General features: G+C 41.0%; 1 pseudogene; it reads right to left on the bottom strand.

The window, feature by feature from the left end:
• Positions 1 to 31,690: 31,690 nt before the first annotated feature.
• On the bottom strand, positions 31,691 to 61,810 carry LOC131291486 (uncharacterized; annotated as a pseudogene).
• Positions 61,811 to 72,089: the final 10,279 nt, after the last annotated feature.

The following is a 72,089-nucleotide window of genomic DNA, read 5'->3' as shown; positions in this document are numbered from 1 at the left end:
TAGAAAGTTGGTCAGGCCGTGAAAATTTTTCAGAAGGCACTAATGGAAGAGAAAGGTTAGGTTGATACGTGAGACAGATGTTAAACTTTCGGAGCAAATCACGTCCAATAATGATCGGCCACGGCATATCGGTACCGGGAAGAATAATAAACTTATGTAACACGATGTTATTGCGCAATTCTACCTGGCATTCGACCTGTCCGCGGGTCGACAATATAGCATCTCCTAATCCTTTGTATCCCGACGGAACGGGGGCACCGACATGACCAGGGGGTGCCAAGTAGTCGGCAAGAAAACTCACTGGGCTCCCCGTGTCGAGTAGAGATCGGGCCTTTGTTATTCCTGACCAATTATTGTTAATCTTAAATTTGGCACGTACCATCTCGTGCTCGCCATACAGCGCACTGCTTTCCACAGGGTCAGCATCCGAAGAGTGGGCAGCAGCGGTGGTGGCCCGGTTGGGACACTCGCGATGAGTATGCCCCAACTGGCAGCATCTGAAGCACGATCCTCGGGGCCGAAGGGGTTTCGGGCAGGCACTCTGGTAGTGGCCATAACCGGAACAGTTGTAGCACCTGAGGTTGACGTTCGCTTCCTTTGTCCGAGGGGCCGGGATGTTCACTGAAGTTGGCCTAGCAGCGGGGGCCGTCGTCCGGGGTGTAGTAGGCGGGGTTCGGGCGAGAAGCGAGCATCGCTTCGTACTTCTTCAGGTACACCTGGAGGGCACAAAATGTAGTAATAGTGTAGCGCATCGCATCAGTGTGAACAGGATCGTTGAGGCCGTCCAATATGATGTCAACCAATTCCTCCTCACCAATATGTGTTCCGGCGATATTCTGCATCTCGATGACATATTTGATGAGGGATTCGCTGGGTTGCAAACGGCGACTTTTTGTACACTGCTTCAAGCGATGTCACTTTCCGGAAGGTCTCAAGTAGCAGGGACTTCAGGTCAGCGTAGTTAGCCACTTCGGCCGATCGGGCAACCAAGGCGGCGGTTCCCGTCAGCAAACGAATGGCACTGAAACACTTGCCGACTTCTCCTGCCTGGTATAACGTAAAGGCTCTTTCAAGGCGGCCAAACCATTTACAGATGTCGTCGTCGTCGTCGCCACTAAACTTTCCGACGAAACTTTCCAAATTGGCCTGGGCGTTTTCAGGAAGGGACAGCGGGGGCACCGGGTTGTCTTCGTTGGCTTCCAATTTCGCGTTCAACACCACGCGGTTGGCACGTGGTTTTCGCGCCGACATAACCTCACTGTTCAGCACGGCGTCCTCGTATAGTTGCCGGATCTGGCGTAGGGTTGCCGAGGGGGGTACCGGCACTTGGGCTTCCCCCAACACACTGAGCATCTCACTTTTATTTAACATACTTTTTTTCGGGTAATCCCACTTCTGATAGTTGTAAACCACTAAACCGAGACAGGTTTTTAACGACATGAACAATTAGAGGTTAATACAAAGAGTCACGGTTACAAAAGAAGAACACGGACCGAAGCTTAAGTTGTGCGACCGTTCTGGTCGGAGGTCGGTTGCAGAAGACCTATACCTCGTGGCTTTATTTTGACATATGTCATAATCCCAGATGCTTAAGACTAAGGTGTGGTTCACCCAAGGTGTTTACATTAGAGGTATATATAACTTCAAGGTGGTTAAATATAGGAGTTTACACGAGCAAGATATTTTTGGCACTTGTTTACACAACTTTTAGCAATCGGATGACATATCAATCATTTCGATACGTCAACTCAACCCTGAGATATAAACCTAAAGGCCAGGTGTCAAATTTATCTCGAACACCCTGTACTTTCGTACATTCCAACAAGCTCCAGTGTCGTGAACGGGATCCCTGCATTCTGTTCTTTCAGAAGTGCAATCACGTCCTCGTCAGAGTACTTCTCCGTCATTCCCATTATCCTTACTCTGGACAGCGGCAAACGAACGGAATAATCATCCCCGAGTTTGGACTGCACTTCCTTCCTAATCTCATCTAACGCGATTGCAGGACACTGCACAAAAACCTGACCTTTCCTACCATTGCGGAAGTCCGACATCTGCTGCTTCCTAGGATCCAACCGGGCGCGTAGATCGACTCTTGTCTTGTTGCAAGATTGATCCACCTTCGGTACTATTACCAAAGACTTGGAGAGTTTTTGCTCTGCCACTTTAGCCACGTCCTTTTTCCCAATTTTTGGCCCAGAGCCAGCCCCCTTCACAACACTTTTGGTTGCTGTGGGCTTGGTAACAGCTCTTCCCATGTTCAAATTGCTATTAATATTTTGAACGTTATTGTCCAAAATATTAGTCGCCCCACTTTTTTTGGCCACTACTGTAGCAAAGCTCTCACTCCCCTTTTCTCTGACACTCACCGGTGAAGGCTTCTCTACAATAACCTTCGGCACATTGAGGGCTCTCAAAGTGGTGGTATCGGCATCGGGCAAAGTTAACTTAACTTGGCGCTCTACCTCCACACACACTTCTTTTTTTATGTCATCTAGTCCCTTTTTCATCGCTTTCTCAATCAGCGTACACATTTTATTTGCTACTGCCTGTAGTGTAAGGGATAGCCCTCCACTTGACGGTTTGCTCGCTTTCACCACTACATCTTTCATGCCCGGCTTCTCAGTTCTAGCGATACAATTATCGCACATAAACCAAACATTCTTGTTCTTTTTTAGTACCTTGGGAGTAAGGTCAGCGCAGAGGTAATGAAATCGACCGCCGCAATCTCCTTTGCAGACGACCGGGTCATCGCTATCCGAAACGACCACGGAGAATTTCTTGCACTCCATGGCCGTTCAAAACAAATCCGAGCAAAAACGCTCGCAAATAAAAACACTATACCTACCGCGCCACAAGCTGCCGTCGCACCCACACAAAACACAAATTGATCGTTTGGCCTTAGAGCCCCGCTACATGACCCGCAAACTCAAAAACTTTGCGGCGCAAAGAGGGGAACAACCGAAAAGTTTGCGTCAGAAACTTTTCAGCTCCGTGAGCTGAAAACTGCACCCGCGAAGTTTTTGGCAGCTAACCGCAAACTCAAATGCGCCAGAAGAAGAAGATGAAAAAGAAATAAATGTAAACATAACAAATCTCAAAAACAAAATAATCGAACATATGGTGATAAATTTACGTGTTTATTTTGCAGCTACAGTAATATTTTGTCATTTTATAGCTAGAATATCAATTATGAATTCACTATAGATCCGGGGTCGGCAAAGTCTGGCCCACCAACTGATTTTATCCAAAAGTTTCAAAAAGTTCAATGATAAATATTAAAACATTTTATCCTACCACTTTTTATGTAACTTGAGAACATCAAAATCATCCTTCTTCATGCGAAGAAAGTTAATAATAGTTTCATTTGCTTGCTCTGCTACAGTATTGTCCAGCAAACGGTTGCCATCTTCTTGCCTACGCACAATACGCCTGTTGCGTTGTTGCAAGTTTTGGGTACTCAACTCGATGACCCGCGATAGGATAGTTAGCCACACTTCATTCATCAACAGATTATCCATCTTTTACTTTTTGTGTGCATTGAAATAAGATCTTGTTTGCTTTGAAGGATGATTTTTGAGTTAACTGAAAAATCAAAAACAAAAACCTCTTTGCGCCGCAAAGTTTTTGAGTTTGCGGCTCGTGTAGGGTGGCTCACAGAATTGGTACCGCAAAACGCGGCTACACGAACCGCAAAGATTTTGACGTAAACTTATACGGCTTTTGGAGTTTGCGGTTGGAGTTTGCGGCTCGTGTAGCAGGCCGGTTAGACCACTACTAGTACACCGCCGTGACAAGCGATATGGATACCGCTCCCGCCAACGCCACTGATAAGCGACGCCGCCCAATACAAAACCCGGCCGCAATCAACGAACAATGCACCACGAACAAAACAAGCTCTACCAAACACTAAACAGACACTTCGGATACATTTGCTCAGTGAAAACAAACACTGAATCTGTCCCCGACTAAGCAAAACTACCCGAAAAACGTAGAGCTACACAAAACACGCACTGCATCGCCAACAGTCACTCACACACACGAGACCATATAGGAGCTTAAACTTGCTGTCCGAACTGCTTGGCGTTCCTTATCAGTAAATACGTTAGAAAAATTATCGGAGAGCATACCATCAAGCATTTGCCAAGCAATAAATCGTATTGGAGAACCAACTGATAATTAAATCATGACTTTTTAATCCATTTATGCTATTTTTGTTGATAATTCGATCAAAATCCTAAGTGGGGCTATCATTTTGGGACACCACTGATTTTAGTTTTTTGGTACGAAAGGGATTGTTCATTCGTTTTCTTCAACAATATTTATGCAAAGTAGTCAGTGTATACTAACAAATATTTGTATATTTAAAAAAAAATTATATGCTCGGTATTCGCCCTGCACAGACAAAACTAGGTGAGGCTATCATTTTGGGACGCAATGTATACCTAAAACTGTATGGGGAAGGAACAGCAAGAATTTTAGTAACAACCATTAGGGGTGACTTGGGTAATACGCACCGCTGAGGCAATACGCACCCTTTCCCAGTTCCATTGAAAAACGAGTTTTCAACGCGTAAAAAGTAGTCACCCTGAAAGATCAACCTGAAATATGGTCACCCTGTGAGTTTGATAGCTCTACATCAACAGAAACGCGAAATAAACGCAAAACAAAATGATTCTCAGCTCAGACAGTTTTTGTTATAATGTGACTTACCATTCCGCTAAGGAATATTAAGTGCAAAAACCGATATTTACCCACGAGGAATACGAAATTTAGTGAATTGAGAATCAGTGCTTGAGACTATTCATGAAAATTTGGGAAAGTATGCAAATTTACTCATATTTTAGCTGAAAATGTGGGGAACTATGAATGGGGGCAACATGCACCCAGTATGTCGAGGTAAAATGCACCAGTTTGTAAACAAACTATCTTTATTTGACAGTGGATGTTGCCTCTTTGTTGTGGTGCGTATTGCCTCTTTGTTATGGTTTGTATTGCCCCTTTGTTGTGGTGCGTATTGCCCCTTTGTTGTGGTGCGTATTACCCCTAGCAAAGGTGCGTTTTGCCTCAACCAGATACAGATAGATCAAAAATTGAACTTTTTCAAAACTGAAAAAAAAAGTTTTTCTTAGCAAAAAAAGCAAACATTCCTGAATTGGTAACTAGTTTGAACCTTTATGAATCCTATCCAGTGATAAAATCAACAATCAAGAGCCAAGTTGTTAGAAAATTTTATAGTTTTCCTTAAGGGGTGCGTATTACCCCATCCACCCCTACTTTTAGAACACCGTTATGCCCGAGTGCTTGCTGAAGTTGGTTAGAGCAAGCTTCAGTGTTAATTTGTTGGTGTCAAGAAATGCAACTGTCGCCCGTAAGAAATAATACTACATGCAGTTGCGATCAGCGCATCACTGCATTAGAAAATCAAGTGAAGAATTTAATTAAAAAAGTAGCAATAGCAGAGACAAAACTGGAAATAGCCACTTCCTTAATGTATAGACGAGATAATGTTGAACCTTTAGATTTCAATCAAAATCCGATGAATTCTGAGGTAGAGATGGTGGAAATTGAGAAACAACTGCATGATGATGCAACCTTTAAGGAGAACTTGAGCAAGTTTTGAAAAAATCATATTATAACTGACGATATTCCAAATCGGTTGCATGAAACCTTAGATGTATTATTCACAAAACATGGTTTGCTTCATGTAGTTGGACAGAGGTCAGCAGGATTGTACTCAAAATTAAAATGCGCAGCGTTACAAAAATTTGAAGTTTAGCTAGGGATGTTTCGGGTAGTGACGGTCGCGTTTTTAAAAACAAGACATTTAGTAAATTTTTTTAAAAACGGCTGCAAAGAGCTGTCCAACGGTCGAAACAGTGTTCCGGGATGGGAATTACATCCTGTAAAAATAAATTTAGTGAAGAAGATTTTGAAGTAAGCCTGTGATAAAATGACACACTAAGTTTAGACATATATTTGGCAGTGAATAAAAACAAGAACAACAAGTACAATATTACCCATACAAAGGTTTTTATTAGTCTACTAAAGTATGCAACAAAGGAGTGAACAATGCACTATTCTCTTGGTCAAGATTAATAAAAACTTACTTCCATTTTATATGGTCTGGAGTATACAAAGTTGTTTCTACAGTCAAGTCAGTGATGTATCCACAAGAGGCTAACAGAACCGAGGAGAGATGTGGTTTGTCAAAATAAGCATATTTTTTTGTTAATTTTTGTCCAGCTATTTTTATCCCGGCGGGTGTTTTCATGGCAGTGGAATATTTAAATATTTCAAAATTTTTCTTCAAAAACCAGCCGTCTCTATTGTCATTTTTGAGAATAAAATCGTCAAAGTTTACTTCTTTACTATTTCCAGGTTTTGTCAAGTATGCGCTTCTTGGATCATTTGGTTGATTTCCTGTCCTAATATTAAAATTATCTAATTCGGAAAGTCTATCTGCTACTTGCTGCAAGCCTATGTAGCCGTTCCGGAGCATATTTTTAATATGCTGTAACTCGTTTTCGAAAGGGTATGCCGACAAGGTACCTAGTGCACCAAATTTGGCCACTTCGTCATAGACGTGTACCGTAAACTAGACCGTACCGTCATAGACGTGTACGTGTGCTCGTAAACTACGTTACTTACATTATTTTTTAAAACTACAATACTTCCATAGTGTAGCAAGGAACTATGCTCGGACCCTTTCCACTTCTGAACGTCGTTAAGGGTCCGAAATTTCCTATGTATCTCATTGGGAAGCACTATTCTTGTAAGCTTAGCAGATATTTCTTTCGTTTTTTCGCTCGCCACCCCTGCTATAAATTTCGCATCACTCCGAGATCGATTAGATGCAACCAATCGGAGACGATGACATCCTCGAACATGTTAAAATTATGCATATCTAGGAGTGGCGAGCGAGTGCGGTGGTGGTCGAGATAAGTTTCGCTTCTAAAATCTAGGTCCGTTCTCTTTGAAGCAGTAGTGCTTTCAAAAACTACTGCACCTGTTTGTGCATTTTTGGTGCCCAGCGCAGTGCACTTGAGGCATCCTTGTCGCGCATTGTGGCTGGCAGCTCCTGCAGTTAAAAAAAAATGTTACAAAAACTAAAAGAAAAATTCTTACTTTATTTAAACATCATACCTTTGACCATTGCTCTGGCAGGAGCATCGGCGATGACGCACCGAATTGCTACGGTGACCGTTTGCCCTCTTATGGTAATTCCAGTGGCCAAAATAGCATTCATTTCATCTACGAAACAACGAAGGAAGCTTCTTTGCGGTTTTTGTTGGCCGCTATATATGGCCACTATCATTGCAGCTTCTTTCGGCAATTCGTGGATAGAAATTAGAGTCGGTCAGAATGCTTCGTGGCTGCTTCGATGTAAAGGAATGCCATCGATCGAAATATTCAGTGAAATATTGGAAGCCATTATCACGACGCTGTCTGTGAATGGGGTAGGATCCGACGCCTCCTGAAGGCTACATAGGCTCTCCTACCCAACTCCTATTCTGGTATGTCCAAGCCATACAGACCGTGTACATGTAGCCCCGCTTATCCGAGCTTGGGTAAACGGGTCCAATCCCACCCCCTTGGGAGGATGGGGTTGCATGGCTAAGGCAGAAGGGGGGGTGAGCAGTCCGGGTTGCCGGGCTGCTTGAACGCCTGGGGGGCAACCAGGCGCAACCAAAGCTGCCACTGGGTCGCAGGGCCAGTCACCCGGCCCCAGTACTTCCGACTACAGAAAGACGAACGAATATACGGAACGGATTCAACGGTAACGGACATATGCAACGCCCCCGGACAACGATTAAAATGGGCTCATGGAACGTACGCACAATGTATAGAACCGGAGCCGTGAAACAATTGGACGAAGAACTAGCCAAGCTAAACATGGACCTCGTCGCACTACAAGAGATACGCTGGCTATGTAGTGGTGTGCAGAATAGGCGTGGCAGTAGCTACGACATCTACTATAGCTGCCACGACCGCCACCACATGCTCGGCACGGGCTTCGCCGTAGGTCAACGCGCGAAGTCCGCAGTCATTGATTTCAAGGCTATAAACGATAGGCTATGCTACCTGCGCATGCGAGGCAAATTTTATAATATAAGCCTCATTAACGTTCATGCCCCTACCGAAGACAAAGATGAAGAGGAGAAGGACCTGTTTTACGGCCGCCTCGCGAAACTCTATGAAAGTTGCCCCAGGTATGACCTCAAAATCATCCTGGGGGACTTCAATGCAAAAGTCGGTAGGGAGTCGATGTACCGCCAGTACATCGGAACCCACAGTCTACACGAGCACAGTAATGAAAACGGTAGTAGATTGGTCCAGTTCGCAGCAGCGAGCAATCTGGTCATCGGAAGTACCAAGTTTGCGCGACGGGACATCCACAAAATCACGTGGGTATCCCCGGATGGAGCCACTTCCAACCAGATCGACCACGTGTTGATAAATCGCCGCCACCAATCGAGTCTGTTAAACGTCAGAACTTATAGAGGGGCCAACATCGATTCTGATCATTACCTGGTTGGCTTAATGATAAGATGCAGGATCGCCTGCCCACGAGCCAATGTGGGTAGAAACAACACGCAGACACGATACAACACGGACTCTCTTAAGGACAGTCGAGTCCAACTCTCCTACCAGGGAGCCATAAATGAGTCTCTACTACTGCAACAAGGAGAAACAGATACGAGCGGGAGATGGGATGCTCTAAAAACAACGATCACGAACTGTGCCAAAAACATTTTAGGAGAACGTCGTGGCAACACCAGATCTGGCTGGTACGACGAGGAGTGTAGACTTGTGAATGAACGCAAAAACTGCGCATACCGAGCAATGCAGCAGAAACAAAGAACACGGGCATGCGCAGAAGAATATCACCGGTTCAGACGAGAAGAGAAACGAGTTTTCAAGCGAAAGAAGCAATTGTGGGAGGACGCCAAAATGCGAAAACTCGAGGAAACCAGAGTGCGTTACGGACCCACAAGACAGTTTTACCAAGCGATAGCAGGCCACCGAAGCACCTTTACTCCGAAGGTGACCTGCTGTCGCAGCAAGGATGGAGATCTGGTCAGCAACCAGCCAGAGGTCCTCTCGCGGTGGGCTCAGTACTTCGATGAATTACTAAATGATCAGTTTAACGAGCAGCTGGAGGCTCCACCAGCAGATGAAATCATGCTTCAGCCACCTAGCATTGAAGAAACACGAAAGGCTATCCGTCGCCTCAAGAACAACAAGTCGCCTGGCACGGACGGAATAACAGCCGAACTGATCAAAAACGGAGGCGCAAATCTAGAGAACGAAATTCATCGACTGATATCTGAGATATGGGATAGCGAATCGATGCCTTGTGATTGGAATCTTGGTATCATCTACCCCATATACAAAAAGGGAGATAAGTTAGACTGCAGTAACTACAGGGGTATTACGGTGTTGAATACCGCCTACAAAATATTCTCCCTCGTTCTTCAAGAACGACTTGACCCATACGCTGAAGAGATAGTAGGAAACTATCAGAGGGGATTCCGAAGAGGGAGATCAACCACTGATCAGATCTTCACCATGCGGCAAGTCTTGGAGAAGATGGCAGAGTACCAACAAAACACTTTCCATCTCTTCATTGACTTTAAAGCCGCATATGACAGCATAGCCAGGGTAAAACTGTATCAAGCCATGAGCTCATTTGGAATCCCGGCTAAATTAATCAGACTTGTAAGAATGACCATGACCAACGTCACTTGTCAGGTGAAGGTGGATGGAAAACTCTCAAGTTCCTTTGCTACCACCAAGGGACTGCGCCAAGGGGATGGGCTTGCCTGCATACTCTTCAACCTAGCGCTAGAGAGGGCCATCCGAGACTCGGAGGTGGAAACTTCGGGGACCATCTTCTATAAGTCAATCCAGATCCTGGCATACGCTGATGATATTGATATTATTGGTAGAAGACTCTCCTATGTAGCGGAAGCATACCAAAGGATCGAGCAAGCGGCGAATAACCTCGGACTGCAGATAAACGAGGGAAAAACCAAGATGATGGTGGCACCATCAGCGGCCCTGCCAACAATTGCCGAAAGCCTACGCGGGGGTGACGTACAAGTAGGCGAACGCACTTTTGAAGTCGTCCAAAATTTCACCTATCTTGGGTCAAAGGTCAGCACCGACAACAACATTGAAGACGAAATTCGCGCTAGGGTGCTGGCAGCCAACCGGTCATATTACAGTCTGAGAAATCTCTTCCACTCACGATACCTGTCAAGACAGTCGAAGCTGGGACTATACCGAACATACATAGTACCAGTGCTCACATACGCCTCCGAGACATGGACTCTGTCCAAATCTGACGAAACCCTCTTAGCCGTGTTCGAGAGGAAGATGCTCAGGAGGATTTTTGGCCCCGTATGTGAGGAGGGACAATGGAGGAGCCGTTATAACGACGAGCTCTACGAGCTGTACGGCGACCTTACTGTCGTACAGCGAATTAGACTCGCCAGGCTCCGGTGGGCTGGTCATGTCATGAGAATGGCACCGGACGACCCAGCCTGTAAAGTCCTTTTAGGCTGTCCCCAAGGACAGAGGAGGCGTGGTAGGCCTAAATTGAGGTGGAAGGATGGCGTAGACGAAGCCGCCAATAAAGCCGGGATACGGAATTGGACCAGCGTGGCGAGCGACCGTGAGCGGTTTCGGATGGAGCTTCGTCAGGCCAAGACCGCTCAGCGGTTGTAGCGCCACATAAGTAAGTAAGTAAGTATTATCACGACGCTAAAAGAAAAAAAAAAACATTAGAAAACAAAGCTCTTACAAGACCTCTGATTAAATTCTTACCTTGATCGCTTTTCCAGGCATTTGTGTATCCCATTGTACCACATTCGGCCACCTTCAGTAGATGTGATGGTTGCAGGTATTCTGTTGGTGTGCGACAGTGTACGCGCATCCTTGGGCAAAGCTAAATGCGTTTTTTCGTGGATTAACTCCAGCAGGAGGTTCAGCCACACGTGAGGAAGGCTTGATAAATCTATCTAATATCCAATATCTAAGACCTTCCTCGAAAGAAAGGTTTTTAATTATTGATTGTCTCTTCGAAATCAACTCTTCCTCATTCTACAGTTGCTGCTGGGCTCCACATCACTGTCCATTTGCACATTCCGAGCGGCTTCCACTTCCATTGGTTCTTCGTCATGAACCACTAAAACATTTACTTGGGATTAATCTTCACACTTATTCTTTCACTTTCCATTTACTTACTTGTTAATTAATTAATTAATTTATTTATTTATATAATCAAAGTGTATGGCCAAACAACAGGCCTAAACACAGTATTAATTTAATTAGGGTCTAACAGTATTGAACATGAGACGCAGTTTGTTTTTAAATTCAGAAATAGACGAGTTGAAGTCAAAGAGATGGTACACATCATTAAACTTGCGCATGAAGACTAGGATCGGGTCGTTATAACTATATTGTTGCCGACGTAGCTGCGGTGCTAAAAACTCACGTTGGCTAAGGACTCTTGATGGTGTATAAATATTAAGTCTTGCCAGTAAATCTGGGGCGTCGATTTCGCCAACTAGAATCTTAGAAACAAACACACACAGAGCTATTATGCGCCTGTGGTCGAGAGGCTCAAGTCCAAGCATTAAACATCGAGTTCTGTAGTCAAGATTGAACGAAACATTACGTGAAAAAGAGTACAGTGCAAATCGTGTAAATCGCCGTTGTACAGCTTCAAGTTTTTCGATCCACTGGTTCGTATAGCGACACCGTAAGATGCTGTTAGACTCAAGAATAGAGCGGACGTGGCAAACATAGAGAGCCTTCAGGCATGTCGGGTCGTTGAAATTTTTGGACAATTTACAAATAAAACCTAGCATTCTCAAAGCTTGAGCTATAATTTGTTTCAAATGGAGGTTAAAATTAAGTTTGCTATCTAACATAACTCCTAGGTCACGTACATTATTCGATCGTCTTGCGATCTAGCTAGCCTAGCTAGGTCATCCGCGATAACCGTCCACTACCGCGCATACGACGAAAAACAAACCGGCTTCGTTGCATGGTTCTAAAGATTGTTGTAATTAACAAAACACCAAGCAATAGTTTATATGATAATAAATACAACGTTTTTAAAAGCGTAACAGTCTTTATTTAAAAAAGCGATGTTCAAAAGCGAAAGCGTCTGTTGATTGCAAAGATCACAATGCAGAATGGCGGTATGAATACTAGCTTTTAGACTTTTAGATTTATTTCGTCAATCTCACACATATCAATTAAAAAATGCATTGAGAAAGCAAAAAAAAGTTGGTCCACCACTTAATTATTCAGTCTATGTCCATTACACTTGAGTGTATTTTGTAAACTATTCAACACATGTTTAAATGCAGCACATTGACCGACGCATAATTGACATGACACACCATAATTAAACCGAAAGTAATTGATAATAAAGGTAAACAAATCACCACCGGTTCATTTTGAGACTGCTTTGAGATTCGACACGGTATCCTGGTATGTGGAACTGATCAAAAGCCTCAACTTCCGAGATATGTGTTTCGGCAACTAGAACCATCAATGGTTTAACTTTCTCTACTGTCGTACGCAACATTGCATAGTTGGTTGGCAGCCCAGCAATATTAATATACAATATTTCATTTTGTCGAACAATATCCCAATCGTCTTGCTATTGTGTAGACTTATTTTTTTTGTTCAAACTCCTTCTGGAACATTGGACACACACTACTACACTGACCCCAAAGTTAATCCGGACGCTCAAAAAATGAGCATGCATCCGACTTTGTGGTCGATTTTAGAGTACTTAGAACTGATAACAATGATTTTTGTTCATTGCATCCTCCTACGAAGTACGTGCAAAAAAAAACGGTGAAAAAAATCGTACCCAAGCGGCGCAATAAACAATAAACAAATGGAAAAAGTCAGAATTTTGATGGCCAATCGCAAAGTCGGACAGTTATATTTCATCGTATTTTTGTTAGCTAAAGTGGTGTGTAACTTAGTTTCGACACTTGATATTTGTTATTATCGATGCTGACGACTCTGGGGCATCTTTAGTAGCACTCGGGTGATTCGATTTATTATATTATTGAAGTTTTATTGAAATATGCGTCACACTACTTTGTTGGAACGAAACGGCATAGCAGCAGCCAGGCCACGCGAAACGAGACCAGACGTAGATTGTGCAGGAGCGCAATTTTGCGGTCTGGCCTCAGCGAGGAAGAGAAACGGATCTGTTACTCGATGTTTAAGATGCTTTGGGGAGGGATGCACCGGGGGTGCTCCTAGGTGATCGCGGTACCAATCCATCGCTGATCATGATCTTGGACACCGGTCACGTTCAGGGCCTGGCACAAGACCAGCCAGGCCAAGGAATAGCACCAGCGGGTGCAGAACGTGGATACCCGGCACGTAGACTGAGCAGGAGCTTGGTTTTGCGGGCCGTCGATTAAGATCAAGAGGTGTCAGACCCTAATGTGGTACCCGGCACGTAGACTGAGCAGGAGCTTGGTTTTGCGGGTCGACGATCAAGTGTCAGAACCTACCGTAAGTCCACTCACGTGTTTTTAGGTGGTAGTGCTGTCAGATAAGTCAGCTGTCGGATCGATCTCTTGAGCCGCTTAAGTTTGCATTGCACCGAGTCCATTGCATTAGGCTTGGGAAATAGCCCCTGGTAGTCAGGGTAGTACCTGTTAGACCTTTAGCAACATGCGCTTTTATCCTTCAAGAGTTAGTTGCGTGCCACAGCGTCCGTGAACTTTGATTTTAGCCCACGGAGAGGCCTCTTCCATCATTGCTTCTACCGTGTAGGTTCATAGCGTCATGGAAGGTGAAAAGGAAGAGGAGGGAGTAAGGTTGGTCGTGGTCTCAGGGTCGTGGTCTCAGCTACGTCCAATCTGAACCCTCGTCCAAAACAAAAACAAAAATATGATTAAATATAACTGTCCGACTTTGCGTTTGGCCGTCAAAATTTTGACCTTTTCCACTCTAATGCTTATTGCGTCGCTTGGGCTCGATTTTTTTACCGTTCTTTTTGCACGTAATTTGTAGGAAGGTGCACCAAGAAGTTGCAATGCACAAAAATCATTGTTATCAATTCTAAGTACTCTAAAATCGATCATAAAGTCGGAAGCAAGCTCATTTTTTGAGTGTCCGGATTAACTTTGGGCCTAGTGTTTATCTTCCACTCAGGTATCTCATTGAATTTGATCCGTTCTCTCAAGCAATTTCCTTAATATCAAGTCGTTTATTCTGAGAAAATATTAAGTATCGCATCTACTTTACTTGTCTAATACTCAGGACAACCCGATGACTATATTCAAACTCTTTTAATTCTTGCTATCTAAGACACGGTGTAATTATTTTACTTTTATTGCTAAACCTCGCTGATCCAATCTGCAATCTTTCCAAAATTATCTCAATACCACAATATAGAAGGTGTAGAAAAATGACAGGAAGGCAGTTTACGCTCGTGACAGATAATCAGGTAATTACCAAAATACATAGAGCATAAAGGCATACCAGTAATGTCAGCCCTACGAATGCAACACTACGCTACGTACTTACTAGGGGTTGACTACAAAATTCGGTTCAGAAAGGCCGCCGATAATGCCAATGTAGATACTATTTCACGCCTGCCTTTAAACGAGCAAGATACTAGTCAGATATAAACCTTGGTCGCGCCAAGCGTGACAGACGTTACTTATCATATAGTGACAGACGCTACATGTCATAGTGCTAGGAGACAGGAAATAAAAACGGCGTGGTCAGAAGTGACACACTCGCATACAGAAAGCCGGCTGGTCAAGACGTGTTAAACAAGTGGTATCCGAAAGAGTAATAATATGGCAGATAAAGAAAGAGAAGTGCCTTCCGGAAAGGAAAGCACAAGCCTACTTCGGTCAGCTCGCTGGTGCTATCGAGTATTAGCATAAATGCGGTATCGCTCATCGTGATATAAAGCCTGAGAACATCGTGTTGGATGCGAACGATACCGTAAAGTTGATAGATTTTGGATTTACTTGCTGCTTGTCGAAGGTAGATGATGAGGATGAGCTGCGGCTGTCGGAAACCTTCTGTGGGAGTTTCGCATTCACCAGCCCGGAGTTCGTCATTTGTAGACCGTACGCTCCGCAATCGTGCGACTTATGGACATCGGGAGTAGTTCTCTACATGATGTTGTTTGGCAGACATCCTTACGCCACCTGCAAAAAGAGCTACGTAAAAAATATATGTACGAACAGTTGAAGATCATATCGAAGGGCTACAGCTTCTCGCAAAATGTAACGGTAAGCGACGAAGTGAAGAAGCTTTTTAAACAAATCTTCATTCTTGTTGAAAACCGCAGCAACGCTACTAACATGCTACAAAGGAGGAGGAGAACAAATCAGAATCGAAGAAAGAGTCAACTCCGCAACTGGTGTACCTTCTCGAGCTGGAACAGATTGTGCAGGACCTGATGGAGATTTCTAGAAGCGAACCATCACCGAAACGCAACACTGGTGAACCGTTGGTAATGGTGAACGGGAATGAAACTTCGTTGACATTTAATGGGCATTTGTTCCATTGTGGAGATTCAATAACAATCAAGGGACTTCAGATGAATTCGATTTCAGGTACAATTACCCGTTTTTCCCAGGAAAGCCTGTATTTCAAATATGATAACCTGGACAGTGAGCAGTGTACCATTCTCTACCCTCTCAACAACCTGCTTAAGAAGGACGTACCATTCAAATGGAAGAAGGAACAAGATAGAGCGTTCCAAAAAGTAAAAAAAGATATCCAATTCAACGGATGCTTTTTACATTATTCACCAGAACTTCCTCTCTTGTTAGCTGCAGATGCTTCTCCATATGAAGTTGGTTCCGTTTTGAGCCACGAATATCCGGACGGTGCAGAAAGGCCTCTCCAGTTTGCGTCTCAGACGCTGAACAAAGTTCAACAAAAGTACATGCATGTTGACAAGGAGGCATGTGCGATCATCTTCGTGGTAAAGAAATTTTTCCAATACTTATACGGAAGGCAGTTTACGCTCGTGACAGATAATCAGGTAATTACCAAAATACATAGAGCATAAAGGCATACCAGTAATGTCAGGCCTACGAATGCAACACTACGCTACGTACTTACAAGGGTTTGACTACAAAATTCGGTTCAGAAAGGCCGCCGATAATGCCAATGCAGATACTATTTCACGCCTGCCTTTAAACGAGCAAGATACTAGTCAGATATACACCTTGGTCGCGCTAAGCGTGACAGACGTTACTTATCATATAGTGACAGACGCTACCAGTCATAGTGATAGGAGACAGGAAATAAAAACGGCGTGGTCAGAAGTGACACACTCGCATACAGAAAGCCGGCTGGTCAAGACGTGTTAAACAAGTGGTATCCGAAAGAGTAATAATATGACAGATAAAGAAAGAGAAGTGCCTTCCGGAAAGGAAAGCACAAGCCTACTTCGGTCAGCCTGCTGGTGCTATCGAGTATTTGCATTAATGCGGTATTGCTCATCGTGATATAAAGCCTGAGAACATCGTGTTGGATGCGAACGATACCGTAAAGTTGATAGATTTTGGATTTACTTGCTGCTTGTCGAAGGTAGATGATGAGGATGAGCTGCGGCTGTCGGAAACCTTCTGTGGGAGTTTTACATTCACCAGCCCGGAACTCGTCATTTGTAGACCGTACGCTCCGCAATCGTGCGACTTATGGGCATCGGGAGTAGTTCTCTACATGAACAGTTGAAGATCATATTGAAGAGCTAAGTAAAAAATATATGTACGAACAGTTGAAGATCATATCGAAGGGCTACAGCTTCTCGGAAAATGTAACGGTAAGCGACGAAGTGAAGAAGTTTTTTAAACAAATCTTCATTCTTGTTGAAAACCGCATCAACGCTACTAACATGCTATAGCTAGAATATCAATTATAAATTCACTATAGATCAGGGGCAGAAGCGGATCAATCCGTTCGGGGGCCCCAAGCGGTTGGATAAACGGGGCCCTCCATACATTTCCATTGCTCTAAGTGTTTCTATACTTATGGCCAAAATTGGACTTATTTTTTACAACAGTTAGCAATCCTTTATACATATTTTTAGCAATCCTTTATACACGTAAAGGACCCATATTTGCTTATTTTATGAAATCAGATATTAGATCTTCATTATCTGAAAATAATCACTCTGAATTGAATTTTTATTTTTTTAATTTAATGGGTTTTTAAATCGCTCTCAAATTATCAAATCTTTTTATCAATTTTAACAGCGATGACGAAAACATTTTAAATTATTTTTTTGCTGGTGGACCGTAAATTGAGAGCATTTGAAGTCAAACGGACATTATTAGATGGGAAAGAAGATTCATGAAAACATATTCTGGCAAGGTTTTAGGAGAAAATTAACAATGGTTAAGCAATATCAAAATATATCTGTACTAACTTTGATCAAAGTATGTGTACCGCTGCGAGAATAAATAAAATTGGTAGTTACTTTTGCGGTCTGGGGTTTTCATCACGGGGCACTCTTAACACTTTGTTGACGGGCATCTTTTACCCAAAACTAGCTGTTGTCACCGAGTTTAGCCACGGCGTGTACGATATGCTTGTACCCACCTTTTCCGCCAATTGTTTTTGTTTTCTTTATAAATCGGCAACGAACGAACGATCGAAACGGAAACGATGAATCGAACGATTGGACGAAAATGTTCGGCTTTTCGTCGGCAACGTTGAGTCAAAAACAGACGAAGATCTTCGTCTCCCGTCAACAAAGTGTTAAGTTCGGGGCCCCCCGCGGCCGCTCAGTCCGCTCATAGGTAGATCCGCCTCTGACCGCAACACCGCAAAAATCGGGTGATGGCAAGTACTCATGTGTTTGTATAACGCGGCGCGCTTCGACCGCAACACCGCAAAAATCGGGTGATGGCAAGTACTCATGTGTTTGTATAACGCGGCGCGCTTCGACCGAGACACCCAAAAATCTTGAATTTGGCGATTGTTTAGGGGCTCAATTGGATATCCAATTTTTCTATGTGTAATATCCAATTTAGTATCCAAAACCCGAGTGTTCAAGTGATTGGGTTGGTGGTAGCTGTTGAAGAGAAATTTTGATTGTTTTGTTAGTGAGGATTGTACACTTATCGTTATACATACCATACGAGGCGCAGACCGGTTGATCCATCGGCGATGTTGGAAAGTGTCTTGTTGATTGTCTGTTTTATTTTACGTAACGATGGATACATTTTCTCAAAATTATACGCGTGGAATAAAGTAGGCAGTACAAAATCATGAAACCAGAGGCTGGTAGTTGAAAAATTTGACGAAGTTCATGCAGTTTAATAATGTGCTTGATTTTTCAATTGTGCTGTGTTTTAGGTTTTAACACTTCATTGACGGTGACTGCAGCATATTTTAGTCAGAAATCAACCGCCAATAAAGTGTTAAGAGAAGAAGTATTCATGCTACGACATCCACCGAGACAATCCATGGGAAACCCACCGAAACAACTGAAAACGGGCTCAGGACATTTCATCATCACTGTGTACCTTTTCAAATTCCCTCAGCATCGACAAATAACGGTAATTATTGAAATCACATTACAAAGATTAACTTTTTATTTGTGCCATTTATAAGACAAATACTGTGTATCATTTATCTTTCACAACCATAACATATACCAGCATCTCAGCCATCGATTTCTGGCAAGTGAATCAGAGAACAACTTTTCTTGCATTAGTTGCATGAGTTTTGTCGTCTGCAAGGCTTGCTTTACATTAAGTTTGGTCCCATTTTATCTTTCCCAGTGTTTCGTTTCGCCAGCCCACCAGCAGTCGCTTCATGATGCTAAGATCGATAAGATGCAAACGATCCGCTACCACGACATCCTAGACTATGTAAAAAAATAAATATTAAAGAGGTGTAATCGTTCTTTGGTGTCCTGGATAGGCGCCTTGCCTGAATCCTCCATCAGTTCGTTGTGTCCCAGAAAATACAACGCGAGCAACGCTGCCGTATTGACTTACGACGGTACATTTCTGGCAACTGTTATAGCGAGCATGTCCTACTACACCTGTGAAAATTAAATGAAAGAACAATAAAATACATGTGAAATTGTCTGCTGATAAGTTTTGTAGTCAACCTGTTATGAATGCTCTTGCTGGAGTGTCTGCAATAATAGTCCTTAGATTCCCGTTGATGTTTACTCCATATTCCATTAATAAATAGCGTTGAAACCCCATTTCATCCACATAAGCTCCATCTCGATCTTCAACTAGCATTTCTGCTTCCGCAGGTATATTGTCAGCTACAGCTTCAATATCTGCTGTAGACTGCTGCGTTTTGAACATTTTTTTGGACATTTTCGGATCGACGGTAGAAAACAGCACTCTTCCGCAAACGTTTTAATTCGGTTTTCAGACACATTTTCAAGGGATTTATTGTACAAAATCGACACTGTTTGTACTTTGTAAAAATATCGAGTTTAGACCAGTCGGTTGATCCTTGACATAAACTTAAGCACCAATCACTAGGCACACATTTATCCCTAGAAAAGTTTAAATAAGAGCGAAATAAACAAAATCTCTCTCTTGATCCTCGCACTTCGTTGTCACCGTTTGGGTAACTATTTGTCGCGTCCGAAACAACGATCCGAAATTTCGCGCTAGATCAGACACCAAGTTTTTACAATTCCTGACCAAACAATTCCTCAACGGACTGTTGCTCACACACACAAGTCTATGCTGTTGGCAAAATAACGGGAGAGAAAAGGACGGAACGACAGAGCAGACAGCATTTGGATTCTCATCAGGAAGCTCATTTTGCTGCTTCGTGATTTCGTGATGATCCGGTAGCCTCATGTATATTCATTGGTTTTTTATCAATTGCCTTGGGTAAACGAAGATGTTCACTTGCAATATTTGACAACCAACTGCTAAAGTGCTCTAATGTAGGCATCTCTTCCCTTTCTTCTAACTCATCTGCTACTCTGATCCATTTTATCTGTTTATTTTGTGGTAATTTGCTAACCAGCTCGTTTATGAGACGATGGTCGCTCAGGTAAGAAGGTTTGTTTATCGTTATAATGTTGGCCACGAGATTTTCTACAGCGATGCTCAAATCTGGTATACGATTTGGATCCGCTTTTCTTTGAGCTTCTCTTAAAAGCTCATGTTAGATTTGTTCCGACCTACCAAATAGAGTTTTTAAGCGTTCTATTATGAGGTTCACGTTTTCTGGGTTGAAAAATAGGGCCTTAACGTTTCTAAGGGCTTCGCCTTTTAGACATTTCTGCAATCTATTCATATTCTCCAGGTCTGAGAATCTTCCTTCTTCCATTGTATCGGTAAATGTTTTGTTGAAGTCTGGCCAGTCTCTCGGGTTGCCATCAAAGTATGGCAAGCCGTTGAGAGACATTCTCATCAGGTGGTTTGCGTCGACCGTATTCCCAACTCTCATAGCTGCTACTAGATCAGCCATCGTTGTAACCTCTGGTTCGGACTTGATCTTTTTCTCCTTCGACGTTCCTGGCTGATCTTGCGGCAAGGGTACCGATCTGCCAACCAATCTGAACCAACGATCGCACTCGTCGCATTGGACCATATTGGTATCGGCGTTGTCTGGTTTGTCACACAAGCGACAGTGACCGTTTTTGTTGTCCACAAAATACAGGGTCTTTTGTGCCATCTTGGCCGTTATGGACATTTCTTCTGCTTATAATTGAGTAGCGTGTGGTAAGGTAATACCGTAGCCTTGCTACCGGAATTCTTCTTTGACCTTTTACCAAGCTTCACTCTTTTTATTCTCTCTGCGTTGCTTTTGTCAGAGATTTTTTTTCTGATTTTCTATTTCTTGTTGGAACAAGTTACCCAAGCAAGTAACAAAGCAAGCAATTGCGTCGAAACAAAAATGCTTTTCATAGAAAAATTTTCGAGGAAACCTCGGTGAGATTCCTCTCTGGAGCCACCAATGTTAAGCTTGGTTATCGGTGTGTAACGGGAAGTTATGTGTCTGCCGGCTAATTGTCAAAGTCCCTGGACTCTAATACTTTCCAGCTAGTTGCCTCCGCATGTGGTGGAGGCCTATGCTTTGAAAAGGGAGACTGGGTGCTTCGAGCTTTCGGATATGGCAAAGAGTGAGATAAAAACCAACGAGGTTACTCTAGTTGGAGATTGATTTAACCGGCCTGCTACACGAGCCGGAAACTCCAACCGCAAACTCAAAAACCGTATAAGTTTACGTCAAAATCTTTGCGGTTCGTGTAGCCGCGTTTTGCGGTACCAATTCTGTCGCCAGTCAATGCAAGCGCAAAGTTCCTGACAGTCTATGCACGCGTCATTCTCTGCTGTTTTTGTTTTTGATATTTCAGTTAACTCAAAAAGCTTCCATCAAAGCAAACAAGATCTTATTTCAATTCACACAAAAACTATAAGTAAAGAGAGTGAAGTGTGGCTAACTACCCTATCGCGGGTTATCGAGTTGAGTACCCAAAACTTGCAACAATGCAACAGACATCGCAACAGACGTATTGTGCGTAGGTAGTGGATGCGTCCATTTTTTGCCGGCGGCAAGAAGATGGCAACCGTTTGCTGGACAATATTGTAGCAGAGCACGCAAATGAAACTATAATTAACTTTCTTCCCATGAAGAAATTAATTAATCACAATGTTCTCAATTTACATAAAAAGTGGTAGGATAAAATATTTTAATCTTTATCATTAAACTTTTTGCAACTTTTGGATAAAATCAGTTGGTAGGCCGGACTTTGACGACCCCTGATCAGAGGCGGATCTACCTATGAGCGGACTGAGCGGCCGCGGGGGGCCCCGAACTTAACACTTTGTTGACGGGAGACGAAGATCTTCGTCTGTTTTTGACTCAACGTTGCCGACGAAAAGCCGAACATTTTCGTCCAATCGTTCGATTCATCGTTTCCGTTTCGATCGTTCGTTCGTTGCCGATTTATAAAGAAAACAAAAACAATTGGCGGAAAAGGTGGGTACAAGCATACCCCCGAAACACAGCACGAAGTAAAGCCAGCCAAATTGTGCCCAAATCGGGACACGAATATTCAGAAAGATTTGGTTGGAAATTTCCGAAGCAAAACCGAAGTTGCCGCGGCAAAAACGAAAAATGGTGGCCCCTTTCGGGGCCCTCGCTCTTTTTCTCTTCTCTTCCTTCTACACATTCTCATGTCTCGAGCTGTTACGCGGAATTGAACCGCGTTGTTTCCACTCCGGCCTCTGCGCACCTACCGCAAGACCGTCGCTCTTTGTTGAGAACGATGTGCTAAAGGCCCAATATATATCTACTGCGTAGTCGTTTGTATGGACTGTATGGGAATGCATCGTTCGCGCTCAACCCGCTCTAGCCATTTAAACCTCTCGCGGAGCGAATTCATATGGCCACCGCGTTTCGGTTTTTGCTCTTCATTTAGCGATCGCTTGCGCTGCGTACGTAAGAATGAATGACCGCTCGCGCTGGATATACTCGTACGGGTACCCGTACGTACGTCCCAAGGGGATTTTTGAAATATTTCCGGCGCCTGATCCGACCCGTTTTCGCGTCGAAAACGGGTCGGTCCAGGGCACGATGCGCAGTAAATTTCGACCCGATTTGACAGCGATGTTGACGGGCTGTCAGATTCAAATTTGATGGTGGGTTCAAATTCAAAATAGTGGGTTCGAAAAAAATTATCAATCTAGGTTCAAATATAATATCCTCTCTAGGTCTGTTTTCCCTCCTCATTCCGCTATCTTTCCTCTTCCCTCTCCTAGCCTCTACCTGTAATGCACACTTGATTCGATATTCTTTCGTTTTTTTACTGTCACGGTCGTGGTTAACACAGTGGTAGTGATTACATTGGTGGTAGCTGTTGAAGAGAAATTTTTATTGTTTGGTTAGTGAGGATTGAACACTTATCGTTATACATACCATACGATGCGCAGACCGGTTGATCTATCGGCGATGTTGGAAAGTGTCTTGTTGATTGTCTGTTTTATTTTACGTAACGATGGATACATTTTCTCAAAATTGCACTCGCGCGAAATAAGGTGCGTAGTATAAAATCATGAAACTAGAGGTTGGAGTTGAAAAATTCGACGAAGTTTGTGCAGTTTAATAATGTGTTTGATTTTTCTATTGTGCAGTTTTTTTTTAGATTTTAACACTCAATTGACGGTGACTGCAGCATGTTTTGGTCAGAAAGCACACGCCAATAAAGTGTTAAGTGTGGAAGTATTCATGCTACGACATCCACTGGGACAATCAATGTGAAACCCACCGAAACAACAGAAAACCGGCTCAGGACATTCCATCGTCACTGTGTACCTTTTCAAATTCCACCAGCATTGATAAATCACGGTAATTATTGAAATCAAGTTACAAAGATATAACTTTATATTTGTGCCATTTATAAGACAAATACTGTGTTCATTTATTTTTAGAAGGAGCTTTCAAACACAACCTTCACAACCATTAATATCATACCAGCATCTAAGCCATCGATTTCTGGCAAGTGAATCAGAGAACAACTCTTCTTTCATTAGTTGCATGAGTTTTGCCGTCTGCAAGGCTTGCGGTATTACTTTACAGTGACTTTGGTCCCATTTTCTCTTAAAAAAAAAATCTTAAAGAGGTGTAATCGTTCTTTGGTGTCCTGGATAGGCGCCTTGCCTGAATCCTCCATCAGTTCGTTGTGTCCCAGAAAATACAATGGTGCGAGCAACGCTGCCGTAGTGACCTACGACAGTACATTTCTGGCAACTGCTATAACCAACATGTCCTACTACACCTGTGAAAATTAAATGAAAGAACAATTAAATACATGTGAAATTGTCTGCTGATAAGTTTTGTAGTCAACCTGTTATGAATACTCTTGCTGGAGCGTCTGCAATAATAGCCCTTAGATTCCCGTTGATGTTTACTCCACATTCCATTAATAAATAGCGTTGAAACCCCATTTCATCCACATAAGCTCCATCTCGATCTTCAACTAGAATTTCTGCTTCCACGGGTATATTGTCAGCTACAGCTTCAATATTTGCTGTAGATTGCTGCGTTTTGAACATTTTTTGGACATTGTCGGATCGACGATAGAAAACAGCATTCTTTCGCAAATGTTTTAATTCGGTTTTAAGCACATTTTCAAGGGATTTCTTGTACAAAATAGACACCAAGTTCTTACAACATACTGGACGAGCGGTTATTTTAAAATGTAAACAATTCCTCAACGGGCTGTTGCTCACACACACACAAGTCTATGCTGTTGGCAAAATAACGCGAGAGAAAAGGACGGAACGATAGAGCAGACAGCATTTGGATTGTCATTAGGAAGTGAGGGGTATGTCAAATGGTGGCGGAGTGGTTGCGGGGTAGCTCTCCCGTCGTGGAGGGGTTTTTTTGTATGGAACTTTCATGGGTTCGGGTCGAAACGTCAATTTGGCGCTCCTTGGGGTATTCGACCGCGCTGGGTATACCCGTGCGGGTACCCGTACGTCCGTATTCGACCGCGCTGGGTATTCGACTGGTCTACGATTGCTCGCGCTGGGTTTTCGATCGCTCGCGCTGGGTCTTCGAAGACCCGATCGCGCAGGGCATTTAAACTTCGTACCGTATTGCATTGCGCATGCGCGCTTTGATGCACAAACCTCGATTTTTCAGTTCGGATCAGCTGCCGCGGCAACAGATGGGCGCGGTAAGGAGAGATTTCTGGCAGTGGCGGGACGGGGGAATTTCTGCGTTGGTGTAAAAGAGACAAGAATATCACCATCTCGCTCTGGCCCATTGAATTCCCTATCTCCACTCGAAGCTATGGCTGGTAGGGTATCGTACACGCCGTGGCTAAACTCGGTGACAACAGCTAGTTTTGGGTAAAAGATGCCCGTCAACAAAGTGTTAAGAGGGCCCCGTGATGAAAACCCCAGACCGCAAAAGTAACTACCAATTTTATTTATTCTCGCAGCGGTACACATACTTTGATCAAAGTTAGTACAGATATATTTTGATATTGCTTAACCATTGTTAATTTTCTCCTAAAACCTTGCCAGAATATGTTTTCATGAATCTTCTTTCCCATCTAATAATGTCCGTTTGACTTCAAATGCTCTCAATTTACGGTCCACCAGCAAAAAAATAATTTAAAATGTTTTCGTCATCGCTGTTAAAATTGATAAAAAGATTTGATAATTTGAGAGCGATTTAAAAACCCATTAAATTAAAAAAATAAAAATTCAATTCAGAGTGATTATTTTCAGATAATGAAGATCTAATGTCTGATTTCATAAAATAAGCAAATATGGGTCCTTTACGTGTATAAAGGATTGCTAAAAATATGTATAAAGGATTGCTAACTGTTGTAAAAAATAAGTCCAATTTTGGCCATAAGTATAGAAACACTTAGAGCAATGGAAATGTATGGAGGGCCCCGTTTATCCAACCGCTTGGGGCCCCCGAACGGATTGATCCGCTTCTGCCCCTGATCTATAGTGAATTTATAATTGATATTCTAGCTATAGCATGTTAGTAGCGTTGATGCGGTTTTCAACAAGAATGAAGATTTGTTTAAAAAACTTCTTCACTTCGTCGCTTACCGTTACATTTTCCGAGAAGCTGTAGCCCTTCGATATGATCTTCAACTGTTCGTACATATATTTTTTACTTAGCTCTTCAATATGATCTTCAACTGTTCATGTAGAGAACTACTCCCGATGCCCATAAGTCGCACGATTGCGGAGCGTACGGTCTACAAATGACGAGTTCCGGGCTGGTGAATGTAAAACTCCCACAGAAGGTTTCCGACAGCCGCAGCTCATCCTCATCATCTACCTTCGACAAGCAGCAAGTAAATCCAAAATCTATCAACTTTACGGTATCGTTCGCATCCAACACGATGTTCTCAGGCTTTATATCACGATGAGCAATACCGCATTAATGCAAATACTCGATAGCACCAGCAGGCTGACCGAAGTAGGCTTGTGCTTTCCTTTCCGGAAGGCACTTCTCTTTCTTTATCTGTCATATTATTACTCTTTCGGATACCACTTGTTTAACACGTCTTGACCAGCCGGCTTTCTGTATGCGAGTGTGTCACTTCTGACCACGCCGTTTTTATTTCCTGTCTCCTATCACTATGACTGGTAGCGTCTGTCACTATATGATAAGTAACGTCTGTCACGCTTAGCGCGACCAAGGTGTATATCTGACTAGTATCTTGCTCGTTTAAAGGCAGGCGTGAAATAGTATCTGCATTGGCATTATCGGCGGCCTTTCTGAACCGAATTTTGTAGCCAAACCCTTGTAAGTACGTAGCGTAGTGTTGCATTCGTAGGCCTGACATTACTGGTATGCCTTTATGCTCTATGTATTTTGGTAATTACCTGATTATCTGTCACGAGCGTAAACTGCCTTCCGTATAAGTATTGGAAAAATTTCTTTACCGCGAAGATGATCGCACATGCCTCCTTGTCAACATGCATGTACTTTTGTTGAACTTTGTTCAGCGTCTGAGACGCAAACTGGAGAGGCCTTTCTGCACCGTCCGGATATTCGTGGCTCAAAACGGAACCAACTCCATATGGAGAAGCATCTGCAGCTAACAAGAGAGGAAGTTCTGGTGAATAATGTAAAAAGCATCCGTTGAATTGGATATCTTTTTTTACTTTTTGGAACGCTCTATCTTGTTCCTTCTTCAATTTGAATGGTACGTCCTTCTTAAGCAGGTTGTTGAGAGGGTAGAGAATGGTACACTGCTCACTGTCCAGGTTATCATATTTGAAATACAGGCTTTCCTGGGAAAAACGGGTAATTGTACCTGAAATCGAATTCATCTGAAGTCCCTTGATTGTTATTGAATCTCCACAATGGAACAAATGCCCATTAAATGTCAACGAAGTTTCATTCCCGTTCACCATTACCAACGGTTCACCAGTGTTGCGTTTCGGTGATGGTTCGCTTCTAGAAATCTCCATCAGGTCCTGCACAATCTGTTCCAGCTCGAGAAGGTACACCAGTTGCGGAGTTGACTCTTTCTTCGATTCTGATTTGTTCTCCTCCTCCTTTGTAGCATGTTAGTAGCGTTGCTGCGGTTTTCAACAAGAATGAAGATTTGTTTAAAAAGCTTCTTCACTTCGTCGCTTACCGTTACATTTTGCGAGAAGCTGTAGCCCTTCGATATGATCTTCAACTGTTCGTACATATATTTTTTACGTAGCTCTTTTTGCAGGTGGCGTAAGGATGTCTGCCAAACAATATCATGTAGAGAACTACTCCCGATGTCCATAAGTCGCACGATTGCGGAGCGTACGGTCTACAAATGACGAACTCCGGGCTGGTGAATGCGAAACTCCCACAGAAGGTTTCCGACAGCCGCAGCTCATCCTCATCATCTACCTTCGACAAGCAGCAAGTAAATCCAAAATCTATCAACTTTACGGTATCGTTCGCATCCAACACGATGTTCTCAGGCTTTATATCACGATGAGCGATACCGCATTTATGCTAATACTCGATAGCACCAGCGAGCTGACCGAAGTAGGCTTGTGCTTTCCTTTCCGGAAGGCACTTCTCTTTCTTTATCTGCCATATTATTACTCTTTCGGATACCACTTGTTTAACACGTCTTGACCAGCCGGCTTTCTGTATGCGAGTGTGTCACTTCTGACCACGCCGTTTTTATTTCCTGTCTCCTAGCACTATGATATGTAGCGTCTGTCACTATATGATAAGTAACGTCTGTCACGCTTGGCGCGACCAAGGTGTATATCTGACTAGTATCTTGCTCGTTTAAAGGCAGGCGTGAAATAGTATCTACATTGGCATTATCGGCGGCCTTTCTGAACCGAATTTTGTAGTCAACCCCTTGTAAGTACGTAGCGTAGTGTTGCATTCGTAGGCCTGACATTACTGGTATGCCTTTATGCTCTATGTATTTTGGTAATTACCTGATTATCTGTCACGAGCGTAAACTGCCTCTTGAGCCGCTTAAGTTTGCATTGCACCGAGTCCATTGCATTAGGCTTGGGAAATAGCCCCTGGTAGTCAGGGTAGTACCTGTTAGACCTTTAGCAACATGCGCTTTTATCCTTCAAGAGTTAGTTGCGTGCCACAGCGTCCGTGAACTTTGATTTTAGCCCACGGAGAGGCCTCTTCCATCATTGCTTCTACCGTGTAGGTTCATAGCGTCATGGAAGGTGAAAAGGAAGAGGAGGGAGTAAGGTTGGTCGTGGTCTCAGGGGGCTACGTCCAATCTGAACCCTTGTCCAAAACAAAAACAAAAATATGATTAAATATAACTGTCCGACTTTGCGTTTGGCCGTCAAAATTTTGACCTTTTCCACTCTAATGCTTATTGCGTCGCTTGGGCTCGATTTTTTTACCGTTCTTTTTGCACGTAATTTGTAGGAAGGTGCACCAAGAAGTTGCAATGAACAAAAATCATTGTTATCAATTCTAAGTACTCTAAAATCGATCATAAAGTCGGAAGCAAGCTCATTTTTTGAGTGTCCGGATTAACTTTGGGCCTAGTGTTTATCTTCCACTCAGGTATCTCATTGAATTTGATCCGTTCTCTCAAGCAATTTCCTTAATATCAAGTCGTTTATTCTGAGAAAATATTAAGTATCGCATCTACTTTACTTGTCTAATACTCAGGACAACCCGATGACTATATTCAAACTCTTTTAATTCTTGCTATCTAAGACACGGTGTAATTATTTTACTTTTATTGCTAAACCTCGCTGATCCAATCTGCAATCTTTCCAAAATTATCTCAATACCACAATATAGAACCCACTAGGCAAAAACTTGCATGCAAACTCCTAATTTGGTGTCACCTCGATTTCGCCCATACAAAATTTAGGAGAAGTTAGGAAAAGTTAGGAGTTTGAGCCACGGGCTTATGAGCGTGTGTAAGTGAGAACGTACAGCCCAGATCTATGCATGTGTTGGTGCGAACGATGGAATTTATGTATGTAGTAGTGATAAATTTCTTTCGGTTGGCGCCACAAAACACGAATGTCAAAATTAAAATTCGAAGAAATACTGTTTATTTATTAATAATCGCAATTTGGAAGTGAACATTTTTTGGCTCCCAATACATAAGGTAAGATTTCCTCACTTTTAATTACTTAATTATTTTGAAATAATACAATGTGATACTTACAAAAATACTTACTCAATTTTCAGATGGCTTCACCTAAAAAGGGGGATATTAATAACAATACGTTACCAGACTTTGGAAGAGAGTTCCGCTCAATTCGCTGGGCCATATTACGAGTAAAAATTGATGCGGACATTTCTAATGCGAGGCTTGAGGAGCTCCACGTAAAAGTTGACAACCTTACGGCAATGTTCCAACAATTTATGGCAATCCTCGCCAGCACGCCAGTGTAAAATTCCATATCCAAGTCAGTGGAAAATTCCATATCCCAGCCAGTGGTAAATTCGCCGACAGCTGTAGATTCGTTTTGCACAGCAGAGACCATCGAGGAGATAGATTTCCTGGAGGAGAGATTGGAGGAAAAAGCAATGCAAAGCAATTTTAAAAAGTGGGTAAAGCGGTCCATTCGTGAAGGGTCAGCGAAGCAGCGAGCCTGCGACGCACTTTGTTCAATAATAGGGCCAGAAGTACTCGTAAAATTATCGTGGACAGGCAGAGGGCAGAAGGTTGCCATTACAAAGTATAAACATATATTAAACATAATCCAAGAAATAGCAGGAGATTGTTCGAACGAAGATCTAAAAAAGTGGCTGCAGCTGAAGTTGTTGCACAGCGACAACTTAAAAAAAAAAAAAATATATAAATAAATCTAGTTGCCATAAGCTGTAGGATTAGATAGCTTAATAAATTAGTTTAGTAATTTTTTTTTTCATTTTTAGTAGGACTATTGATATAAATGAATGTGAATTATTGCTGTGATGAATTACAAAGAATTGTTGTTATGTTATGAATTAAATATTTGAATTTTTCTAATAAACTATTTCAACTAATTACCTTCAGTGTTCATGTATTTTTTTGTGATTCGATTTGGTGATAATCAGTGTACCGTCGTCAATAACGTCCACCAAAACAAAGGCAATAATAACGAAAGAAGAGACTTTGATTCCGTTTAAGGCAAAAGTTAATTTTAACAAAACTACATGTCACATGCTAAATAACAATCAGTGATGATGAAATAATGATGATGCCCCACCCCTTTCCCGTGTACAGATTGAGTAGAAAATCGATGAATGTATAACGAGAAGAACGTGAATTTATAACAAGAAACTTAAGCGCGCGAATTTCAATCAAGTACACCGTCTTTATGTTTTTTCAAAGCATAAACAACATCATCATCATTATTTTACCATCACCAACCAAATAAAACAAGTTTATTGAATACAAAATGAGGAAGAATACCACCATATTCATTATGTACCCGCCACCAACAGAATATTGAAAATAATAAACCGTATAATGCAAAATATAACATTTCCACTATAACATGCAAACTATAAGGACATGCAAACTATAAGGGCATGCTAACTATAAGGGCATGCAAACTATAAGGGCATGCAAACTATAAGGACATGCAAACTATAAGGGCATGCTAACTATAAGGACATGCTAACTATAAGGGCATGCTAACTATAAGGACATGCAAGCTATAAGGACATGCAAACTATAAGGACATGCAAACTATAAGGGCATGCTAACTATAAGGGCATGCAAACTATAAGGGCATGCTAACTATAAGGACATGCAAACTATAAGGGCATGCTAACTATAAGGACATGCTAACTATAAGGGCATGCTAACTATAAGGACATGCAAGCTATAAGGACATGCAAACTATAAGGACATGCAAACTATGAGTAAATAAAATTTTTAATGTTTAATTAGTAAGGAAAGTGTGTAACAAAGGAGTAAAAAGCATAGATTGGTTAGTGTCTTCTGAAAATTCATCAACATCAAAATAAGCAAGAGGACAGGGAGGTAGGTTAACGGCAACTAATTTACATTTAATTGAGTCAATTTTAAGTTTCACTCTGTTAGAAGGTATACAAGAGTTAAGTTGGTAAATATACAGATCGGTAGACTTTAAGCGTATAGTAGAAACCCCCTCTTTCATGTTAACTTTGAAATAATCTTGCTTATTTTCATATTTCATTCCAATGATCTGTAACACATTTAATTCAGCACAAGTTTCTACTCTCAAAAATTTTACAATATCATTAGATTTAGTTAAAAACCATTGGTTTCTAAAATTAGGAAGCAAAACAAAACTGGATGTAACATGCACTCCAACACCATTTACTGTTAAACAAGGATATTTCTTTCTATTTGAATATAAAGATGCATGAATAGATTCTAATGCTTTTGACCTGCCTGCTACTTGCTCTAAACATTTTGAACCTTTCTTAACACACCGTTTGAAAAACTGCATAAAACTTTCAAAATCATAAGCTGAAAAATTCTCTAACTGTCCATGTACTTCTACGTCTTCGTGAACGTGCAAAAGATTGTGGACGTTACTGCTCATGTGCGTACGACCATAGTGGCTTGAAAAATCTGTTACAAATCTGGAAAGCATTCTATTTGCAAGGGGGATCAACTCTCGGTATGCCGACGAAGAAAAAATGGTAATACTACAAAAGTAAAGCAGGTAATGATTATAACCTTCAGTATGCAAAAAATCTTTGTAAATTACGGGGCTAATGTAGTGAAGGAAAGACCTAAACTCGGTTGCTTTCCAATACTGTATAGAACCAAGAGATCTAAACGGTCTATGTATTTCAGAAGGAAGTTTGGTTTTATCCATGAAGTGCGAAATATTGTCCTTTTGGTCACTGGACCACCGATCAAAGCTTTGCATTTTGTTGTTCAAAAAGCCTAAAAGAATTTTACGACTGACACCCAAATCAATAAGGTGCAATCGGTCAGCTACAGGAAAATTACTGATCATATTCAAATTAATAATATCCTCTAAAGGAGACCGTTTTGTTTTGTGATGCTCCTTGTCATCCCTTGAACGGAAGCTGACATCTGTACGTGGTGGTGCAGGTGGAGAGTCGAAAATTACCTTACCCTCCGGCCGTACATGCACTCCAACGATAGTGCACTTCGTGCATCCATGTTTCGCCGAAAATCCCATAACCGACTTAATAAAAGCCCGGGCTGGTGAATCAGCGATAAAAGCACCCACACGTACCTGCACTATTTCCTCGCCAAAGTTAATACCAGTCGATTGAAGCATGTTTAACTCCTGCACGAGTGGGCGCAAAAATGGTTCCAAGTTATCTGGTTTTTTTTGGCCGCAAAATATGCTGGCAACCATCACCGGACATTCGGGCAATTCTTTAATTTTAAACAGAATTGGCCAAAACTGCGTTGCACTACTTTTAAAAAGAGGAAGACCATCAATGAAAAATTGAAGGCTAAAACTCGTCACTCCTGGATTGCTTTCTTTAAAAAAAATTCTTCAGAGCGTTTTCAATCCCTGAGTACCAAAAATCTCCACCAGGTAGTTTTTGGATTTCATGTGAAACTTTGGGAATTTCCAAAAGAGTACGAGAATCCTTAGGAAGATCGTCGTGACCGAACTTCCTCAAAATTGCCAGCATCAAATCTAAATAATTACGTGAAAAAAGACCTACATTCCCCAAATATTTTAAAGCCTCTTGCAATGTTTTAAAAGAATCTAAGAGACTATACGCTTCTGTCCAAAACTTTTCAGTTGGCCCTTCACCACCAGCTTCATTTCTGTGTCCAGCATTTTCTTCGGCATCATCAAAACCATCAGTGTTAGTATTACTATTTATACCTTCTACCCCTCCACCAGTATTCTTAAAAACGATTTCAGGACATACGGTGTTAGTATTATTAATATTTACATCTACACACCTACTACCGCCACCAGTACCTTGAGAATCATCATCATCGTGCAAGTTATCTGAAAAGATAAAAACAAAAAGGTAGAATTAGTAGAGTGGCAAACAAAAGTTCTTTAACACATTTATTTGCGTATCTTGGAGCCTTAGGTAGTGCTGCAGAGTGTTATTCAACAAGTTTTATGCTTATAGTCAAAAACGTTAAATGGTTTATAATATTTGGTACAATGCACTGAGATATGGTAATCCATATGACTTCGAGCAGAAAAAAGAAAACACGACAGGATGCACAACTGTAATTCTATCTTCCGGACGGTTCTAGTAAGGGATTTGTTAAACTCCGTGTTTGCTACCCGTTACCGTAAGCTCTTTAAATAACACAGATAAACCACAATGGTACCAAGTTTCGCACATGACGCAAATTTTATAAACTTAATATGAACTAAATTATAACCCAAATCATCGGATATCACCGGAGAGGACCCGGGCATGAACATGGAAACATTACATTCCGTTAGACCACAAAACACAAAAACAAATCTTCCGAATGATGCGCACTCCCCGGATGGTGTTGAAAATCCACTTTCAATGTATGAAACAGGTACAAAATAAGTGAAACTAGTTAGCATCCTATGTAATTTTTTCCCAAAAGGAAAATAAACAAGATCTTTCACATAGTTTGCACCCCCGACAAGCTTAGCATTTTAACGCACAACAACGCCAAATATAAATTCTTCGCGGGTAAACGATTTGCGATCGAAATGATAATATTTAATGTTTTAAAACTACACAAAAAACGCACATTCACGGTAGCCTTTTTACAATATAATTCTAAAACAAAAACACATAACACTTACCTAAGACTGAGCCAGCAGGTGCCGGAGCTGAACCGGAGCCCGACGCCTGCATTTCAAGATATTCTGCATCGCAAGCTCGTTCTTCTTCCTCTAGAAATCGACGACGCTTCCGATAGATGGATGATTTAGAAGTCATGTTGAAATCTTGGTTCAGGATTGCTCTTTTTCTAAAAAGATTCAAAACATAGGTTAGTTCTATTCGCTTGTTGTTTTGTTTCTGAGCCGGCTTCTCGAACTTGTCATTTTTTCACTGACTTTCTTCCACGCACGATTCCACTAACACAAACACACAGATTTTTGAATCGCTGTGTCCAGACACGGGAAGTTATGTTTATACCACCCGGGTTGGATCCGACAGAACGTTGATTTATACAGATGAGCGGGACAGATTATGACGACCTACGTGTTAAAAAGAGATGGCATACTCGACAACTTGGGTGCAAAGACCGAAATATGGGCCAAGAGGGATCGGGGGTGGGAAAACTTGTATGGTAACGGCTAAATTGACTAGTGGGAAGGTGTAGCAAAATGACAGGAAGGCAGTTTACGCTCGTGACAGATAATCAGGTAATTACCAAAATACATAGAGCATAAAGGCATACCAGTAATGTCAGCCCTACGAATGCAACACTACGCTACGTACTTACAAGGGGTTGACTACAAAATTCGGTTCAGAAAGGCCGCCGATAATGCCAATGTAGATACTATTTCACGCCTGCCTTTAAACGAGCAAGATACTAGTCAGATATAAACCTTGGTCGCGCCAAGCGTGACAGACGTTACTTATCATATAGTGACATACGCTACATGTCATAGTGCTAGGAGACAGGAAATAAAAACGGCGTGGTCAGAAGTGACACACTCGCATACAGAAAGCCGGCTGGTCAAGACGTGTTAAACAAGTGGTATCCGAAAGAGTAATAATATGGCAGATAAAGAAAGAGAAGTGCCTTCCGGAAAGGAAAGCACAAGCCTACTTCGGTCAGCTCGCTGGTGCTATCGAGTATTAGCATAAATGCGGTATCGCTCATCGTGATATAAAGCCTGAGAACATCGTGTTGGATGCGAACGATACCGTAAAGTTGATAGATTTTGGATTTACTTGCTGCTTGTCGAAGGTAGATGATGAGGATGAGCTGCGGCTGTCGGAAACCTTCTGTGGGAGTTTCGCATTCACCAGCCCGGAGTTCGTCATTTGTAGACCGTACGCTCCGCAATCGTGCGACTTATGGACATCGGGAGTAGTTCTCTACATGATGTTGTTTGGCAGACATCCTTACGCCACCTGCAAAAAGAGCTACGTAAAAAATATATGTACGAACAGTTGAAGATCATATCGAAGGGCTACAGCTTCTCGCAAAATGTAACGGTAAGCGACGAAGTGAAGAAGCTTTTTAAACAAATCTTCATTCTTGTTGAAAACCGCAGCAACGCTACTAACATGCTACAAAGGAGGAGGAGAACAAATCAGAATCGAAGAAAGAGTCAACTCCGCAACTGGTGTACCTTCTCGAGCTGGAACAGATTGTGCAGGACCTGATGGAGATTTCTAGAAGCGAACCATCACCGAAACGCAACAATGGTGAACCGTTGGTAATGGTGAACGGGAATGAAACTTCGTTGACATTTAATGGGCATTTGTTCCATTGTGGAGATTCAATAACAATCAAGGGACTTCAGATGAATTCGATTTCAGGTACAATTACCCGTTTTTCCCAGGAAAGCCTGTATTTCAAATATGATAACCTGGACAGTGAGCAGTGTACCATTCTCTACCCTCTCAACAACCTGCTTAAGAAGGACGTACCATTCAAATGGAAGAAGGAACAAGATAGAGCGTTCCAAAAAGTAAAAAAAGATATCCAATTCAACGGATGCTTTTTACATTATTCACCAGAACTTCCTCTCTTGTTAGCTGCAGATGCTTCTCCATATGGAGTTGGTTCCGTTTTGAGCCACGAATATCCGGACGGTGCAGAAAGGCCTCTCCAGTTTGCGTCTCAGACGCTGAACAAAGTTCAACAAAAGTACATGCATGTTGACAAGGAGGCATGTGCGATCATCTTCGCGGTAAAGAAATTTTTCCAATACTTATACGGAAGGCAGTTTACGCTCGTGACAGATAATCAGGTAATTACCAAAATACATAGAGCATAAAGGCATACCAGTAATGTCAGGCCTACGAATGCAACACTACGCTACGTACTTACAAGGGTTTGACTACAAAATTCGGTTCAGAAAGGCCGCCGATAATGCCAATGCAGATACTATTTCACGCCTGCCTTTAAACGAGCAAGATACTAGTCAGATATACACCTTGGTCGCGCTAAGCGTGACATACGTTACTTATCATATAGTGACAGACGCTACCAGTCATAGTGATAGGAGACAGGAAATAAAAACGGCGTGGTCAGAAGTGACACACTCGCATACAGAAAGCCGGCTGGTCAAGACGTGTTAAACAAGTGGTATCCGAAAGAGTAATAATATGACAGATAAAGAAAGAGAAGTGCCTTCCGGAAAGGAAAGCACAAGCCTACTTCGGTCAGCCTGCTGGTGCTATCGAGTATTTGCATTAATGCGGTATTGCTCATCGTGATATAAAGCCTGAGAACATCGTGTTGGATGCGAACGATACCGTAAAGTTGATAGATTTTGGATTTACTTGCTGCTTGTCGAAGGTAGATGATGAGGATGAGCTGCGGCTGTCGGAAACCTTCTATGGGAGTTTTACATTCACCAGCCCGGAACTCGTCATTTGTAGACCGTACGCTCCGCAATCGTGCGACTTATGGGCATCGGGAGTAGTTCTCTACATGAACAGTTGAAGATCATATTGAAGAGCTAAGTAAAAAATATATGTACGAACAGTTGAAGATCATATCGAAGGGCTACAGCTTCTCGGAAAATGTAACGGTAAGCGACGAAGTGAAGAAGTTTTTTAAACAAATCTTCATTCTTGTTGAAAACCGCATCAACGCTACTAACATGGTATAGCTAGAATATCAATTATAAATTCACTATAGATCAGGGGCAGAAGCGGATCAATCCGTTCGGGGGCCCCAAGCGGTTGGATAAACGGGGCCCTCCATACATTTCCATTGCTCTAAGTGTTTCTATACTTATGGCCAAAATTGGACTTATTTTTTACAACAGTTAGCAATCCTTTATACATATTTTTAGCAATCCTTTATACACGTAAAGGACCCATATTTGCTTATTTTATGAAATCAGATATTAGATCTTCATTATCTGAAAATAATCACTCTGAATTGAATTTTTATTTTTTTAATTTAATGGGTTTTTAAATCGCTCTCAAATTATCAAATCTTTTTATCAATTTTAACAGCGATGACGAAAACATTTTAAATTATTTTTTGCTGGTGGACCGTAAATTGAGAGCATTTGAAGTCAAACGGACATTATTAGATGGGAAAGAAGATTCATGAAAACATATTCTGGCAAGGTTTTAGGAGAAAATTAACAATGGTTAAGCAATATCAAAATATATCTGTACTAACTTTGATCAAAGTATGTGTACCGCTGCGAGAATAAATAAAATTGGTAGTTACTTTTGCGGTCTGGGGTTTTCATCACGGGGCCCTCTTAACACTTTGTTGACGGGCATCTTTTACCCAAAACTAGCTGTTGTCACCGAGTTTAGCCACGGCGTGTACGATATGCTTGTACCCACCTTTTCCGCCAATTGTTTTTGTTTTCTTTATAAATCGGCAACGAACGAACGATCGAAACGGAAACGATGAATCGAACGATTGGACGAAAATGTCCGGCTTTTCGTCGGCAACGTTGAGTCAAAAACAGACGAAGATCTTCGTCTCCCGTCAACAAAGTGTTAAGTTCGGGGCCCCCCGCGGCCGCTCAGTCCGCTCATAGGTAGATCCGCCTCTGACCGCAACACCGCAAAAATCGGGTGATGGCAAGTACTCATGTGTTTGTATAACGCGGCGCGCTTCGACCGCAACCCCAATCGCAAAAATCGGATACTGTTCGGACCTCTCACTCTAAATCTGCACTTTCTTTCTTGCTTCCACTCGCACAAGGGTATGCAACCACTTTCTGCCGCGACACCGAGCTGCGAGTGTATGCGTGAGCCATGCATGAATTTACTCCCCGCATCACGCATCCCCCCTTTGGGTCCCACGAACTTGCATCGTTCGTTTCCTCCATTCTTCATGCCCCGCGGTCGTTGTCCTGCGTCTGTCGTTTTAAATCGTTTTCTGTCTTTTTTGCGCTTTTTTTTCTCTTTTGCTCATCTTTGGCTACGCGCCAAAACTATGAAGTGACGTCACATTGCATTTGTTTAATACGATTTTAGTTATCACTTGCGGTAGAATTAAAACCATAGTTGCATTGATTGCAAGTGAACAAAGTTTTCCAATGTTTATAAAATGCAAAATTATACCTTGAATTGTACCAAAATGTCCGATCTTGAGAGAATGAAAAAAACTTGCATTTTCAGTCGTAGGGTCGCAAAGTACCTGAAGATGGATTTTCCAGTCGATGAAGAAGCAGGATCAAGTGGATTGAGTGAGGGAAAATAATAATATATTTTCTATAATATATATGTAATATTGAATTAGTGCTAAAGCTTTATTTTCCAGTGTCACAACAATTACATGCCGTTAATCCTTCGGGTAGCACCGATATGCCATCTGAACCACAAGAGCATCAAGGAGAGAGATCCATTCATTCCGAAGATCCGAACTTAACGGATTATTTAGAATCGAGTTCTATTAGTATGACAGGATGTCCTCTTGTTATCTTTCATATGCACTCTGACTGCAGCATGTTGCAGTTTCTTTATCAAAAAGTTAGCAACAGCTACTATTAAATGCTCGTTACTGTCTATTTCCTTAAAAATACACCTTTCCTTAAAGTACCACCTCTTTAAAATTATTCAAACCTGTCGTTGCGTGCCCAGGTGTCCTACTGACCCCCGACCAATTAATACTGGCGAAACATGGCTTAGCAAAAATAATATCAATAGAATCATGCATACGATTGGAAGGTTCTGCGCGCGTGACTTGACTTTGCAACCAAGCCAACAGTTTTCTTTTGTATCGCTAATTTTTTAACTCATCTTCAAGCTTCAAAAGTTCTTCTGTGCTAGATACAGGAGAAAATTCAAAATCCGTCTCCTTACGGATGAGGCCTTCTCTAGGCCGACTTACTGCCACCAACGTGTCCAAAGTGACATTGGTAGTCACAGTGTTGCGCAGAACTAAATCCAGTTTGGCTTCGAGCCTCTCATTTTGAAGTCGAAGTTCTCTATTCTGATTTTCTAGTTTAGTGAACTTCTCTTCAAATTTTTCAGACATAGATTTGACAAGATTTACTAAAGTTTGCATCGTTGTATTGTTGTCCATTCTAATTGGATTTTGTGAAGAGCACAAGGTGTAGGTAGGTAAAGCAAATGAATTGTAATTCTCCTTAGCAATAACATTCTGCTCATTAATTGCTGTAAAACAAACAAATATTAAAAAGAAACACAAATAACTCCATTGCTTTTGGATCCATTGCTTCAGGATAGTTTGATGATGATGATGATGGAAATGAAGAGCAAGGTTTGAATAAATAAATAATAATGAAAACCTAATAATGTAACTTAATCGATCTTGGATGCTGCTTGATCGATCACGAACGGTTCGATGACAGTTGACCAGTCGAACAAATGTCGAAACTCCTGATAAGGATGAGAGAGTAAGGAGCAGTCGTTCTCACTCTACTATCGGGTACACTGCGTCCCAAAATCTGGTACACTGCGTCGTTTCTCCACTCATTCTTCCATGTCATATGTTCTGTAGCAAACTCCAATCTATCGACTTTTTGGTGAAGTTTGAGGGCAGAAACTTTCTTCATGGACTCTCTTACAATATCAGAACATGAATTCAAAGCTCTATTTCAAAGTGAATCTATTTATTAGCACACCAATCTCATGATTTGACTTGAAGTGAGGCTATCATTATGGGACACTCAATTTTTTTAATTTTTGACCAAAATGTTATAATTAAATTTTTTTTCTGATAAATTAGAAGTGAAACACATTTCTTTTAGATTAATGAATATGTTTCTGTCGTTTTTTTTACCTTGCGATCATTTAAAATAGCATATGAGTGAAAAAAGTGGGTGAGGCTATCATTTTGGGACGCAGTGTATCTAGACAAGTTATTGAGGATGCACCAGGATGCACAGGTATCAGCTGATACAAGTCAACGACCTGTGACAAATCCGAATTGGTTGGTGGATTTGAGAACAATCGTTCTTTCGTTCTGCATAGCGAAAATTTTTAAACTTTGGCTCTAGTAAAATTATTGTCAATTTAAATGCGGAGAACTTTTTACACAAAGCGGAAAAGAAAGCACGAATCGATGTAATAGCACTAGATTCGAAAAATTATTAGATATTAGATTGCGTAGCACTTGAAGGTGTAAACCGAATTATGTTTACATTCAAACATTTCGTTATTTATATTGAATCACCAACTGGTCATGCAGAAGAGCAGCCGATAGCACAACTGGAAAACACTTCGTTCCATGGGTAAATATAAACCATCAAATAACGATAATCAATTCTACTCTTTCAGGAACAATTGCACCGTAAAAAGTTTGTTCATCAATTAGAATAATATGATATGACGTCATATAAAGCGTACGCTTCCTTTCACGCCACCGCCACAGGCCCACAGGCACGATATACCCGCGCGTGTAAGAGCAAACGAGAAGCAGACAGCTGTCTAGAAAGCAGGAGAAATAATCGAAGAGAGAGAGAACACGGGCAAAACAAATACGACATAGATTTTTTTTTATGCAACGCGTTTGTGACGTCATCAATCCGGCATCACCCTAAACACACCGCAACACCGCAAAAATCGGGTGATGGCAAGTGCTCATGTGTGTGTATAACGCGGCGCGCTTCGACCGCGACACCCAAAAATCTTGATTTGAGCGATTGTTTAGGGGCTCAATTGGATATCCAATTTTTCTATGTGTAATATCCAATTTAGTATCCAAAACCCGCGTGTTCAAGTGACTGGGTATGGGCCAAGAGGGATCGGGGGTGGGAAAACTTGTATGGTAACGGCTAAACCCAACTGACGGCGACATCCCAATCACTTGAACACGCGGGTTTTGGATATTAAATTGGATATTACACATAGAAAAATTGGATATCCAATTGAGCCCCTAAACAATCGCCAAATTCAAGATTTTTGGGTGTCGCGGTCGAAACGCGCCGCGTTATACACACACATGAGCACTGGCCATCACCCGATTTTTGCGGTGTTGCGGTGTGTTTAGGGTGATGCCGGATTGATGACGTCACAAACGCGTTGCATAAAAAAAAATCTATGTCGTATTTGTTTTGCCCGTGTTCTCCCTCTCTTGGATTATTTCTCCTGCTTTGTGCTTTAGCTCCGTGCTCCGTGCTGACTCAGAGAGTCTAGACAGCTGTCTGCTTCTCGTTTGCTCTTACACGCGCGGGTATTTCGTGCCTGTGGGCCTGTGGCGGTGGCGTGAAAGGAAGCGTCATATCATATTATTCTAATTGATCAGCAAACTTTTTACGGTGCAATTGTTCCTGAAAGAAGGCAAGTAGAATTGATTATCGTTATTTGATGGTTTATATTTACCCATGGAACGAAGTGTGTTCCAGTTGTGCTATCGGCTGCTCTTCTGCATGACCAGTTGGTGATTCAATATAAATAGCGAAATGTTTGAATGTAAGCATAATTCAGTTTACACCTTAAAGTTCTACGCAATCCAATCTATATCTATAAAATTCTTGTGTCACGGTGTTAGTGTTCAAACTCCTCCTAAACGACTGAACCATTTAAACTCAAACTTTGCACACACGTTCCTTAGGTATGAGAATAGGTTTTTAACTATGTCTCATATCTGTAAATTTTATACTTTTTTAATTAATTACAATTTTCTATCGTCATACATTGGTTTGTTTGTTTTGTTTACATTCAGCAATTACACATAAAGTGAACTACAACAAGTATAAGCGGACACAGCAACATGCCTTTTGACATACTGTGGTGGTGAGTTTAATACAAAAGTGGTGAATTTAATTCAAACAAGTCGTTTCATTTATCGGTTAGAAAACAGTTCTTTTTGAGAATAAAGTCACTATTATTTATTGGTAGTAATAACAAATTTTGTTAATTTGTGGTAAAAGAACATATGTGCAAATTTTTGTAGCTTTGAGTGGTAAGAAAAACTTCTCATTTACCTGTGCTGTGGAAACAAATTTCAGTACAGCTACCACAGCGAGGTTATGAGCTGACCTTCGTACTGATACTAATCTTGGCTTATGTCAAATTATCAAATTGACAGTACCATGGCAATTGGAATTGCATGTCTAACATTTTACCTCAGAAATTTTCTACATGCTGAAGAATATCAAGAAAAGAAAGAATGTAAGGTTCCAGAACATACTCGCGTGACATCATTCGTTTTTCCATCCTACTATCGATTCTGTATTCTATTAAATCAAACGTGAAGGTTGTGGAATATATTGTTGTTATATTGTTGTGATCATTACCGTTATTGATTATTGTTATTGCTGTATTTAATTTTGTTACGGTTATCACTATTTTTTTTGATATTGTTATTCTTAAAATTGTTCAATAATGCCGGCAAGACGTAAAGTGGCTCTCCTAGGCCGACAAACACCTAACGCTAGACGTATGAGGAATAATAGAGCAGGAAGAGCACACGATCAAATCATTCGTGATAATACAAACGTGCGTGTGAGCATGTCTCAAATACGTGCATCTCAAACTCGAACAACTCGAGATGCACGAAATGAACGACGACAGTTACAAAGAAGTCAAACGCGCCGGTTTGCAGTTAACATTCGCAGAGCACATGACCGAGAACGACAACAAGAACACCGAGCATTTACATCTGCTTCGTTCAATCGACTTGCATTTCAGTATGAGCCTGCTGTTGCATACTATGCCCACACTAAAGTAGTGATTGGCGCAATGGACAAGGAATGCCCTTACTGTCATGCGCTTAAATTCAAGCTGGAGTCAAGTGGGATGTGTTGCGCATCAGGGAAGGTACAGTTACCACAAATCGAAACACCACCAGAACCATTGAAAGGCTTGCTCACCGGCACAGATCCTGATTCAAATGTGTTCCTGAAGTCTATTCGGAAATTCAATGCATGTTTCCAAATGACATCTTTTGGAGCAACAGAAATATGTTCCAATACTTCGGGAAATGGTCAAAGGTTTAATTCAACCTTTAAAATTAAGGGACAAGTGTATCACAAGATAGGATCGTTATTACCAATGCCAAATGAGACCCATAAATTCTTACAAATTTATTTCATGGGAGGTGATGACACCGATCGCGTAGATGCACGTTGTGGCTACAATAACCTCAACTCAAGCAGTGCCAGGCGCATCGTCTACGACCTGGACGTTCTATTGAATCAGCACAACGATTTATTAAATTCTTTCAAATCGCATATGAACGAGCTGCACTGTGACAACCATGCAATAATCATCAATCCGGACAAAACACCTCGCGGAGAACACGTGCGAAGATTCAATGCACCTGTTACAAATGACGTTGCTGGTATTATGGTCGGTGAATTTTCAGCTAGGAGAGAAATTATAATACGAAGAAGGGACAACAATCTACAGTTCATTTCGGATACGCACCGTTCGTATGACGCTTTCCAATATCCACTCATGTTCTGGAAAGGACAAGACGGGTATTGCATTGACTTAAAACAACGGGATCCTTCGACAGGTACCTCATGACACATTGTCCAATTTTAGTTTTCTTATTTTATTCTTCTGGATATTTTATCATAGGAAACGAAACGAACAAAAAAGTGAGCTCAATGGACTTTTATGCTTACCGCTTGATGATTCGATGTGGTGAGGATAAAATGATTTTACGGTATCGTGAGCTATTTCAACAATTTATAGTCGACATGTACGCTAAAGTTGAAAACGAAAGACTACGCTTCTTACGTCACAACCAAAAGAAACTGCGAGCAGAAGAATACACTCATCTGAGGGACGCTATTATTAACGATGTCAACACTGCTGATATTGGTAAAACCATTATTCTGCCATCATCTTACGTGGGCAGTCCACGTCATATGCAGGAATATGTACAAGATGCGATGACATTCGTGCGCGAATACGGAAGACCATGTCTATTCGTCACGTTTACATGTAATCCGACGTGGCAAGAGATCACATCTTTACTATTACCCGGACAAAATGCGGCACATCGTCATGATATAACAGCACGTGTTTTCAAACAAAAATTGAAGTCATTGATAAACTTCATTACAAAACTACATGTATTTGGCCCTACACGTTGCTGGATGTATTCGGTAGAATGGCAAAAACGAGGACTACCTCATGCGCACATTTTGATCTGGTTAGTCGACAAAATACGTCCTGAAGAAATTGATATTTGAATTGAATAGCATCATATCAGCGGAGATTCCAGATCCTACAACAGATCAACTGCTCTTTGATATAGTTACAGCCAACATGATACATGGTCCATGCGGCGCTCTTAATCGATTATCGCCATGCATGACTGATGGGTACTGTTCAAAACGGTTTCCTAAAATGTTCACGAATGAAACAATCACGAATGTCGATGGATACCCCATTTATCGCCGAAGAAGCACTGATAATGGTGGAAGTTCGTTCGAACTCAAAATCAATTCAGAGACATACATAGAAGTGGATAATCGTTGGGTAGTACCATATTCACCTTTGTTGACTAAAACATTCAATGCTCACATAAATGTTGAATTTTGTAGTTCGGTTAAGAGCATTAAATACATCTGTAAGTACGTAAACAAAGGGAGTGATATGGCTGTGTTCCAGATTCAAAATACGGATACAACTTCTGCTGGATTGGCGGCTAATGACGAAATAATGCACTACCAAATTGGCCGATACATCAGCTCCAATGAAGCTGCCTGGCGGATCTTTAGTTTCCCAATTCATGAACGGGATCCAGCAGTTATTCATTTAGCCGTCCATCTTGAAAACGGTCAACGAGTATTTTTTTCGGAAGCCAATGCAGTAGAGCGAGCTGAAAACCCACCAAAGACTACTCTAACCGAATTCTTCGAATTGTGTAACCGTACGGATACTTTCGGTGCCTTTGCTCGAACACTGCACTATTCCGAAGTGCCGCGCTATTTTACATGGGATCAAACAAAAAAATGGATCCCTCGCAAACGAGGTACACCAATTGATGCATGTTCCGGGCTATTCAAATCTAACACGTTAGGTCGGGTTTATACAGTCAATCCAAAGCAGATAGAATGCTTCTACTTACGCCTTTTGCTAATTAATAAAGCCGGCCCATTATCATTCCAAGATTTACGTAAAGTAAATGGTCGGCAGTATCCAACATATAAAGATGCTTGCCTTGCACTTGGTTTGCTCGAAGACGAAAATCATTGGAACGATATGCTCACCGAAGCAGCACTAGACTGTACAGCCTCCCAAATTCGATTACTGTTCGCTATAGTCTTGACTACATCTTTTCCGGTACGAGCAAGCACGTTGTGGGAAAAACACAAGGATTCTATGACCGAAGACATATTACATCGAACTCGAACGCGCTGCAACGATCCAACACTACCATTAAGCGATGCTATGTATAACGAAGCAATGATTGCCATCGAGGATCTTTGCGTGGTCATTGGAAATTTGCCACTTAGTCATTATGGTTTAAGTTCGCTGAATCGAAGTATAGCTAATTTGATGGTCACTGAAATCAGTCGCGAGCTGCAGTATAATATTGCAGAAATGTCGGATATTGTCTCTCGCAACGTACCACTGTTGACTGATGAACAAGCATATGTTTACGAACGCATTATAATGGCAGTATCAGCAGAACAAGGTGGTCTCTTTTTTTTGGATGCACCAGGTGGAACTGGCAAGACCTTTCTCATATCGCTCTTGCTTGCCAAAATACAAGCAAACAACGATATCGCATTAGCAGTTGCTTCATCTGGAATTGCAGCTACTTTATTGGATGGAGGAAGAACAGCGCATTCAGCCTTTAAGCTACCACTAAACATTCATAACAACCCAGAAGCCGTGTGTAACATCAAAAAACAATCGTCCATGGCCAAGGTCATGCAGCAGTGCAAAATAATTATCTGGGATGAATGTACTATGGCACATAAGCATTCCCTTGAGGCGCTGAACAGAACACTTAAAGATTTGAAAAGTAATGACGAGCTTTTCGGTGGTACTGTGTTACTCCTGTCAGGTGATTTCAGGCAGACTCTCCCCGTAATTCCACGATCTACCTACGCTGATGAGATCAACGCTTGCCTGAAATCATCAACATTGTGGAACAATTTCGAAAAACTTCAGCTAACTTTGAACATGCGCGTCCAAATTCTACAAGACCCATCAGCGTCTACTTTCTCCAAACAGCTATTGGACATCGGTAATGGAGATGTACCTACCTACGAAGACACTGGTTGTATCAAATTGCCGACTAATTTCTGTACATTCGTTGATTCTCAAAATGCTCTCATAGATTCCATATTTCCCGATATCGAAAATCAATATGTATGTCATACATGGCTAGCAGAAAGAGCTATTCTGGCAGCCAAAAATGTGAATGTTGACGAGTTAAATTATAAAATTCAGGTTTCGATACCAGGTGATTTGATAGCATATAAATCAATCGATACAGTTTGCGATTCTAACGAAGCAGTAAATTACCCAACAGAGTTTTTGAACTCCTTGGATTTACCAGGTATGCCTCCTCATCAACTTCAGTTAAAAGTGGGATCGCTAATTGTTTTGCCAAGAAATTTGAACCCGCCACGTCTGTGCAACGGTACACGCTTAATAATCAAAAAGTTAAAGAAAAATATTATAGAAGCTACCATTCTAAACGGTAAATTTCGGGCCGAAAATGTATTACTTCCTAAAATTCCAATGATTACTTCAGATTCTCCAATTGAATTTAAACGCGTACAATTTCCCATCAAATTAGCATTTGCCATGACAATTAATAAATCCCAAGGCCAAACTTTGTCTGTATGTGGCTTAGACTTAAGTACATGTTGTTTTTCACATGGCCAGTTGTATGTGGCATGTTCTCGCGTGGGCAAACCATCAAACCTCTTTGTGTTAGCTAAAGACAGGCTTACAAAAAATATTGTTCATCCAATTGCTCTGCGTGACTAACCCTTTGACGTCCGGCGCGTTTACGCCAGGTCCTGCGAATCTAACCGCCCTGGTAATGCCCTTTTTCTATATTCGAATATGCGAACGTACAGCAACGCGCCCTGTTAACTTCACAGTTTACGTTCCATTTGATGTCTCTACATTCAGTAGGATGTGGCGGGTGTCAGGTGACAGCGTTGGTCGAACTATAAGCTTATTACGATGTTAAAAAATGCAAATAAAATGTAAATCAAATACATGATCTGTCAAAAATAAAGCTCAGATATCGATTACTAATAACATCGTTAGAGTAATCAATGTTCTTAAGAAACGTAATGTGATCTATAAACCTAAATTTTACAACATCAAGCAATATCAAGTGAAAATGAGTTTACCGGGTCAGCTAGTATCTAATAATTTTTCGAATCTAGTGCCATTACATCGATTCGTGCTTTTTTTTCCGCTTTGTGTAAAAAGTTCTCCGCATTTAAATTGACAATAATTTTACTAGAGGTCGTCCTCAAATCTACCAACCAATTCGGATTTGTCACAGGTCGTTGGCTTGTATCAGCTGATACCAGTGCAACCTGGTGCATCCTCAATAACTTGTCTATATACCAGATAGTAGAGTGAGAACGACTGCTCCTTACTCTCTCATCCTTATCAGGAGTTTCCCTCTAGCGACAATTTGTTCGACTGGTCAACTGTCATCGAACCGTTCGTGATCGATCAAGCAGCATCCAAGATCGGTTAAATTACATTATTTTCATTATTATTTGTTTATTCAAACCTTGCTCTTCATTTCCATCATCATCACCATCAAACTATCCTGAAGCAATGGATCCAAAAGCAATGGAGTTATTGGTGTTTCTTTTTAATATTTGTTTGTTTTACAGCTGTGTAAATTAATTAGCAGAATGTTATTGTTAAGCAGAAATACAATTCATTTGCTTTACCTACCCACACCTTGTGCTCTACACAAAATCCAATTAGAATGGACAACAATACAACAATGCTAACTCTAAGGCCGCGTCCACACGGCATCGTAGCGTAGCGATTTTGACACTCCGTCGTAGTGTCAACTATTTTTTATGGCCGTGGCTAAGGCCTCTCGACCAACATTTACACTACAACGGAGTGTCAAAATCGCTACGCTACTACATTGCGTCCCAAAATGATAGCCTCACCCAGTTTTTTCACTCATATGCTATTTTAAATGATCGCAAGATAAAATAAACGACAGAAACATATTCCTTAACCTAAAAGAAATGTGTTTCACTTCTAATTTATCAGAAAAACAAATTTAATTATAACATTTTGGTCAAAAATTTAAAAAATGGAGTGTCCCATAATGATAGCCTCACTTCAAAAATCATTCAAATTAACAAAGCAACCCAGTTCCTAGCCACGTTATCCGTAGCCAGAAGTAATTTTTAAGTTCTCTTACTTTAATTTGTAATTTAGTTTGAACATTGGAAGCAGAAAACAACTCTAGGAACGAGAAAAAAGTCAAATTGATGCTTATCGCTTTAATGGCAAGTAAAATCATGAGGTTGGTGTGCTAATAAATAGATTCACAAACGTCATTAACGATTATGTAAAAGATTCCAACTGATATGAGCTTCAGAAGTCTCCTGGTCGTCTTCAAAATCTTTCCTCGCGTGATAATCGGAGTATTTTTTAAGTTGCTTTCAGTTCAACCGAAGGTTGCCGTAGGATAAAAAACGATTTCTGGTTGAATGTGCACAAAAATGCTGTGTTGCGAGCTTTGAATTCATGTTCTGATATTGTAAGAGAGTATATGAAGAAAGTTTTTGCCCTCAACCTTCACCAAAAAGTCGATAAATTGGAGTTTGCTACAGCACATATGACATGAAAGAATGAGTGAAGAAACGTAAGTTGTCACTTTGTAGTCTTGTTCAAATTTTAAATTGATAATTCATGTTAGGTGGATTATATTGATGGAAAAAAGTTAAATATTGATGGATCGGATGGTTACATCCATTACTGGCGAGATTTAAGACGATAGCACGATTTTTCTATCGTTGCAATTTTGAAGGTGATTCGGTCATGATTTGGGCTTCGTTCAGCGGTCATAGTAGAAGTGAATTGGATATTGTACCAACACGTATGAACAGTGATATGTTTATCGACATCCTGGCGAATCATTTGAAGCCTTATCTGGAAAATCACAACACTCAACAGCTCATTTTTAAGCAAGAAAATGCTGCCTGGCACGCACGCAATACAGCAAGAACTCACCTTGCACGGTCGGATATTAAAACAATGTCTTAGCCAGCCGTTTCCCCAGACCTTAATCCATTAGAGAATGTTTGTGGAAGGCTAGTTCAAGAGATTTATGAAGATGGGAGACATTACGAGACCCTAAAGGACCTTAAACTTGCTATCCGAAATGCTTGGCGTTCCTTATCAGTAAATACGTTAGAAAAATTATCGGAGAGCATGCCATCACGAATTTTTCCAGCAATAAATCGTAATGGGGGACCTACTGATTATTATATCATGACTTTTGAATCCATTTATGCTATTTTTGTTGATAATTTAATCAAAATCCTAAGTGAGGCTATCATTTTGGGACACCACAGATTTTAGTTTTTTGGACCGAAAGGGATTGTTCATTCGTTTTTTTTCAACAATATTTATGCAAAGTAGTCAGTGTATACTTACAAATATTTGTGTATTTTTTGAAAAAAATTATATGCTCGGTATTCGCCCTGCACAGAAAAAACTAGGTGAGGCTATCATTTTGGGACGCAGTGTATGCCGTGTGGACGCGGGGTAATAAATCTTGTCAAATCTATGTCTGAAAAATTTGAAGAGAAGTTCACTAAACTAGAAAATCAGAATAAAGAACTTCAACTTCAAAATGAGAGGCTCGAAGCCAAACTGGATTTAGTTCTGCGCAACACTGCGACTACGAATGTCACTTTGAACACGATGGTGGCAGTCAGTCGGCCTAGAGAAGGCCTCATCCGTAAGTAGACGGATTTTGAATTTTCTCCTGTATCTAGCACAGAAGAACTTTTGAAGCTTGAAGGTGACCTAAAAAACGTTCAATACAAAAGAAAACTGTTGGCTTGGTTGCAAAGTCAAGTCACGCGCGCAGAACCTTCCAATAGTATGCACGATTCTGTTGATATTATTTTTGCTAAGCCATTTTTTGCCAGTATTAATTGGTCGGGTATCAGTAGGACACCTAGGCAAGCAACGACAGGTTTGATTAATTTTAAAGAGGTGGTGAGTATTTTTGAGGAAATAGGCAGTAACGAGCATTAAAATAGTAGCTGACAAACATGTTGCTAACTTTTTGATGAAGAAACTGCAACATGCTGCAGCCAGAGTGCATATAAAAGATAACAAGAGGACATCCTGTCATACTAATAGAACTCGATTCTAAATAATCCGTTGAGTTCGGATCCCTCTCCTTAATGCTTTTGTGGTTCAGATGGCATATCGGTGCTATCCGAAGGATTAACGGCATGTAATTGTTGTGACACTGGAAAATAAAGCTTTAACACTAATTCAATATTACTAAATCATTGTTTCCACTCACTCAATCCACTTGATCCTGCTTCTTCGACTGGTAAATCCATCTTCAGATACTTTGCGACCCTACGACTGAGTTTGCCAGTTTTTTCATTCAATCAAGATCGGACATGTTGGCACAATTCAACGTATAATTTTGCACTTTATAAACACTGGAAAACTTTGTTCACTTGTAATCAACGCAACTATGGTTTTAATCCTACCGCAAGTGATAACTAAAATCGTATTAAACAAATGCAATGTGACGTCACTTCATAGTTTTGGCGCGAAGCCAAAGATGAGCAAAAGAGAAAAAAGCGCAAAAAAGACAGAAAGTGATTTAAAACGACAGACGCAGGGCAACGGCCGCGGGGCATGAAGAATGGAGGAAACGACCGATGCGGACAAATTTGACGAACAATAAAAATTTGCGCGTCGGCGGCGTAAGCAGAACACAACTCCGTCTGCTCATTTGAAATCCGAAACCCATAATATATGTACATGTGTGCGTACCAATATGGTGAAATAACACGTACACATTCGTAACCCCTGTTTGGCACTAACACCACCACAAAATAACCGATTGAATGTTGCATCCCCACCCCTTTTTTGGTGCAACACTTTGTCTTGTTATCCGCCCCGAAAATTAACTAACAACACGGTAACAATATGATAACAAGACAAAATCTGCCAGTTGTATTCCTGCAGCTTCGGGAAAGTGAATTGCGTTTTGTGTTTTCGCGCTGATTACGCACTGCCCAACTGACGGTGACATGCAACATTGCCCCGTTTCCCCACATTCCAACCCCCTTAAGTCCAGTACTGTCAGCTTTCTCTTGCACACTTTGTCTTCCCACTCGTTCTAATGATGAACCGTTGTGCTAGGGGGGAAGTCACATCTGCCCTTTCACATCTTCCCTTTCAGTCTGACACATTGCAATAGCGGAATCGATCGTGTAGCATTCCCATACTGCACAGTAACCCGTGTGTGTGTTGGCGCACTTCATGTCGGTCAATCATGTACAGAATAAAAAAGGGCGTTTGTATGAATGCCATCACGCACCGACTGTCAATCGCGACGCGGTGAAGTTTTCAGTCTTCAAAACCACTAGCGCCAGAACAGTCGTGTTGAAAAGTGTTAAGTGTTTTTCCAAAGTTTATGGTGCCCAATGGGAAACTTGAAGGAGAAAAAGTGCATCCATCAACAAGTCCGCGACGGCGTCAGCTCATGGACGATCTGGTCCGTAAAACGGATGAGAAGTTTGATCGTTTGGAAGGATCTTGGAATCGGTAAGTAAACAGTGTGATAGAGCAACATCATGACCGTTAAAACAGCGATTCGTTAATTCCTTTTCTTTGTTTGTTTCGTTCAACAGAAATAACACCGGAGGAAGAAGCCGCCCATAATGTTCCGGGAGAGCAGAGTGTAGAAGTAGAGTTCGAATTTAATAAAGAATAGAAATTTCCGCGTCGACGGATTGCGCAGAACACAACACTGTTTTCTCATTTGATATCCGAAACGCATTAAATAAATGTGTGCATGCCAATATGGTGAAATAACACGCACACCTTCATAATCCCCTGTTTGACACTAACACTACCACAAAATAACCGATTGAATGTTGCACCCCACCCCCTTTTTTGGTGCAACACTTTGTCTTGTTATCCATCAAAAAAATTAACTAACAACATGAAAACAATATGTTAACAAGATAAAATCCGCCAGTTGGGAATGGAACTGTTTCAAATTTCGATCGAAATAGTATATCATTGTTTATATGATGTTCTGTTCTTTCAGTATAGCGAATATAAAGTTTTCTTCATCCGAAATTGATTCCGAAATATTGCATTGCTCTGATTGTGTTCTGTATTTACAGTTACACGGCCGGTGAAAAAACCATCTCTAGTGCAAGCGCTGTGGTTACGTTTCCATTGGTGATATCCAGCACTTGCACAAAAGACATCGCAAATAACGAACAGAAAATTTTCCGGAATAGACGTATTGCATCAACTGTTACAAAGGATCATCTGTCAGTTGAGGCTTGTAGTGAAAATTATTGAACCGAAATAGTTCACTTCGAAACTTTTGTTATATTTTTTGTAGATTTCCTACTGCCTCCAGTGTCACAAAACTACGATGAGGTTATATGAACCTGAATAATCGAATAGTTGTAATTTTGAAATGCTTTTTGAATGCTAATTTTTACTTTCAGCTGCATGCGCATCTTAAGCGGTTTGGCTACACAGTATTTAAATGCTGGCGAATGTGTTATTGAATTGAATTATATTGAATACCTTCTTCACTATTAAAATGTGCGAAAGAAAACAGGAGATCACGCATGGCGAATTGATATCGCCAGACTAATCATCGGCAGTAGTCAGGTAATTATACTTCATTAAACTCGTAGATTCGAAAGAGTGCATTGATAGTTGTTGAAATATTATTCTTTACTTTCAGTTGTACGAACATTTGAACACGATGCTTGCTAGGACATGAAGTATGCTAGTGAAGACCAACAATAAGATATTCGAAAAATGATGTGAGGTAGAAAACTTAACGCTTTCTATTGAAATAAGTGTTTTTGCAAGCACATTTTATATATCTACAATTTATTTTGCTTCTGTGTTTGGATTCAGTTTCGATGGTAATCGAATCTTGCGAGACATTCCAGAATGGCATTACATGTTGGTAAGTTTTAATACATTTCGACAATAATATTCATTATGCTACACATGTCCAAATGTTAAATGTTTATGATCTCTGATCTCCTTGATCTCTTATCTAGATCTAAAAAATTGATTCGAGAGGATTTCATTCGCGTAAATCCGAATACTGCCGTGAACCATTCAGGTAAGTTGAATGTTATAAGACAAATTTAATTGTGTAAGATTTTACTTGGTTACTAATATTTTGGAAACATTCTAGATAATTTCTTCTTCGATGCGCGCTTGAAAAATTACGCATGACCTGACGTCTGCAACTTTCAACAGCACCACTGTGTGACCCTCAACATCATCATAGCGGATAGACGGGCAGATCAGATGCTAAGCTATTTATTATATTGACTGTCATAGTAGTAAGGTTCGTACCCGTAAGCTTGGCTTCATAACTTTTAAAGCAAAAATTTGCTAACATTTTGCTTTCATATAATGCCCCAACAATTTTCATCACAAATAATGAAGTCCATGAAATTTATGTTGGAGTATATTAATTATTGTTGAAATCGTATGAAAAGATTAATCAACAAATCGTGAACATCCGATAACATAGGTATCAACTGTGTTCAGTTGATATCGTTAATAATAAATAACAACTCTGCTATCGTTAACCTAGAATATCAACTCAAAGACGATTTTTACAGATAAGTAATTGTTTTTTTTTTTTCATTCCGGCTATTATTTGCCGAAAGCCGGCTAGATCCCGCTCAACTCGAGCTTATAGCATTCAAATGGCGGGTTGGGTATTGTCACAACTAAACGTTGAACGGAGAACCCTCGGTTTTTGAACGAATATCAACTCATCGCGAGGTTAAAGCACGCAAAAGGTTATTTGGGTTGGGACGCAAAAGGTTTTTTGGGTACGTAAAGTGTCGGTGTACTGGGCACGATCCGATCATCGGCACTCTCGTGCTCGAAATTCATCAGCATCAAGTGAGGGGCCTGTTGCTGTTGCCGACTGAGCGGATTCACCACCTGGCGCGTGGCGGCTAGCATAGCGGCGTTGGAGGAACCGGCTGCAGCCGATGCCGTTGCTTCTGCCGTACTGGAAGAGGATGAGGCCGCGGAGGACAGTACAAGAGGAGTTCCACACGATTGACTACCTCCGAAGGAGCCAGTAGTGCTCTGTAGTTGTGGTTGCTGAGGACCGTCGTTAATCGAAGGACTATCAACAGCGTCGCCGGACGATCCCGAGGTAGTGATGGAGGACCCCGAGGTTGTTCCACTGACCGGATTAGTAGTTGTGGTCGTACTGCTTGTTTCAGCATCGGCCGTCTCCATTGGCTGCTGCTGCTGCTGCAGCCGAAGTTTTACCGACTGGGACGAAGAGGACTAAGTGGACGTCGAGGTAGTTGAGGTGGTGCAACGCATTCGGCGCCTCGTTGTCCTCGTCCACGTCCACCTCGTTATTGGCGGATGTTGTTATGCTCGTCGATGTCGGGCCCTTCGCCCTCGTCGTCTTCTTTTCAGTCGGGTGAGGGGCTTTGCTATGGGATACGCACGGGGGCGTTGCTATGGGATACGCACGGGGGCGTTGCTATGGGATGCGCAACTGCCAACAGTGCACGGTGCTCGGTTGAAGAAAAGATGTCTGTAATATTATAATATATCTACGCGTGAACTTCCGGCATCACGGTTGCCCTGATATATTACATATTTTCTTCACACCTATTTCTTATGATAATATATCTACACGTGAACTTTCGGCATCATGGTTGCCATGATATCACTTCGAATTAGCAGCGTCACTGCTGACTGTAGAATGCCCTTTACTCGTGGTGGAATTCACTGATCACTATGCACCTGTAGGAAACCCATCGTTCTTCCTTCTTGAGACTTTGTCGCGAAATAAAACACAAGTGTGGTTTCGTTTCTATAGTTGCCTAAACTGATCGAACTGTGCCTCTTGTCTATTCTTCACTATAACTTCTTTGCTATCTGTAACTCCATCTTTGAACGGGGACGGAACTGAGCCTGAGCTCAGTTCTAAACTGAGATTTCACTGTATCGAAGTTTCTGCGGAAACTGAGTGTCGTGAACTGAGGCTTCTACTGAACTGAGAGTAGTTCGATCAGTCTTTGGCCCTTTAGTTATAGTACAATTTCTTCCTTAAGTTTAACATTTCTTTTTGGATTATTTCTAATACGTTCCCACGGTTCATGTCTGAATTTCTAAGAATTTTGATAAAGAAAATAATAATGAATTTAACACTTTTGTCTGTCTGAATTTTGATTGGTCGTTTATAGATTTGATATCGATTTACTGTCTGGCGCTAGAGCAATTAATTAAATAAAATAAAATAATAAACAGCACGCCGAGTAGAACACTCCCTTGCGCGCTGGACGAAATATGTCACTTAAGGATCAAAGCTCGTAACGCACTTGCCTTTTCGCTCTTACTAATTCACACGCGCAATAAACACACAGCCAACTAAAATAAAAATAAAACGCCTTTGTCTTTCACCAAAACCACAACTGTGTCCTTATTTATATACAAGTTTGTTAAAAGTTGTGGAGGAAAGGAGCAGGGTCATCTCGACGCTTCACTGTGCCAAAAGACTCTCCCCCTGACCCTAGGGATTAGGGGAAGTCAATCAGTGGCAAGGGACGCCAACCGGTGACCACAGCAGAGACTTCGAAGCAGCCATCAAAACACTACCAAAAACCTTGAGTAGAAAGGGGTTAGTTTTTTCCGCTATAAACGTGTTAGGGCGCCTTCCTATTGTGAAAGAAAGCGCGAGTGATATTGAGCGAAGCAGATATTGTTTTCAGTGATAATTGTTAACGTTGTCGAACTATTTGTCGATTGTTTTACCCAAGTGATTTAATTTGATGTACGGAAGTGATCGAAGTGAAGTACCGCAGAAGCGATTTTATTTTACAAAATGACCTCTAGGCAAAGTTCAAAAGAGCTAGACGTGTGGGCCGTGATAAACGACCTAAAGAGTAAAGTAGAAAAATCTCAAGTAGAGACACAAGGCCTTAAGCGGCAGTTGGAAGAAGAACGCAAGAAGGCGGCTTAAAAACTTACTCAACTCCAGGAGCAAATAGGGGCCGCCCGCGACAAGTCTGCCATCCCGGAGGAGCAATTAGAGAAGATAGTAACTAAAATGACCAAAGCCTTAAAAGAAGTAGTGCACGAAAGCCCAAAGGACCCGGCCTTAAGTTTACCAATTCAATTGGAGTTCAAAGGTGAAAGCCGTATGTGGCTAAAATTCAAAACTGCCTTCGGAAATATGGAAAGAGATTACAAATGGAAGCAAGCAGATATACTGCAAGCTGTGCAAGAAAAGATCATAGGAGAAGCTGCGACAAGTGTGCATCGTTTCATGAACGACCCACAAAATATCGATAGAATCATGGAGAGATTGGAAAAGGAATATGGAAATGTTGGAATAGTTTATCGAACCTTGTTAAATGATTTGCTTTAAGTTTAAAAACCTACATTGAATAACCAAAAAACCTTCATTAATTCATTTATGTGTGCCCTAGATGAATTGATCATATATTTAAATTCACTAAACTATTGCTAAAAATTGCCCATTCCTGCAAACCGACCAGGGTTTAGTGAGAAATATAGGATATGGTTGCCAAATTTGCAAAAGAGACCATCAAACCACAGATTGTAGAAGATTCAAATTCGCGAATATTGACGAAAGATGGGACACTTTTAGGCGTTTAGGTTTGTGCATAAATTGTTGCAATTCGCGCAACCACCTGTTGCAATTTACCACCTCAATGTCGCGAAGGTAATTGTCGCCGGAAGCATCGACAAAAGAAAAAGTTTTAGCACACTACTGGAATATCTCAAGAGATACACTTAACTTCGTCGTAAAAAACATGCCTGATTCTGAAGCAATAAAAAGCAATATACTTTCACGAATAATGAAAATTTTTGATCCTTAGGGGTTGTTAGCAAACTATTTGATAGAATCTACATAAGGTTAAGACATATGGAAAATAGGAATTTCTCGGGATGCTAAACTTACAACTACTATTATGATGAAACGGGAAGACTTGCTGAAACGATTGAAATTATTCGAATCATGGGAAGCAGCACGATGCTATTCACCAGCAGCCACTGTAGTCACCATAAAGTTGCATGTATTTGTAGATGCTTCGGAACGGGCTTTTGCAGCAGTAGCTTATTTGCGTTCTGTTCACGAAGATGGCCTAGATGTCAGTATAGTAGCGGCTAAATCGAGAGTGGCGCCCACCAAACCGCTTTCTATACCTCGCTTGGAACAACAAGCAGCAGTGCTAGGAGCGAGGTTGAAGGAAACCATTAAAAGAGAGTTTACACCCATTATTTTACCAAAAAAGAATTATGTTACTCAACTGATTATGAAGTCGTACCATGAGCGCTATTTATTAGTGTTGTGCTTAATGAATCTTTTGGTGCGATTCATTCATATGAATCTTTCACCTAAGATTCATTCAGATGGATTCATGAATCTTTGCGGATTCGAATCCTCGAAGCTTAATGAATCTTTCGAAACCTTAATGAATCTTCATGAATCTTTCATGGCTCTGTCATGAATCTCCCCGATTCTATCTTAGGCGTGGACCATGCGACAAAAAACAATAAAACGAAAAATACATTTTCAAAACAAGTGTTTTAACGCATTTTCGTGGATTTTTCGGTGGGGAACGACGGTATTTGGGGTGCCAGTAGAAATATTGGTTGGTGTAGGTGGTTAGACGTACCCCGTTTGACCGCTTGCGACCCAACGGAGGCCCAATCTTCCTCGGTGAAATCGTTGCGCTTTGAGGTAAGTGGTCCTACGTACTAACGATTTGGGGCCGGGGTTGAGTGCCCACACTCTCCCCTCCCCTCCCATACTTTCCCTCAAGTTGCTCAACGCCATCGGCAACGTCCAACGATGGACGCTGGCACGGAGGAGCGCAACGAGCAGGGCAAGCGGCTGCCCGATTCGCCCCCTGAGGGAGAAGGTTCAAGCAAGGTGACGGTTCGATCGTGTCCGCGATCGCTGTCCCGTAGCAGGCGGTTGGCGGTTCGGCTCGCTACCGAACCAGGAAAAATTGTAGTAGCCGTTCAGCTTGGAGCTCGAGCAGACGGCCCAGATGGAGCAGACGGTCCAAACGGAGCGCACCGAAGCCTCGCTCCGCACCCAGGTTGCAGCGCTATCGGACACGGTGGCCTCCCTGATGAGACAGGTGGAGAATCAGACTCGAAAGATGGACATATTGTGATATTCGTCACTTTAAATAATAACTGATTAGTTCTGAATTCACCAAAGGCTTTATTACGAATGTCCTTCCTTCGCACGCAGGGCTCTTGTATATTAATCTTTCACAAAAGGCCCAATGACACGACGTAATTAAAGTAAGGAGACCGTCTGCTTGTGATGCGCAATATTATCCTTTTCGGAATCTATATATAAATTTATCACCTTACCCTATCTAAATTATACTCCTAATTACCCTAATTTCAATAACCTTTCTTGTGGAATTATGTCCTATCTATTTATAATTATATTTCGATTTATCGGTCTCTTTCTTATTGTCTAGCTATCTATCTTATCTGACCGCTCGGTGCCAATCATCTTATCAGCCCTATTTGCTAAATTTTGCAAAGGCTGCTTGCACTTCCACTTACAACGCATGAAAACAACAAGCTGCCGAACCAGCTGAGATTTCAAACTATATGGCGAGGACTCTATGTTGTTGCACGATGAGCAAGTTTGTGGACATGCAGGGTAACATGCATAGTGGAAACATGGAGAGACGGGTGGAATCTGAGTGAACTGAGTGATTTTGTTCAACCGGGACTTCACAATGGAAGAATATGGCACTAGCATCGTTAGCGGGATCCTGGACCCGGAAGATGAGCAACGCAATGAATTAGACAACCGCGTCTGGACGGAAGGTTACCCCACGGCAGTAAGAAATATGGAGTCACTAGAAAGCAAATTCGAGAAAGCCTTCTACTTGCCTCTAGGAGTGATTCAAAATCCAAAAATCCTGATAAGTTTAGACTGGTCTGGGAGGCTACAGCTAAGGTGAAGGGTGTTTCCCTTAACTCAAGAATGATGAAAGGGCCCGATTTCCTGCCAACGCTCAGCCAAGTATTGGGTCGCTTCAAAAACTATCCCGTGGCCGTGTCGGGGGACCTTACGCAGATATTTCATCAAATCGGAATCCGCCACCTTGATCGCCAATTGCAACCATTCGTTTACCGCAAGAAACCACCAGATCCAATGGACGTGATGGACGTGGCGACTTTCATATCACCACAATATGTAAAGAAACCGAACGCCCAGGTTCAGTCGAAGGAGTTTCCAGACGCCCCTAATGCTATTCTTCAAGATAATTATGTGGACGACTATCCTCAAAGCCTCCCCAAGGAGAACCGTGCTGCACTTTCCTACCAAAAGTGCACATACCTACCAAAAAGAACCTTGCCAAGTGTATTTTTGGTAGGCATGTACTCCTCATAACCTACCAATGATGTTTTTTTTTTTGGTAGGCACCGCAATGTTTCGAGAGGAACAGGCTGTTAAACCTTTGTTTGTTTACTGTTTACTGTTTACTGTTTACTGTGCAAGTCTGGCCAACTAGCAGGCATTCTACCGTGTTTTTACCAGCGTATTCGTTGTTTCATAAGTTGTTTGGTTTTTGTTATAGCCGTATTATTGTGTGTGAAATGGACAGTCTTGTAAGAATGAAGCGCAGTGCCACGTTTTACCGTCAAATAAACAGTATTCGTAGAGCATAAAAATTAGAGTGCACTAATGAAGGTGGGTTAGTTGTGAATTAGTAAACAATACCATTATTTTGCCAAACTACAACGTGAATTACCTTCCTTGAAACAGATTTGATCAGCCAGCCATCGGAAAATGTTCCAGATGGATCTGTGATTACCCGCTCGCCAAGTCCATTACGTACACCACGCCCAATTGGCTCTTCCAGCCCAGTTCATCCATCTTGCCCAGTCCGTGAACCTAATCCAGTAAGTTTATCTAGTTCAGAGCTCCCTGCATGTATAATGTATGTTTCTACTTAATTGCAGCTCAATCGTTTTTCGCTTGAAACTTTTGGGATGAGCTATGTTCAACGGCTTAGACAGTGGGCCCTGAAGACCAACCAGTGTCACAAGTCCACGTTCAGCAAAAATACTGCTGAAAACATCAAAAACAGAGACAGCTATAATTGTTGGAATACCGGGAGGAAAGTATTGGTACAAAGGCATTGCAAAAAGTCTTTCACATGTTCTGAAGTAAGTAAGATTTAATTGTGTAACAAATAGACTGTAATGAACACATGCAGTATGATACATCATAGAAATTTATTTTGCTTTTTTCAGAGATCTGCATGTCCCAAACTCCATCTCATTGAATATGAATGTCGATGTGATATCCGTGTTTTGTTCAAGCTCCACGCAGTTTTGGCCTGTACTAGTTTCGATACACGAGATGCTCAAAATTAGCCCGATGCCAGTGGCAGTAAAAAACCGCTTTGCTCCGCGTCATTTCTCAATCCACTAGTGGCAAAGATAAACGACATGTACAATAATCACATGTGGCTAAATGGTAATCGGTTAAATGTAAGCATTCGGACTTTTATTAGTGATTCGCTTGCCCGGGCATTTATTAACATTTTGACTGCCATGTCACCCAATTTTGGGTCCTCCTCCACTATAATGGCCATGGACACCAACCTCTTGGCCATGCGCAACTTAATAAAAAATGCCGGATTGAATGCACAATTTAAGTCATGTTCGATTGGCATCAAATTCTTCACCAAAACATCAATAGACCAGCAAAAAATAGAAGCTCTCCTGGTTAAGAGTAAAATCAACTACTTCACGCACCCGGAAAGAACCATGAAGACAGTTAAACTAATCATCAAGGGCCTACCATCGCTTGAGCCGTCTGAAATCAAAGCCGACCTAAAGCAACAACTGGGAATCGAACCACTGGGGGTTTTCCCAATCGGTCGAGCTACCCTAGACAACTGTATCTACATAGCAAAGTTTAGAAAAGGCGACGTTAGTTTGGAGCTGCTACAAGCCAACATCCGATTCCTTTGTGATGTAAAAATCCGGTGGGAACTAGAACGGCCAAACCGCAATAATGTCACACAGTGCCATCGTTGTCTCATGTTTGGCCACGGTGCTTCTTCATGCCACCTAAACCCACGATGTGCCAAATGCGGTTTGGCCCACCTCACCAATATTTGCGAAATGAATAGAGAATATTGCTGCGCGAACTGTGGAGGAAACCACCAAGCCAACGATCTTACCTGCCCCGAGCGGGCTAGGTTTATCGAAGTCCGACAGAAGGCTACCACAAAAGCGACACCAACCTCCCGCACATCACCATCGCAGCAGCTAAACCCACACATACGAACGAAGGATTCTCCGTCCTTCGTGGATATCCTCACAAATCTGCAAGCCTGCACACCAATAGTCACAACTACCAGTAAAAAATCATCAGTGCGTACAAACCCCTCCGGCGCCGCACATCTTCCTACTTCCAACATGCAAGTCGACGCACCTGCACCAGACAATAGTCATCTGTCGCCGTCTTCAAGTCTGCCATCTCAGCTACCTGCATCCCAGAATGCTGCATCAGCTTCATCCCCTGCTGTCTCGCTCACACTCACTGATACACCCAGCTCGAGCACCAACAACCAGCTACCTGCGCACACATATTTTTAATAATTTGTTACCCTCCCTTACCTCGTGTAAGTCTAAGGTTGAGCAAATCCATGAACTTGGAACCTTTATTATCCAATATGTCTGCTGAAATTCAAATGCTCACATGGAACGCCCGCTCTGTACGGCAAAAACAAGTTGAACTCGATCATTTTCTTCAATTGAGAAAAATAGATTGCAGTTCTCACAGAAACTCATCTGATCCCAGATGTAAGTTTTCGCCTAACAGGGTATAATATTATAAGACTGGATGGTACGGCTTACTCAAACGGTGTAGTCATAGCCATTAAAAGTACAATACAATTCAAAACTCTACCCCATCCAAAAACAACTGTTATAAAATCTTTAGTCATCCAAATCTAGAGATTAAATGGACCTATTAAAGTAATAGCCGTATATTGCCCGGTACAATGTTCAGCCCGTTCAGAACGAGAATCACAGTTTACCGCTGATATAAAAAAGATAACATATGGAAATCCACAACAAAAGTTCATTATTGCAGGAGATCTTAACGCTAAACATCGATCATGGAATAACTCAAGCGATAATTGTAATGGGAGAATACTATATCAAATTCTTTAAGACGGCCACTTTAACATCTATACACCACTTTCTCCAACCTTTGTAAGAGCAGGAAACAGACCATCTACCTTAGATGGTTACCTATTTTTTCTTGTCTAACCTAGTTAACATCAGTCTCCCGAAAACTTTGACCGCCCTATCCTCTGACCACTTACCGGTACAAGCATCAGTCTTAGACACTCTTCAAATCAAAGATCCAGTCGTTAAAAAAGATTTTAAGAATGCAAACTGGGTAAACTTTGAAAGATTGGTGGAGTATAATATTAATATTGGAACACGCTTGGAAACAAATAATGATATAGATCGATCCCTAGAGGAACTCACAGAAGCCATGGTATCTGCGGAAGCTACCACTATTCCAACTATTCAATTCAATAGCTCAAACATCGCTATAGACCACACTACACTTGCTATAATAACATTCAGGAACGCTACACGTAGACTATTCTATAGAAAGCGAACAACCACTTTCAGCACTTGTCTTAAAAAATTAAATAAAATAATCCAATCTCGATGCGAAGAACTAAAAAACCTAAACTTCAGTCACATGGTTGAAAACCTCAAGTCATCTAGCAAACCGTTCTGGAAAGTCACAAAAATTCTTAGGAAAAAACCCAAACCAATACCCCCTCTTACCACTCATGATAACTCAGTATTAATTAATCCTCTTGAAAAAGGCAACGCCATCGGCCAACACATATATAGCTCTCACACCCTAACAGCCATAAACCCTAGTCCATATGAAAGGCAAGTTCGCTCATCAATACAAAAAATTGAAAGATCGATACCGACAAATATCCCGGTCTTATCGTACATCCAAGTCTCAAACACTATTAAAAGCCTTAAAAACTTTAAGGCTCCTGGGAAAGATGGAAGAAGATTGATGAACACATATTCTGCCAAGGCTTTAGATAAAAATTAACAATGGTTAAGTAATATCAAAGTATATCTTTAAAAACTTTGATCAAGCTATGTGTTAGGGGCGTTTAAGATTTTAATAAGCGTGTCTGGCAACGCTGGACTCGATGATGTCAGTTGTGTGACAGCATACGAGGACAGAGACGGCACGACCGTTGCGGCCTGGAGGTCATCGGCCTTTGCGAGGCAGACACAGCTTCGGGGCTTCTATCTCCGGTGCTCGTCCGGGCAAGACGTATTTTCATAATTCAATAAAGTCCCGTTACTCACAACCTACAGAACGGCGACGAGATGTGTTTTAAAGTTTGACTTCTATTTTAAAGTTTTATGTCTGTTTTAAAGTTGTGTTTTTTTTTTCGTTTTGAATGTAACAGAAACCATGTATGAAACCTTAAAACACCAAAAGTCAGGCGCTTGCAATGCAGTTCGGAGCCAACATTCAGAAAATTGCGACGTTTGTTGAACAGATCGGAATGAAACGTTTAAAAGAAAGGAACGACATAATAACTGATCAAATTAAATACTTGGGACACATTATACCGACAAATATCCTGGTCTTATCGTACATTCAAGTCTCAAACACTATTTAAACCCTAAAAAATTTAAGGCTCCTGGGAAAGATGGAATTTTCAACTTACTTTTCAAACACTTAAATATCAACACCATAAAACACATAACAAATATTTTTAATCCCTGTCTCAACAATAGTTACTTTCCAAATTCATGGAAGACAAGTAAGATTATCATGGAAGACAAGTTGCGGCCTGGAGGGCATCGGCCTTTGCGAGGCAGACACAGCTTCGGGGCTTCTATCTCCGGTGCTCGTCCGGGCAAGACGTATTTTCATAATTCAATAAAGTCCCGTTACTCACAACCTACAGAACGGCGACGAGATGTGTTTTAAAGTTTGACTTCTATTTTAAAGTTTTATGTCTGTTTTAAAGTTGTGTTTTTTTTTCGTTTTGAATGTAACAGAAACCATGTATGAAACCTTAAAACACCAAAAGTCAGGCGCTTGCAATGCAGTTCGGAGCCAAAATTCAGAAAATTGCGACGTTTGTTGAACAGATCGGAATGAAACGTTTAAAAGAAAGGAACGACATAATAACTGATCAAATTAAATACTTGGGACACATTATACCGACAAATATCCTGGTCTTATCGTACATTCAAGTCTCAAACACTATTTAAACCCTAAAAAATTTAAGGCTCCTGGGAAAGATGGAATTTTCAACTTACTTTTCAAACACTTAAAAACTCACAGAAACTCATCTGATCCCAGATGTAAGTTTTCGCCTAACAGGGTATAATATTATTAGACTGGATGGTACGGGTTACTCAAACGGTGTAGTCATAGCCATTAAAAGTACAATACAATTCAAAACTCTACCCCATCCAAAAACAACTGTTATAAAATCTTTAGTCATCCAAATCTAGAGATTAAATGGACCTATTAAAGTAATAGCCGTATATTGCCCGGTACAATGTTCAGCCCGTTCAGAACGAGAATCACAGTTTACCGCTGATATAAAAAAGATAACATATGGAAATCCACAACAAAAGTTCATTATTGCAGGAGATCTTAACGCTAAACATCGATCATGGAATAACTCAAGCGATAATTGTAATGGGAGAATACTATATCAAATTCTTCAAGACGGCCACTTTAACATCTATACACCACTTTCTCCAACCTTTGTAAGAGCAGGAAACAGACCATCTACCTTAGATGGTTACCTATTTTTTCTTGTCTAACCTAGTTAACATCAGTCTCCCGAAAACTTTGACCGCCCTATCCTCTGACCACTTACCGGTACAAGCATCAGTCTTAGACACTCTTCAAATCAAAGATCCAGTCGTTAAAAAAGATTTTAAGAATGCAAACTGGGTAAACTTTGAAAGATTGGTGGAGTATAATATTAATATTGGAACACGCTTGGAAACAAATAATGATATAGATCGATCCCTAGAGGAACTCACAGAAGCCATGGTATCTGCGGAAGCTACCACTATTCCAACTATTCAATTCAATAGCTCAAACATCGCTATAGACCACACTACACTTGCTATAATAACATTCAGGAACGCTACACGTAGACTATTCTATAGAAAGCGAACAACCACTTTCAGCACTTGTCTTAAAAAATTAAATAAAATAATCCAATCTCGATGCGAAGAACTAAAAAACCTAAACTTCAGTCACATGGTTGAAAACCTCAAGTCATCTAGCAAACCGTTCTGGAAAGTCACAAAAAATCTTAGGAAAAAACCCAAACCAATACCCCCTCTTACCACTCATGATAACTCAGTATTAATTAATCCTCTTGAAAAAGGCAACGCCATCGGCCAACACATATATAGCTCTCACACCCTAACAGCCATAAACCCTAGTCCATATGAAAGGCAAGTTCGCTCATCAATACAAAAAATTGAAAGATCGATACCGACAAATATCCCGGTCTTATCGTACATCCAAGTCTCAAACACTATTAAAAGCCTTAAAAACTTTAAGGCTCCTGGGAAAGATGGAAGAAGATTGATGAACACATATTCTGCCAAGGCTTTAGATAAAAATTAACAATGCTTAAGTAATATCAAAGTATATCTTTAAAAACTTTGATCAAGCTATGTGTTAGGGGCGTTTAAGATTTTAATAAGCGTGTCTGGCAACGCTGGACTCGATGATGTCAGTTGTGTGACAGCATACGAGGACAGAGACGGCACGACCGTTGTGGCCTGGAGGGCATCGGCCTTTGCGAGGCAGACACAGCTTCGGGGCTTCTATCTCCGGTGCTCGTCCGGGCAAGACGTATTTTCATAATTCAATAAAGTCCCGTTACTCACAACCTACAGAACGGCGACGAGATGTGTTTTAAAGTTTGACTTCTATTTTAAAGTTTTATGTCTGTTTTAAAGTTGTGTTTTTTTTTCGTTTTGAATGTAACAGAAACCATGTATGAAACCTTAAAACACCAAAAGTCAGGCGCTTGCAATGCAGTTCGGAGCCAAAATTCAGAAAATTGCGACGTTTGTTGAACAGATCGGAATGAAACGTTTAAAAGAAAGGAACGACATAATAACTGATCAAATTAAATACTTGGGACACATTATACCGACAAATATCCTGGTCTTATCGTACATTCAAGTCTCAAACACTATTTAAACCCTAAAAAATTTAAGGCTCCTGGGAAAGATGGAATTTTCAACTTACTTTTCAAACACTTAAATATCAACACCATAAAACACATAACAAATATTTTTAATCCCTGTCTCAACAATAGTTACTTTCCAAATTCATGGAAGACAAGTAAGATTATCATGGAAGACAAGTTGCGGCCTGGAGGGCATCGGCCTTTGCGAGGCAGACACAGCTTCGGGGCTTCTATCTCCGGTGCTCGTCCGGGCAAGACGTATTTTCATAATTCAATAAAGTCCCGTTACTCACAACCTACAGAACGGCGACGAGATGTGTTTTAAAGTTTGACTTCTATTTTAAAGTTTTATGCCTGTTTTAAAGTTGTGTTTTTTTTTCGTTTTGAATGTAACAGAAACCATGTATGAAACCTTAAAACACCAAAAGTCAGGCGCTTGCAATGCAGTTCGGAGCCAACATTCAGAAAATTGCGACGTTTGTTGAACAGATCGGAATGAAACGTTTAAAAGAAAGGAACGACATAATAACTGATCAAATTAAATACTTGGGACACATTATACCGACAAATATCCTGGTCTTATCGTACATTCAAGTCTCAAACACTATTTAAACCCTAAAAAATTTAAGGCTCCTGGGAAAGATGGAATTTTCAACTTACTTTTCAAACACTTAAAAACTCACAGAAACTCATCTGATCCCAGATGTAAGTTTTCGCCTAACAGGGTATAATATTATTAGACTGGATGGTACGGCTTACTCAAACGGTGTAGTCATAGCCATTAAAAGTACAATACAATTCAAAACTCTACCCCATCCAAAAACAACTGTTATAAAATCTTTAGTCATCCAAATCTAGAGATTAAATGGACCTATTAAAGTAATAGCCGTATATTGCCCGGTACAATGTTCAGCCCGTTCAGAACGAGAATCACAGTTTACCGCTGATATAAAAAAGATAACATATGGAAATCCACAACAAAAGTTCATTATTGCAGGAGATCTTAACGCTAAACATCGATCATGGAATAACTCAAGCGATAATTGTAATGGGAGAATACTATATCAAATTCTTCAAGACGGCCACTTTAACATCTATACACCACTTTCTCCAACCTTTGTAAGAGCAGGAAACAGACCATCTACCTTAGATGGTTACCTATTTTTTCTTGTCTAACCTAGTTAACATCAGTCTCCCGAAAACTTTGACCGCCCTATCCTCTGACCACTTACCGGTACAAGCATCAGTCTTAGACACTCTTCAAATCAAAGATCCAGTCGTTAAAAAAGATTTTAAGAATGCAAACTGGGTAAACTTTGAAAGATTGGTGGAGTATAATATTAATATTGGAACACGCTTGGAAACAAATAATGATATAGATCGATCCCTAGAGGAACTCACAGAAGCCATGGTATCTGCGGAAGCTACCACTATTCCAACTATTCAATTCAATAGCTCAAACATCGCTATAGATCACACTACACTTGCTATAATAACATTCAGGAACGCTACACGTAGACTATTCTATAGAAAGCGAACAACCACTTTCAGCACTTGTCTTAAAAAATTAAATAAAATAATCCAATCTCGATGCGAAGAACTAAAAAACCTAAACTTCAGTCACATGGTTGAAAACCTCAAGTCATCTAGCAAACCGTTCTGGAAAGTCACAAAAATTCTTAGGAAAACACCCAAACCAATACCCCCTCTTACCACTCATGATAACTCAGTATTAATTAATCCTCTTGAAAAAGGCAACGCCATCGGCCAACACATATATAGCTCTCACACCCTAACAGCCATAAACCCTAGTCCATATGAAAGGCAAGTTCGCTCATCAATACAAAAAATTGAAAGATCGATACCGACAAATATCCCGGTCTTATCGTACATCCAAGTCTCAAACACTATTAAAAGCCTTAAAAACTTTAAGGCTCCTGGGAAAGATGGAAGAAGATTGATGAACACATATTCTGCCAAGGCTTTAGATAAAAATTAACAATGGTTAAGTAATATCAAAGTATATCTTTAAAAACTTTGATCAAGCTATGTGTTAGGGGCGTTTAAGATTTTAATAAGCGTGTCTGGCAACGCTGGACTCGATGATGTCAGTTGTGTGACAGCATACGAGGACAGAGACGGCACGACCGTTGCGGCCTGGAGGGCATCGGCCTTTGCGAGGCAGACACAGCTTCGGGGCTTCTATCTCCGGTGCTCGTCCGGGCAAGACGTATTTTCATAATTCAATAAAGTCCCGTTACTCACAACCTACAGAACGGCGACGAGATGTGTTTTAAAGTTTGACTTCTATTTTAAAGTTTTATGTCTGTTTTAAAGTTGTGTTTTTTTTTCGTTTTGAATGTAACAGAAACCATGTATGAAACCTTAAAACACCAAAAGTCAGGCGCTTGCAATGCAGTTCGGAGCCAACATTCAGAAAATTGCGACGTTTGTTGAACAGATCGGAATGAAACGTTTAAAAGAAAGGAACGACATAATAACTGATCAAATTAAATACTTGGGACACATTATACCGACAAATATCCTGGTCTTATCGTACATTCAAGTCTCAAACACTATTTAAACCCTAAAAAATTTAAGGCTCCTGGGAAAGATGGAATTTTCAACTTACTTTTCAAACACTTAAATATCAACACCATAAAACACATAACAAATATTTTTAATCCCTGTCTCAACAATAGTTACTTTCCAAATTCATGGAAGACAAGTAAGATTATCATGGAAGACAAGTTGCGGCCTGGAGGGCATCGGCCTTTGCGAGGCAGACACAGCTTCGGGGCTTCTATCTCCGGTGCTCGTCCGGGCAAGACGTATTTTCATAATTCAATAAAGTCCCGTTACTCACAACCTACAGAACGGCGACGAGATGTGTTTTAAAGTTTGACTTCTATTTTAAAGTTTTATGTCTGTTTTAAAGTTGTGTTTTTTTTTCGTTTTGAATGTAACAGAAACCATGTATGAAACCTTAAAACACCAAAAGTCAGGCGCTTGCAATGCAGTTCGGAGCCAACATTCAGAAAATTGCGACGTTTGTTGAACAGATCGGAATGAAACGTTTAAAAGAAAGGAACGACATAATAACTGATCAAATTAAATACTTGGGACACATTATACCGACAAATATCCTGGTCTTATCGTACATTCAAGTCTCAAACACTATTTAAACCCTAAAAAATTTAAGGCTCCTGGGAAAGATGGAATTTTCAACTTACTTTTCAAACACTTAAAAACTCACAGAAACTCATCTGATCCCAGATGTAAGTTTTCGCCTAACAGGGTATAATATTATTAGACTGGATGGTACGGCTTACTCAAACGGTGTAGTCATAGCCATTAAAAGTACAATACAATTCAAAACTCTACCCCATCCAAAAACAACTGTTATAAAATCTTTAGTCATCCAAATCTAGAGATTAAATGGACCTATTAAAGTAATAGCCGTATATTGCCCGGTACAATGTTCAGCCCGTTCAGAACGAGAATCACAGTTTACCGCTGATATAAAAAAGATAACATATGGAAATCCACAACAAAAGTTCATTATTGCAGGAGATCTTAACGCTAAACATCGATCATGGAATAACTCAAGCGATAATTGTAATGGGAGAATACTATATCAAATTCTTCAAGACGGCCACTTTAACATCTATACACCACTTTCTCCAACCTTTGTAAGAGCAGGAAACAGACCATCTACCTTAGATGGTTACCTATTTTTTCTTGTCTAACCTAGTTAACATCAGTCTCCCGAAAACTTTGACCGCCCTATCCTCTGACCACTTACCGGTACAAGCATCAGTCTTAGACACTCTTCAAATCAAAGATCCAGTCGTTAAAAAAGATTTTAAGAATGCAAACTAAGTAAACTTTGAAAGATTGGTGGAGTATAATATTAATATTGGAACACGCTTGGAAACAAATAATGATATAGATCGATCCCTAGAGGAACTCACAGAAGCCATGGTATCTGCGGAAGCTACCACTATTCCAACTATTCAATTCAATAGCTCAAACATCGCTATAGATCACACTACACTTGCTATAATAACATTCAGGAACGCTACACGTAGACTATTCTATAGAAAGCGAACAACCACTTTCAGCACTTGTCTTAAAAAATTAAATAAAATAATCCAATCTCGATGCGAAGAACTAAAAAACCTAAACTTCAGTCACATGGTTGAAAACCTCAAGTCATCTAGCAAACCGTTCTGGAAAGTCACAAAAATTCTTAGGAAAAAACCCAAACCAATACCCCCTCTTACCACTCATGATAACTCAGTATTAATTAATCCTCTTGAAAAAGGCAACGCCATCGGCCAACACATATATAGCTCTCACACCCTAACAGCCATAAACCCTAGTCCATATGAAAGGCAAGTTCGCTCATCAATACAAAAAATTGAAAGATCGATACCGACAAATATCCCGGTCTTATCGTACATCCAAGTCTCAAACACTATTAAAAGCCTTAAAAACTTTAAGGCTCCTGGGAAAGATGGAAGAAGATTGATGAACACATATTCTGCCAAGGCTTTAGATAAAAATTAACAATGGTTAAGTAATATCAAAGTATATCTTTAAAAACTTTGATCAAGCTATGTGTTACGGGCGTTTAAGATTTTAATAAGCGTGTCTGGCAACGCTGGACTCGATGATGTCAGTTGTGTGACAGTATACGAGGACAGAGACGGCACGACCGTTGCGGCCTCGAGGGCATCGGCCTTTGCGAGGCAGACACAGCTTCGGGGCTTCTATCTCCGGTGCTCGTCCGGGCAAGACGTATTTTCATAATTCAATAAAGTCCCGTTACTCACAACCTACAGAACGGCGACGAGATGTGTTTTAAAGTTTGACTTCTATTTTAAAGTTTTATGTCTGTTTTAAAGTTGTGTTTTTTTTCGTTTTGAATGTAACAGAAACCATGTATGAAACCTTAAAACACCAAAAGTCAGGCGCTTGCAATGCAGTTCGGAGCCAAAATTCAGAAAATTGCGACGTTTGTTGAACAGATCGGAATGAAACGTTTAAAAGAAAGGAACGACATAATAACTGATCAAATTAAATACTTGGGACACATTATACCGACAAATATCCTGGTCTTATCGTACATTCAAGTCTCAAACACTATTTAAACCCTAAAAAATTTAAGGCTCCTGGGAAAGATGGAATTTTCAACTTACTTTTCAAACACTTAAATATCAACACCATAAAACACATAACAAATATTTTTAATCCCTGTCTCAACAATAGTTACTTTCCAAATTCATGGAAGACAAGTAAGATTATCATGGAAGACAAGTTGCGGCCTGGAGGGCATCGGCCTTTGCGAGGCAGACACAGCTTCGGGGCTTCTATCTCCGGTGCTCGTCCGGGCAAGACGTATTTTCATAATTCAATAAAGTCCCGTTACTCACAACCTACAGAACGGCGACGAGATGTGTTTTAAAGTTTGACTTCTATTTTAAAGTCTTATGTCTGTTTTAAAGTTGTGTTTTTTTTTCGTTTTGAATGTAACAGAAACCATGT

The sequence above is a fragment of the Anopheles ziemanni genome (assembly GCF_943734765.1).
Source record: "Anopheles ziemanni chromosome X unlocalized genomic scaffold, idAnoZiCoDA_A2_x.2 X_unloc_1, whole genome shotgun sequence".
NCBI lineage: Eukaryota > Metazoa > Arthropoda > Insecta > Diptera > Culicidae > Anopheles > Anopheles ziemanni.
Note: the sequence above shows the minus strand (reverse complement) of the source record. Positions and strands in the feature narration are given on the sequence as shown.